The sequence below is a fragment of the Nelumbo lutea genome, chromosome 8 (assembly GCF_056320005.1).
Source record: "Nelumbo lutea isolate HS-2025 chromosome 8, American lotus-T2T, whole genome shotgun sequence".
Taxonomy (NCBI): domain Eukaryota; kingdom Viridiplantae; phylum Streptophyta; class Magnoliopsida; order Proteales; family Nelumbonaceae; genus Nelumbo; species Nelumbo lutea.
In genome coordinates this window covers 24,810,993-24,870,270 of record NC_142691.1, presented here as the reverse complement: position 1 = coordinate 24,870,270, position 59,278 = coordinate 24,810,993, and the positions used below count along the sequence as shown (strand labels likewise).

Below are 59,278 nucleotides of genomic sequence, written 5' to 3'. Positions count from 1 at the left end.
CCATAAACCATCAAAAGGTCTGACCCACTCAATGTGATGGTATTAGTGGATGAATCGACGGGAATTCGTGATCATCATTCTCCAAAAGCGTTTAGTACCGCATCAGATATCTCTTTCATCAAAAGACTACAAAATCATGGGTATTATAATTGACCCATCATGTCATCAAGTGCTGCAAATAAGAAATGCTGTGCTCGATTGTCTATACTACTGTAATTAAATGATTAATAGAAGCTTTCATTCTTTATATTATCCTCTTTTTAATTGGTTTTTTGTTTTAATATGCAGAGTATGGAATGGGAAAGCGTGCTTCAACAAAAGGAGATGTTTATAGTTTCGGTATTCTACTGCTAGAGATTTTGACAGGCAAAAGACCCACAGATGTGCTGTTTCACCAAGATTCAAGCTTGCATGTATGGGTGAAGAGCCACTACCCGAATGATCTTGAACCCATAATTGAGGAAGCCCTACTTAGGTTCATGCCACCAGTAACACCACCATGCGATGCATGGAGAGAGATCATTTTAGAGTTGATTGCGCTTGGTTTGATTTGTACACAGAACTCTCCTTCAATGAGACCTTCCATGTTGGACGTAGCCCTAGAGATAGGTCGGCTGAAACAGTACTTAGCAAACCCTTGAAGAAGCTTCATTACTTAGCAAACCCTTGAAGAAGCTTCGTGTGAAGTTGATTATTCGAGAATAAAGATGGCAGCAGACTGGAGAATTTGTTCAACTTTTTGATTATATATGTGTCCATTTTATTCTTTTATTTGATTCAGTAATCTGAATTACATATTCCATGTTAGAGAATAAAACCTATTCAAGGACTTCACTTATCAGCTTAAGATTTTAGGTTGAATGGTTCTTTGAGATGGTATCAGAGTCATTTTGACTAAATGATCTAGTATTTGATTATAATTTATTAAGTTTCAGCACAAGGTATGGATGGGCCTGTGCTGTCCTTGCTTCAAGCTCAATGGACTTTCGTGTGAGGGAGCATATTAGAAAATAAAACCTATTCAAGAACTTCACTTAACAGCTTAAGATTTTATATTGTACTGCATGCATGGGAAAGTACATAAAAGCATTATATTCTTGATATTTGGTTTAATTTATTATAAAGGATTACAAGAAATAGGTTTTGTACCCTCGGAATTTTCTGAAGTGTCCTTCATAACATAAATTTTCCCTTTTTTAATTAACCTTCCCATAAGATCCTTGAAATTAATAAGGTCGTCCTTTGAGCCTATTGAGTAAATGTGGATATGCACCAAAAGAATTTGGGAGAATGACCAATCAGCCCAGATCAGAATTTTATAGCTCCAAAGTACATGTCATTTCACTTCAAGAAATAATAAATTTGATTTTCCTTTCTATATTGTTTATTCTAATGTCTGGGGCCTTATTACTTTAACATCCGAGTCTAGCTATAAGCATTTCATTACACTTATTGATGACTATTCCCGATATACATTAGTGTACCCTATGTGGTCAAGAGATGAAGTACCAAAAATCATTAAAGATTTTCAACACTTGATATTCACTCATTTTCAAATGGAAATCCAAATTTTCAATCAAACAATGCCAAATAATATTTTCATAGTGATCTCACAGAGTTTTTTGCTTCGTGTGGATCCATACACCGCAACTCTTGCGCTAGAACCCTCCAACAAAATGGTGTTGTGGAAGAAAGAGTCGTCATCTCCTTGAAGTTGCTCGTGGGTTACTTATATACATGAATATTCCTAAGGATTTTTGGTTGGATGTCGTATTGTGTGTTGCCTATCTCATTAACGTATGCCATCTCGCTTGTTAAGGCACAATGCCCTCCGTTTGCTTCTTTTTCCCAAGGCTCCCATCTTCTTTATTCCTATTCGTTTGTTTGGTTATCATTGTTTCATCTAGGACCTTTCTCCTACTCATTGAAAACTTGATCCTCATACCATTTCTTGTGCCTTCTTGGGCTATCATTCTTCGCAAAAAGGCTATCGATGCTTTGACCTTGTTTCCAAGTACTATGTCTCTATAGATGTGAATTTCTTTAAAAGTGGTCATTTTTTCTTGGTTTCTCCTTAGGAGGAGTATAAGGTGGAGGAGAAACCAATTCAGGTTCTCCCCCCTCCATTCCATGTTTTTCATCATCGCAAGGGCCAATTAAATTCAAGAGCCGCGGAGCAACTTGAAAATGTATCGCCAACATCATCAGATTCATCGGGGATAGATCATATCCAACTAGGTATTATCAATTTCTATTGATGTTCCTGATCCTCTTGCCATAGATACTTCATTTGTTGATAACCTAGACATCCCCATTGAAAAAAGGAAGAGAGTTAGGTCTTGTACCACCAAGTATCCTATTACCCATTTTGTTTCCTATGAAAACATCTCACCCTCTTTTCGTGCTTTCGTTTCTTCCATTGACAGTGTCCATATCCCTAAAAATGTAGTAAAAGTTACCTGAATGGAAAGATGCAATGAAAGAAGAGATAAATGCCCTACATAAAAATGGTACATGGGAATTAGTGAATCTTCTTGAGGGTAAAGAACCGATAAGGTGCAAGTGGGTGTTCACAATGAAGCACAAGGCTGATGGCATGAGAGAAAGGTACAAGGCTAGGTTGGTGTTCAAAAGGGTTTACCTAGGTATATGGTGTAGATTATGCAGATAATTTTTCCCCAATAGCCAAGATGAACTCCATTAGAGTCATTTTCTCCATTGTGGCAAATCTTGATTGGGATCTTCATCAGCTAGACATTAAAAATGCCTTCCTAAATGGAGGCCTTGAGGAAGAGATGTATATGGTCTAACCTTTTATTTTAGTACCCTAAGCATAGAGTAGAAAGTGTTGTAGGCTAAAGAAGTCTTTGTATGGTCTAAAACAATCATTGAGAGCCTAGTTCAACATGTTTCATCTGGCTATACAATAGACTGGTTACAAACAATGTCAGACTGACCAAACTCTATTTTTGAAAAGAGGGGAATGAAAGATTACAGCCTTGATAGTGTATGTTGATGACATAGTGGTCATAGGTGTCTGGAAGGTTGAAATTCAGAGGTTAAAGGATTTCTTAGCCACTCAATTTGAGGTGAATGATCTACATCCCCTTCGGTATTTCCTTAGAATTCATGTGGCCCGCTCACAAAAGGGAATAATTTGTTTCTCAAAGGAAATACATCCTAGATCTATTACAGAATTCAAAAGATGCAGGCTGTTATTTATCGTTTGGGTGGGAGAAGATTTAGGTGCCAAAAGACCTCGTATCAAGAAGACACGGGAAGCCCATTTTAGGCTATTTTTAGGAAACACCAAATGGAGTATTTCACCTTTTTTTCAACTCCTACTTGCATGGAAAGATGCATCTTAACCAAACAATCTTCCAGCTGATAAGATCTTAAAACAAAAGCCCACATTGCCTTTTAATTGTTAGGTCTATTGGAAGATCTTCTTATAGTTTGGATCGATATAGGTTAATGGCCTTAATTTTAAATCTTTGGTGTATAAACATGGCCTATTCCTATTTGTAGAATGGCATAACTTGTAACTCTTAATAACTAATTACTCGCAACAACATTTTCATTCTTTTATTGCGACAATTCTTATTATTTATTCTTTTAGAATAAATATTATTGGATTAAAATGGAAAGTAATGTATAAACATTTTGGGGTGTTTGTAAATATTTTTAGTTTAGTATTGTCTCTAGTTCTTTATCCACTATCTTTGGTTCGGTGTTGCTTTGGTTCCTAAAGGCAATAGCCATTTGGCGCTCATGCGTGGAGAAGACCACCGAGGAGCGATCATGGCCATTACCACTAAAGGAGGAAGCACTGGTGGAGGTTGGTCTCATCCCAGTTGACATTGATAGATATATTTTTGTAATTGGTTTTTGTTGGATGTTAAATGTAGCATACTAACTTTAGTCCCATTGTAGATACGAAATTATGTCAAAGGAAGAGACTAGCATTCACCACTAGAAAGAAAACTGAGCCATGGTGAAAAAGGTTGTTGCTGAGGTCAACAAAAAGCACATTTAGTTTTAGAGAGAGAAGGTGGTCATTTTCAAGGCCCATAAAAAAAGTGTTGAGGCTGATGTGACCCAACAGAAGAAAGCTGTGGAAAGAAAGAGGCCTCTTGACATTGTTGCAGGTGAAAGGATATAGAAAAGAAGGTTATGAGACTAGAGGCTCATGGGACACTAGTCCAAGGTGAAGTTCTATCAGCTGCTACTCCATATAACATACTCGGGTCACTCTCTCCAGCTCCTTTCAACTCTATTAATAGTATATGTTGCAGAAAAGTCCAAAAAAATAGATTTGAAATGACATTCAAAAGAAAATAAAACAAAGATAAAGGGAAAGTAAGTACAGAGAACACAAATTTATGTGATTCGACTTATAGCCTACGTTCATGGGCGAATGAGGAATAAAAATCCACTATGTAGTAGGTAATGGAGAAGAAATGTAGAATTGTGCTCTCACAAAAAACCCTAAGTTCCAAATATACTCAAAAAATATTTCCTTCGGATTTTTCTCAAATTAATTCCAAGTGGATTAATGAAACAAGTCACCACAAAGAATTCAAAACACAAACATAACAGTATAGATAACAAGCCCTTCATTCTTCGCATCATATTCTAGTCATGTTCTAGTCGAATTGGATAGTGAAGGAATGGGACTTCATCAGTATAAAGGGTGACAACTTTCAAAAGGTAACACCTAGCTTTGCGACATAAAATTATTAATCCGGGAGCCAAACCCTTATTTAATGAATGAGCTTGGCACTTCACAAGGGTGTTGAGATGAATACTCGGCCCTTGGTTGTTTTTGAAGGCACAAGACCGAGCTAAAGGAAGAGGTGCAACGGGTGAAGGATCACATGACAAAGATAAGATATGATGGAGGAGCACCATAGTGCCATTTCTACTTTAAAGGGCCAACTAAAGGAGCAAAGGGGCCAAATCAAAGGACTGGAGCACAAGCTAGAGGTGGCCAATGCTAAGGTTATCATTGAGTAAAAAGCGTTGAAGTTGTACTAGAACGATCTGGTCAACTTTGTTGGGAAGTCTTTCGTCGAGAGTTTTCTCCGGCAGGAACAAGTTCTTGCCATCATTGCGAACTTCGATGTAAGGAAACTCAATCTATTCGAGGGCACTTGAGAGGAAGTGCAAGATCCAAATGCATCCGTGGCCAGAGTCAAAATCAAGGAGGTCGAGGCCTAGATCGGGGAGCAATGGTGTACTAGTGGAGTGTGGGGGTAGCAACGATGATGAAAAGAGTTGAGTGTGTTAGAAAATATTTCTTCATTGATGTTGTTGGGCCTTCGAACCCTTTAAAAGTAGGTACTTATTAGGCCGAGGGCTCCTTTCATCTTGATTTATTTTCTTCTCTCTTTTTGATTTCTTTCTCTTTTTTCTTTTTTCTGTTGGCATCAAAGTATCCCCCAAATGTACATATTCCTTTTGTTAAGTAATGAAGATTACTTTATAAACTGTTGTTCAGCTTGTTATTTTGAGCCTGCAACTTAATCTTAACACTAAGTTGACGTTGTGGAGCACGAACACTTGTTTCATGAATGAGGGTTTGAGGTCTCAGCCCGTGAGGGACAAATGTATTGTGCAAGAATTATTCATAAATAGACCTGTTCATGGGCCGGGTAGCCCAATGGCCCGGCCCGGCCCGATCCGGTCGGGCCTGATCATGTAATTAGGCCCGCGGGCCTGACCTCGGACCTAACACAGTAAGCCCGATTGTGTTTCGGGCCGGGCTTGGAATTTTTCAAAAAATCCCGGCCTGACCCGATTCAACATCATATATTTTATAAAATATATAATATGTATTTTATATATTATATAAAATATATAAATAATATAATATTTATTAAAATATATATTTATAATTTAATATATACATATTTTATTCTTATTTTTATTATCTCTCTCTCTTTATTCAGCTGCTAACAGTATGGGCTAAACTTCGGGCTCGGGCTCAGGCCTGGGCTTTGGGCTTTTTATGAGGGCCGGGCTCGGACTCGGGCCTTAGAAAATTTTGTTAATACAGACTGAAAGCCCAGCCCGGCCTGGCCCGGCCCGGCCCATGAACAGGTCTAAGCGTAAGTGTACTCACGGGTCCATGGATGGCCCATGCATGAGTTCTGTTCGAATGGACTCTTGGCCCACTCATCTCAAGAGACCAATTCCTGTGGACTCTTCTAGATAACCTTCTCGTCTAAGATAACTCTCTCCTAGTTTCTATCCTAAATAACTCTCATCTAACATAGATAATGTTAAACTCTTACTAATCTTATCTTTTGTAAACTTAATGTAATCTGAACTCTTTCTATATAAATAGAATGGCAATCGGTTCAATATTTGAGCCCGATCGTCAAAGTCACAATGCTACTCTTTTATTTAATATACTCAAATTTAATTTGAGGAAAGAAATAGTAGAGAGAAATTGTATATATGCTGCAATTCCTATTTATTTATATATTTTTGCCAATAGATATTAAAGAGCTCCACTCAGATTGATGAAGAAACAGTACAAGGAGCAGAGTGGCTGCCTTTATTACATACAATCGCTAATGAAAACGAAGGAGATGACTCAACTCATTTGCAAAACTCACAGAAACAGACATGGAATAATCCCTCAAAACAACTAGCCTTGCCACCGTATGTTTGGGTGCACCAGGACGTGCATTCAGCGAGATTACATTTAGCCGGCAACAGGTTAGGAACTCTCCTACAAACACGGCCTACAGCATCCGAACTGGGCAACATTGAAGCAACTGCAACAACCATCCGTCGATCGTTTATACAGTAAGTAAATAAATAAATAAATAAATAAAGGCTGATAGGAGAGGGGGAATTAATGAGAACAAGTCTGTATATATTCTACCATGCAGGATTCCCATTTTGTCACTGATAAACGAATGCATGTATAGCAGAGGAGGCAAGCACTACCAACTCTACATATCAATAATACTTAAAAAAAAAAAAGAAAGAACAACAATATATTTGGACTGTTGGAGGTTGCACCATGTGGTGTAACCATGGCTGTACCTTTGCAAATATATAGCAAGTCGTTTTTTAATGTTGATACAGAAAGATCATAAATGAGGATAGTTTAAGAAACCTGAGAGGACTAGGAGGACGAAGAAGAAACAGCGGCAGAACTTCGCCATCTTTGTATCAGCCTATTTGCAGAGTGTGTTCTATTGTGCAAGAAAAGTGTGTGTATCTTATGGATTGATGAAGACTTGTGGGGGTATTTATAGAGGTCTGGCTCTGTAGAATTATTCATAAATAGAATTCTAAGGTGGATGATTTTTCAAAAAGAAAAAAGAAATAAATAACTGTGGAAGGTATCAACTTCTGATGTATCAAATGGGTCCAGCTAGCATATCAAATGACCCAATCCTGTGTCTACTTACACAATTAAGTAATTATTGGATCAACTTGTTCGTGCGGATTCAAATAAGCTGGCAGATAGTTAATGGGTCTGACTGTTTGTGTTATATATTAATTAAATAACCCATACCGGAAAAACAGCCAGACAAGGATGGTGACCCATTTCTTCTACGTATGGTAACTGACTGTAGCAAGGCCTAGGTTACTTTGAAGTTTGAAAACTTTGGAAAATGGCCAAACTCTATTGTGTCATTAGCTCTGCACGTTACCTACTGATGTAGATGTTTGTTGTAATTAAAACACTCTTTCTACTATAAATATTTGCTGGTCATATGACTGATTCCCATCAAACCAGGTTTCAATTACCTCTGTATTTACTTTCTTTAATTCTCAGAATCAGCTGGCCTCTACCAGAAATAATTCAAGAAATAGCTTGTTTAGTTGTTTAGGATTGATGAAAACTAACATTTTTCTTAAATGAATTAATATTGCTTTATTGTTTTTTGTCTTTATCCCTTTGACTTCCGGCCAATGTTCAAGCAAACTAACATTCTCAGAATCGATCGGTGCCCGTTTGGAAGGGCTGGACGATGAACAGGGAGTAAATCAAGTCGATCTGGATGGTGAACCTCCATTACTTGATTGACGAAGGTTACCTTAATAAGTTATAACTGCTTTTCTCACACAGACGAGGTCTTTTATACAAAGGTTAATTAACAATAAGACTTATCAGCCTGAAGGCTATGAATTTAGTGGAGGTTTTAGCTTTATTCAGTCAGATTGTTCATTATTCTTTAAGGTCATAATCCAACAGCCATGAACTGAATATTGATCGAACTACTCATTCTTTCAGTTAGGGGTGAGTAAGAAAAACCAAAAAACTGACCGCAATCCAACAAAAAATCCAGTTAATTTTGGTGGGTCTTTCAGAACCAATTTTCGATGAACCCATGTAATGTATGATGTGGGTTCGTTATAAAGTTTTAATTCCCGATTTTGTTTTGGTTACCTGTACCATTTTGACTTCCGCTAAAACATAAGAATTAGCTTTAATTAATTATACTACATATTTAATAACTTAATTTTGTTACGACTAATAAAAATTAATAAATTATTTGTTAATAACTTAATAGCTATTTTAGGTAAATAAATTAATAAATAAATGACTAATTAATAAACATTACATGTAATTATAAAACATAATAAAACATAGTAAAGTAAATAAAATTTCATAAATTAATAAACTAATAAAAGTATATCTATTAACAAAGCTAATACAAACCCGAAATAAATTAATTTTATTAATAAAATTATTTCAAATATTAAATTAATAAAAATTAATATAAATTGTGTAAATTGATGAAATCTCCCCAATAGTTTTTGAAAATTGCTTTAACCTCCCTTGAATTTCCTCTCCAAAAACCTCCCTCTACATTTCAGGAAAATTGTACAAATTAACCTCTTTTGTAACTTTGATGTAGAGATGTTAATAACTAGAGAAAATCTCTTCGAGCAAAACTCCGTTCTCACCTCTCCCGGCTCCCTCTCATGAAATCTCTGATTTTTTTTTTAATTAATATTCTGCGCTTTATTTTTATAATTATGTCTAAATGGAGATATAAGGTAGTTTTGGAAGGACCAGTGTTTAGGAGAGGTTAAAGCAACTTTTAGAAATTATAGGGGACGTTAATTAGCAATTTATCCTAAAATTAAATAAAATATAATAAATAATATCCTTATTTGGCACACCAGATGATGCATTATTGCACTAGTCCTGGTAAGGGATGCAAATTGGATTGTAGATGGATTGCTTGAAAAAAATCCAAAATAATTCTTGTACCATTGGGCTTGATTAACAAAGCTCATGTACCATATTGTGATGATATAGGGTTTATGGTTCATCACTAAAATCATGGTTTTTAAAACTGACCCGGAGGCCGAACCAGTCAGGGGTCTGGTTATCGGGTCGAACGGTCCGTTGATTCGTTCTGACAAAAAAAAAAAAAACAAAGAAAACCGGTCGAACAGTTAACCTTCAGGTCAACAATTTACTGATCAAAATCAACGGTTTTTATGAAAAATCTGGATCTGGTTACCTTACCGGTTCTCAATTTTCCGATCTGGTTCGATTTTGAAAACCATGACTAAAATAAGGTTCGAGATAAATCTAATGCAAACTTAAATAAAATCTAACAACAATCCAACTAAGGGGTGTAGGTTGGATTAGTGTTTGGTCGACTAGACATAACTCAAATAATAAAGCATGGGTTGAAATTAGAAAAACTAGGCCTAATTGGAAATGCCATAAGGAATTTTTTTCTCCTTCAATTCCTGTTAATTAATAAATCTTGTATATCGCATATGTCCTCACTGGATTGGTAAGATGTCATAAAAAAATAATGTTTGAATTGGACTTGGACTGACTTGGATCAATTGAAAGTGTTGTTAGCAAGTATACATGGTAATAAGGGAGATTTGAAAACTATAAGGGTCCCACCTACAAGTACAAAAAGACATCAGAGGCCCAGGTGATGACCAAATCGAGGTGTGAAGGTGAGTAGCTGAGAGCAAGAGAGCAAGAGTGTAAAAGAAAGGTATTTGTGGCCCCTCTTTTTAATTTATAGGCAAGCCCCATTAATTCATTAAAGATACGTGTGATACCCGACCTGGAGGGAGACCCAGGAATGGAGTAGGAATGACCACTTTGGAAATGGGAATTTAAAAAAACTAGAAATTTTGGAAGAAATTAATTGGTTTCTTGGTGATTCATTGACCTAATGAGAAGGTGTTAGGCTCCCTACATGTCTTTGATTAAACCGGTCTCTACTTTGTCAATTTTCTAAGAATGTTCAATAATTTTGGATATAGACACGTTAGTTTATTAAGCATGTTGAATAAAACAGAAAAAGAAAAGGTGATGAATTGTCTTATATTAAGAGGAATAAAAATAAATGATTGAAGTCAAATGAAGAACAATTAATTATGAAACACGAGACTGATTAAAGATACAAAACTATTGACTAATAAATGATGAAAATGAAAAGAAGAGAAAAACTATATTAAATTAAAATGTACTAAATTAAAAAAGTGGGTAGTTATGTTGAGATTGATCAGTTGCCAAAATCAACAATTTAATTAATGAAATGTGTAAGAGATGAATTAGACGTTAAACTATTAAATATGAAACTAAATTAAGGTGAACCAAAACCAAATTAACATTAAATGATACACCCCACTTTCTAATGCAAGGAAAATGAAGGAAAAATTTTTATTTAAATTCCTAATGAAAACAAATGACTTGGAATAAAACTAATAAAGAGAAAAGATGGTAGATGAACAAGCCCCTCATACGTCGCATCATATTCTAGTCGAATTGGTTAGTGAAGAAAATGGACTCCATCGTAGATCGAACCCTCATTTAATGAACTTGCACTTCACAAGGGTGTGGAGATTAGAGCAAGCACACCTTTAACTTTAAGTCGTGTCTTAATGTTGTTTTTGTTTCCTAACATAACCTTGTTGCAGTTGATTTTATCAGAGGTTGTTGCCCTTTGAGATCAGAGGGTGGAGGTCAGCCAGTTATAAAGGAAGAGGTGCAACGAGCGAAGGATCACATGCCAACAAAGGAGGAGCACCATAGTGCCTTTTCTTCTTTAGATATGATGGAATATCAACTCTGTGACACCAAAGTTACGATGTTTGTCCAGCTGAAGGAGCAAAGGGGCCAAATAAAAGGACTGGAGCACAGTTGAAGAAACAACAGAGCTACACTGATATGAATGGTTCGATGCTTAGTTCCATCGGCCTTGAGTTTATTTGTGGATGAAGAGTTTGAGATAGAGTACAATATTGCTGCTTATCAAGATAAAGATGAAACAAAAGGAGTTACAGTTCAACATTGTTATAGGTAAGGTTAATCCTAGGATAAGGATAAAGTGAACTTAATCTGTTAGTGTGATAAAGCTTCACACGTGGACATGATATCCTCTATCACGCCCCCTCAAGTTTAATGAAGATATCTGCCATCTGATCCTTTGAAGAGATAAAACATACTTCTAGAGACTTATTCAGTATCATGTCTCGGAAGAAGTGATAGTTGACTTCAACACGTCAATTTTGAGCACGAAAAATGGGATTGGATGCTAGATGTGTTGCACCAATATATTATCACACCAAATAATTGGGTAGTGACGGACTAGAACACGGAGATCACTTAATTTGTTTCTTAGAACTCCAGGCCACCAAATTGTTTCCCAAATAGATAGCAAAACCACCAGTGGAGGAGTAGAAGAATAGTCCTTAATCAATTGTACCCTTGAGATACCATAGTATTTGTTTTACTGCTGCCCAATGATTTGTGGTTGGAAAGTGGAGGAATTGGAAGACCTTGTTAACGCTGAAAGCAATATCTGGTCTTGTGACTTTCAAGTATTGTAAGGCTCCAACGATGCTGCGATACTCACTAGCGTTGGATAGGTAAGATCCATCGAACTTAGTCAATTTGTAGGAACCGACCATAGGAGTGGACAGTGGTTCAGGTAGATCCATGTGACTTTGCTTAAGTAGGTTTGCAATGTACTACCATTGAGAAAGGACTAGGCCAGGGGAATGTGGAGTGAACTTCATGCCCAAGAAGTAACAGGCTAGACCTAGGTCCTTGAGAGAGAATGCGGTGGCTAGAGAGGAGATAACTGAGAATGTAGCAGAAGTGGACCCAGTTAGAGAATGTCATCAACATAAATCAACCTATAGATGGAGGTAGTGCCTTTGTGAAAGGCAACTAGTGATAGATCCTCAAACCCTTTGCAGCTTACACACATGTGTGGAAAAACATGGGTCCTCAAACCCTTTGGGTTGACGGATGTAGATATCCTCTTGAATGGCTCTATTAACAGTTTGGATGGTTGTTGGTTTGACAATTGGGCTGAATGAATCAGTAAAATTCACTCCTGGAATCTAAGAAAAGCCCTGAGCAACAAGGCAAATCTTGAACCATTCTACAGACCCATCAGCACACCGCTTCACTTTGTAAACCAACTTTGTGCCAATGATGTTCATACCATCTCTTTAAGGAACGAGAGACCAAGTGCGGTTCAGTAGAAGAGAATTGAATTCCTTGGTCATTGGTTCCTGCCACCGGACATTAGTGGCAACCTTGGAGTAAGAGGTAGGAGTGTCATCTTATAGGATTGTGGTAGTGGCATGGGTTGTGTGGTGTTCAACAAATTTGTAATGAGTTGAGTGCCACTGGTAGGGGGGGGGGGAGGTTTATTGAGATAGCAGACTGAGCATTGTCTGAGTTGTCATTAGTGGAAATAGCTCGATCAGAAGGAGTTTGATCATCTGGTAGTGAGTGAGGTGCAACTAGAGGTGTCTCACTCATGGTCGAAGCTGCTGTATCATGATCGGATCTGGCTGGAGAGACTGTATCTGACAGTAGTGAGGGAGCATGAAAGAAAACCCCATGTGATTAAGAATGAGTAGTGGTATGAGATGAAACAAAGGATAGCCTAGGAAAGAAGCTCTCATCAAAAACAACATGGCGGCATATGTATTATCGTCTAGATTCGGGATGCAATGAACAATGGCCTTTGTGAGTGGCATTGTATCCCATGAAAATACATCACAAAGATCTGAAGTCGAACTTGTGCTTGTTATGAGGACGCAAGAATGGATAGCACGCACATCCAAAAGTCTTCAACATGCCATAGTTAGGAGCAGTACCATAGTTTCTTAGAAGGGCTAACATGACCAAGAGATGGACTTGGTACACGATTCAATAGATAGACGATTGTCTCAGCTGCATCATACCAATAATTGAAGGGGAGAGATGAAGTTGCCATTAGAGACAGGGTGGATTCGATGATGGGGTGGTGTTTCCTTTCAACTATGTCATTTTGCTCATAAGTGTGAGGACAAGGTTGATAACGGGTAATGCCATGAATGTCCAAAAAGACATAAAGCTTCCTATACTCTCCACCCAAATTGGATTGAAAGAATTTTATTTTGGCATCAAATAACAACTCAACATGACGTTTAATTTAAGAAATAAATCAAATACATCGAACTTATTTTTCATAGGAAAAATCTAGGTAAAATGACTAAAGTAATTAAGAAAAATGACATAGTATTTAAGTCCTTTATTTGAAGTAACTAGGGCTGGCCCCCAAACATCTGAGTACACCAACTCCAAGGGACAATTATTGGTCGAAGAACTAGAAGACAAATGTAGCCTATAACTCTTACCCATCTAACATGTTGAATAGACTCTACTAGATGATTGATTAGAATATGGTAAATCATATTTAGACAAAACTTGCCTCACAACTCGCAAAGCAAGGTGTCCAAGCCACTGTTGCCATTAGTGAATAGAAGCTCGAACGCCGACCATTGCTCTTGGAGACTTATTGTTTTTGTAAACACTACTCGGAAAAAGATATAATCCATCTCTACTGGGTTCTCACAGAATTGTTTTCCCTGTATAGTCCTTCAAGAGAAAGCAATCTCGGTGAAACTCAAAATATAATTAATTGTCTTTGGTGAATTTATTAACTGAAAGTAAGTTTTTGCATAATTGGGGAACATGAAACAAGTTGTTTAGCTAGAAGCCACCATTAGACGGGTATAAAGTAGAGGAACTAATGCTTGAAATTTGCAAACCTAAGTCATTACCCACTTTCACTTGATCACTACCTTGATAGTCAGAATGTGAATACAAATTTTTCAGTATCTGGTGTCATATGATGAGTGGTGCCAGAATCTAGATACCATGTGGTATCAAAGGAAGACGAGGTACTAGTGTTGTAGGCAGCCGAGTTGTACTCGTCATTGTAAAAATTGAGATCATAGCGTCTCCTACACTTTTGTGCTGCATGACTAAGTTTGTTGTACAACTGACATAAAATACTAAAAGCACCACATCCTCACCACTTGAATTATTAGGTCGATCAACATTGTTGGGTCCACAACCCCTTCCTCGTCCATGGGTGTTGAATTGAGAGGGGTACTGTTGCTGTCCTTGGGAAGGGGCAGAATTCTTTCCTTTGACATTACCAATATTAGCAGTTGGAGAGGGGTCATTAGAGGTAGGGGCATGTTCCTCTAACAACGCCTCATGACTCAATAGAATGCCAAGAACATCATTAATATCAAGTTCATCAACATCGTGTATGTTGGTGAATGTTGTCACAACATATTCAAATTCTGAACCAAGGCCGGTAGGAACACAAATAATTAAATCCATATTTGAAATTGGGTCATCTACAATAGCAAGACTATCAGCAATTGACTGAGCCTTATAAACATAATTAGATATACTAAGATTTTCCTTTCTCAAACTTTGTAATTGTTTTTGTTACTAAAAAACCCAAGATTAGCATGAGTAGAATTAGAGGTGTAAAGTGGGCCATGCCGGGCATGGCCTACAGGTGGCCCACACAAAGTGCGAGTCGTGTCGTGCTGGGCCACAGGCCACTATGGGTCCTGCCGCCCTCCCCGGTGAAAAATTTGGGGGTTGGTCTGGCACGGCCTATGGGCTCGTATTTTGCCATGCCACCACGGGCCTGGGTTGGACCGGGCTACAGGCTAGGCCGTGGGCTTGGGCCGTGTTAGGCTGGGCCTTGGACCTGGGCCAAATTGGGCTAGACTAATTTTTTTACTTTTTTTGTTTTTTTGAAATTTTTTATTTATTTTCTAAGTAAAATTGTAAAACTAAAATATTTAATTTCCCTTTGATCTTTGGGAACTATTTAAAAAATTGAGAAATGAGAAATCTAACACATAAATAAAAAAAATACTTAACCAAATAAGAATGAAGGAATAACAAATTAGAAGAAAAATATGAATTTTATTTCATTTAAATTTGAATGATACAAATTACAAAGCACACAATGGTTGGACACTTGGATGAATGAAATATAAAAATGGAATAAATTAATTAAATATAAAAAATACAATATATTACAAATTAAAAATGAAAAATTACATTGTTGAAAAAATAGCAAATAAATTAAATAAAATTAAAACAAAATTTACAATAATTTGGAAAAATATAAAAAATTCTATACAACTAGTCAACTATTGTTCACGGCATTCATCATCTGCTTCAGTTGAAATATCCGATGTAGTGTCATGCCCTACTTTGCCTTGTAATCAATTTTCTGCATCTAGCCAATCCCTAAAGCAGATGCACATCTCTATACTTTCATTATTCATGCAACTTCTCTTGTCGTCCAACACACTAGTATCTGCACTAAAATAAGAATCCAATGGAATTGTAGACACCAGAGGGGTTAGTATATAACGTGCCATGGTGGCGAGAACTGGATAATTTTTTGAGTGTTCAATCACTATGATAAAATATCAAAATTATTTGTTCCCTCACCTAAAATAGAAAGATTTGCTTGTAAATAAAAATTAAGTTTAGTACATGAACTTGTTATAGAAGTAGTAAATTTCTGCTTTCTATTTATTAAATATAAAAGTTTTTCTCATCTACTTTTGGGCTCAAGTTCAGAAGTAGAAGACGCTACACAAGTTGTAGGGTTATTTCCTACTGCTTCGAATTCATATAAACTATACATTTCAAATAATAAATTATTAATTTTTTCTTTTTTATTTCCAATTTCAATATTCATATTTTCACAATATGTTTCGAGTAAAATATCTAAACCATCTTTCCTAATCCTAGGATCTAAGATCGTAGTTAAGAAATAAAGAGGAGAAATGTTCTCCTAATATTTTTTAAATTTATTTTCCATTATTTCAACAATACATTTAAATGTGGATTATTTCTATATTTTGAAAAACAATCACTAATCCCCATTAATTGATAAAGTAAATTACAACTAGTTGGATAATAAATACATGATAATTCATTAATTGCATCATAAAAATGTTTTAAAAAATCTCTTATAGAAATTGCCATTTCCAGTCTTCCTCAAATATAACATCATTAGGCATTTTTGCATTATATAAATGAGTAAGAATTTGTTTATGAGAAATACAACTTTATAATATAGCATAGGTAGAATTCCATCTATGTGTAACATCTAATATAAAATGTTTATACTTTAAACCATAATTTTGAAAAAATATTTAAATTCTTGTTTTCTTGCCCCTAAACTTTTAATATATATATATATATATATATACAATTTCTAATTTTAGAAATATGAGTAGAAATAATATTCAAAGCATCTTGACTACATAAATTTAAGATGTGACATGCACATCTGAGATGAAATACTTTACCATCGAAACATGAATTTAATTGAGATTTTAAATATTTATTACAGAATCATTATTACTAGCATTATCAAAACTAATAGAAAATAATTTATTTTCATTTACATAAGCATGTAAATGAAAATGCTTGTATCAATAGTTGGGCCAGTATGTGACTATTCAAGCTTAATAAAACTTAAAATTTCTTTTACTTTAAAGCCAATTTTCATCAATAAACTGGCTAGTAAGACAAATATAACTTATGTTAAATTTAGAAGTTTAAACATTAGGAGTAATTGCAACTTTAAAATTAAGGTTTGATAATAAATAAATTAAATTTTGTTTACATGAATAAAATATTTTTAAAGCATCTGATCTAAAAGTATTCTTAGAAACTTTTTAATATTGTTGATTTATAGAATTACATAACATTTTTTAAGTTTAATATTTTCAGCTAAAAAAAAATGGTTGTTTTGCATGAATAATGTATTTTGTTAATTATTGTCTCATTTTTTCTTGTGAATATTTAAATGTACCAAATCACCCTCCTAATTTGTGTTTGTGTTGTTTCTCTCCCTTCTTCTTCTTTTTCTTTTTTCTCATTTGTAAGCAAATTTCTGCAGTACCACCCTTGCTACAAAAGCTAAAGTCTTTTCTACATTTTTGGCAAACTGCTCTAAATCCCTTCCCCTTAATATCCTCTATTTTAAATATTTTTCAAACTGAGCTACTCAACTTAAGGGCCCTCTTTTTCTTTCCCCTAGTACCAATACCAAGGTTGAAAGTTCCATCAATAGAAATAGCTTTAGTTCTAATACTGTCATGATGCAACTGAATATCGTCACTAGTGAACATGTAGGGGGATTGGTTTTGGGAAGAGCTGACCATATTTTTAAATTCTAAAATAATTAAAAGTTAATAATTAGACTTACCCAGATTGTCGGTTCAGAATCCCAATTATTGATTTCAACGGTTAAAGCCTTTCAACATCTAAGCTTCCAAATTGCTAACTTGCGATACTTGATCTAGTTGAGTGAGCCTTCTTGTTGAAACTTCAATAAAGTTGAGAATTGGAGAATCAACCAATCAATCAATCAGATTATCAGAGTTTACTTAGATTGCAGAGAATGTATGAGAGAGAGAGAGAAGAGATTAAGATAATTGTTGAATTGATGTGATGAGAATGGTGGAGTAGGGCTATTTACAGGATAGGAATTGAAAATAATTTAGTTTCCGAAAATACTCTAAAAAGTAGATGTTTTTTAGTTGTTGGGAGGGCTATTTTGGTCAAGTTATTTATAACTTCACCCAAAACTCCCCCCTAAACTAATTGTTATATAGCTGTTAGGGAGGCATTTGTGTCATTTTTTCTCCCACTATAGGCAAAATACATAAATACCCCCTATATAGCTGTCTATAGTTGTTAGGGGGTATTTATGTAACCCCCCCCCCACCCCCCCCAACGGTTAGTTTTCGAACGGGCCAAGCACAGCCTGCTATGGGCCTTGTGGGCTGTGCCGCCTTGTGGGCGAAGGGGGGCATGGCATGCACAGTCGTGCCAGCTCGTGGAATTCGAACCCCAGGCCCAGCATGGCATGAACCATCGTGTCGGGCCGGGCCGGTCCAAAGTCGGGAGGGGCCGTGCTGGGCTGCGGGCGACATAACCTGATTTACACCTTTAAGTAAAATAGGACTTTTGTAGAACAATCCATACTTGAAAGGAGGACCGTAATACTACAGTTCGACCCGTTATTGCTTTAGTTAATAAAGAAATTAGCCAGTTGAGGACGGGCTGATCAAGTTGTCACCCTGATTCATACGCTGGATTGGATACGAGTTGGCCGTTGATGGGATCCAAAATTTCTTTGGGTGCAGCCGTCTGCGAGCCATCTACAATTCCCATAAGTTTATTGGTGTGCAGAATAGGTAGAAACTGTGCTTTCCATAGTAGGAAGTTTTCGCTATTCAGCTTCACCGGCAAAAAATGATGAGTAATGTTGGGGAGATGGCCAACCGAACTAGAGTCCACGGTGATGGTGGATTGTTGAGCCGAATTCTGAGTTTGAGCGTTGGAGTTGGAGAGAGATGGCATGGTTCTGATACCAAGATGAAGAAACAGCAGAGAGCAACACTGGTATGAATGGTTCGATGGTTAGCTCCATCGACCTTGAGTTTATTTATAGATGAAGAGTTTGAGATAGAGTACAATGTTACTGCTTATCAACACAGTTTCACACATGGACATGATAACCACTATCAAGCACAAGATAGAGGTGGTTGAGACTAAGATTGTCGTTAAGTAAAAAGCATCAAAGAAGTATCGGAACGATCTGGCCAACTTCTGTTGGAAAGTCTTTTCTGAAAGGGTTCTATCTCTGCTAGGAACAAGTTCTGGCCATCATCACAAACTTCGGTGTAAGCAAACTCAACCCATTCGAGGACACTCAAGAGGTAGAGCGAGATCCAGAGGCAGCGAGGTCAGAGTCAACATCGAGGAGGTCAAGGTTTTGATCGGGGAGCAATGTTGTGTACTTGTGGAGGTAGTGACGATGATGGAAAGAGCTGAGCGGGAAATTGAGGTGGCTTAGTGATAGAAAATTCTCTCTTTTTCTGTTGGCAGCAAAGTATGCCCCTAAATATATATATATTCCTTTTGTTGAGTAATGAAGATTACTATATCAAATGTTGTTCAGTTTGTTATTTTGAGCCTACAACTCAGTCTTAGCATTAATCCGACGTTATGGAGTGTTTAGACTTGTTTCATGCATAAGGGTTTAAGGTCTTGGCCCGTGAGGCCTATTTCTCCTACATTGGATCCTTGCATGCAATCGAGTTGTTAGACCTGTGGCATATAAGGATCTCTTAACTCGTTAAGCCTGTTGAGTTAAAAAATTATGATCGGTCAAGAACTGATTTTCCTTGTCATCTAAGTGCATCCTAATCTAATGCAATTAAGCCAAGAGCTTAAAATTCTATTTTGCAATTGAACCAAGAACTCTCCATTGAATGAGCGAACAACAAATTTCTTGGTTCAGTTACAAGTCTCACAAAATTAGAAAGGATGTCATTTGCCCCAACTTCTCCGACCAGCAAAAATGCTCAAATGAACATGAAGGGTATCTTGGGTTTGGTAGAAAATGCAAGAGTGGAATCAAGATTTTTCGTTTTCCAAGTTCCTCTTTACCAGTACTACACTACATAGCTACAGCCTACAAGGATTCATAGCATACTTTCTGGATACAATGGAATTATAAAGAAGACGGCCCACGATGAAGAAAAATAAGTACCAAGAAGGTCCACTGAGGCCACATTCCATTCATATTTCATCCAAAGACCACTAAAGAATCTACAATCAGTTTTAGTTCTTACTTAGTTTCTAATTACGTGCAATATGCCATTTGATCATGGTGGCACCAGCATTGAATATTTCACCGATATTCCTCTACACAATGCAGGGTTTGGGAGGGACAGATGTATGTAGCTTTACCCAGGCAGACAAAGAGATTGTTTTCAATATTTGAACCCGATCATCCAAGTAGCAATGCCACTCTTTTATTTAATTTAATATCCGTTTACTTTGAGGAAAGACGGTAAAAGGAAATTATACTCTGCAATTCCTATTTATGTATATATTTTTGCCAAAAGAAATTAAAGAGTTCCACTTAGATTGATGAAGAAACAATACAAGGAGCAGAGTGGCTGCCTTTATTACATACAATTGCTAATGAAAGAGATTATTCAACTTAGGCTCAGCTTGGAAGTAGTGCAAATGCAAATATGTACGGTATAAATACATACAAAATATAAGGTTTTGCACTCTAAGTAGTTGCATTTATACTCCTTCCTCATTCTCAAGTGCAATAGTCACAGATACAAGCATGATAAAATACATTGTCATAACAACTAGCCTTGCCACCGTATTTTTGGGTGCACCAGGATGTACATTCAGCGAGATTACATTTACCCAACAACAGATAAGGAAGTCTTTTACAAGGACCGCCTAGAGCATCCGAACTAGGCAACATTGAAGCAACTTCAACAACCATGCATCGTTTATACAATAAGCAAATAAATATCAAGAAAGAAAGATATCAATAATACTTAAAAGGGAAATTGTCTAAAACTCATCATGAATTTTCAACATCTCCTAAACTCACCACAACTTTTTAAAATGTCTAAAACTCACTATGTCAATAAGTTTTTATTTTTCAAAACTCACCTTCCGTTAGTGCACCGTTAATGCTTCTTAATAGAAGTGTCCATGTAAACATAAATAACAACTTTCATGACCAAATTTTCCTAGAATGTTGAGTTAGAGGATAAATGGTCTTTTTCAGTTTTCAATTTTCTTGTATTTTTTTTTTCATTTTTTAATGTTTTTTTTAATAATTTCCAATGTTTTTTATAATTTTTATTATTTTTTACATTTATCTATTTTCTACAATCTATAAATTTTCCTGTATTTTTTGTTATTTATTTACAATTTCTGTATTTTTCTATAAATTTTTATGTTTTCTCTACAATTTTTATTTTTTGATTTTGTTTTTCAATTTCCATAGTTTCTATAATTTGAAAATAATTTTGTATTTTGTTTGCAATTTCTATAATTTTTTATACTTTTGTAATTTCCATGTTTTTATGTATTTTATATTTGAAAATAATTTGTTGAACTTTTTCCTTTTTTTTCGTGTCTAAATATTAAAATAGTAATATATTAACACTCGCTAATTTATTTTGTATATATTTTATATTTTTCTATAAAGGTTAAAAGAGTAATGTATTAGCACTCGTTTGTCTGTTTAACATAAAGTTAGTGACATGGTGAGTTTCAGACATTTTGAAAAGCTGAGGTGAGTTTAAGATAAATGCTAAAAACTTATGGTGAGTTTTAGACAAATTCCCTACTTAAAATAAAAGAAAGAACAACAATATTATTGAACTGTTGAAGGTTGCACCATGTGATGTAAACATGGCTGTAACACAGTGTGGGAGAAGTGTAGCTTGAAACCTTTGCAAATATACAGCAAGCCGTTTTTCGATGTTGATACAGAAAGATCATAAACTTATGGATAAACAGAGACAAACAAATGAAAATGAGGATAGTTTAAGAAACCTGAGAGGACTAGGAGGATGAAGAAGAAGCAGCAGTAAAACTTAGCCATCTTTGTATCAACCTATTTGCAGAGTGTGTTCTATTGTGCAAGAAAAGTGTGTATATCTTATGGATTGATGGAGACTTGTGGGGGTATTTTTAGAGGTCTGGGTCTGTAGAATTATTCATAAATAGCATTCTAAGGTGGACGGATTTTCAAAAATAAAAAAGAAAAAAAAAAAAACTGTGCATTAAATGGGTCCAGCTAACATATCTTATTAAGAATATGGGTCCAGCTACTTACCCAATTCAGTAATTAGTGGATCAACTTGTTGGTGGGGATGGTGACCCATTTCTCACATACCCAATTGAGCTAACATATCTTATTAAGAATATGGTAACTGACTGTAGCAAGGCCAATTTACTTTGAAGTTTGAACTTTGGAAAATGGCCAAATCATGCATGAGGAACTATTGTTCTTTCTGGATTTTCTGCTATCTTTTGATTCATTTTGGAAATCGAAACAGTGGCATTTCTCAGCCTTAGGTTATCGCTGCAAATTGCAATCAACGTGAATCTGAGCTACCTTTTTGTTTTCTTATAATTAGACAACTGTGCATTCCAGCTATTCATCGAGTTTGGCTTTCAGTGCATCTCCCGTTCGAACAGCCATTCTAGTTTTGCATTGAGAATATCTCGTAATTATATGCATGCTTTATTAATGTCATGGAAAAATATTCCGAATGCAAAGTTGTAAGAAGCTGTTTGAATAATGTAAGTACGGGCTTGTACTGACTGAAGCCGAACTCTTATTCATCTTTAACATTCTCAATTGCTCAGTGCTAATTAGAAGAATGCTAACGTATAAGACACAAGTTAATATTTATCCCATGTATTTTTGTTGATCCCGAACTCTGTATTGTGCGATAATCTCTTTACGCTACCTATTGATTTATATGTTACTTGTAATTAAAACACTCTTTCTATTATAAATATTTGCTGGTTGTATGACCGATTCCCATCGAACTAGGTTTCAATTACCTCTGTATTTACTTTCTTTAATTCTCAGAATCAGCCTCTACCGAAATAATTCAAGAAATAGCTTGTTTAGTTGTTTAGGATTGATTTATTGTTTTTTTTGTCTTTATCCCTTTGACATCCGGCCAATGCTCAAGCAAATTACTCATCTCTAACATTCTCAGAATCGGTGCCCATTTGGAAGGACTGAACGATGAACAGGGAATAAATCATGTGAGGAACCCACAGTCAACCTTCCTCCTGCGATGAACTCGTAATGCAGCACGAGTTCTACAATGAACTCGCAACACACATCATAGAACTGCATAAACCCGCAGTTCACCAAGAATACTCGATGCTTGAACCAAAGGAAATCAGGTTCAAATATGCGACAGGGTCTCACACCTGTTCGAATGCACGATAAATTCATGACCCGTGATGAATCCATGGCCAATGAGCCCATTCATGACCCAAACCAAGAGAAACCCGGGCTGAGCCCATGGCGAGGCCCGCGCATACCCAAATCCACAATGAACCTACACCATCAAACGATGTGGCGGGACACCATGTAGGGCTAACAAGATACCACCCACTAGGAAGTGATGTCACTAAAGGCCATGTCAATTAAATTAAGCGCATGAGAGGTAGTAATACACGTGAATAATGAGGGATTTTGAGAGGAAGGAAAGCCAATCCTCAGAAAGATCTTCATGAGACACGTGGTGAAACCTCAGTGGTGCACTTAATGATTGATAACAAATCTAATATTCCCTTTATCTCCTATCTTTTAGGATCTCGAGATCTTTCCCATAAATAGAGATCCTCCTTGTATTGAAATTCATTCAGCATCTAGCATTCGAATACCCTTTGGCTTTGACTCCTAACACCCTTAACTCAAAAACCAACCTCCCTACTTCCTATCTTTTCTCTATCTTTCAAAGAGACCGTTCCCTATCCAAGCCTTACCCTACTTATAGAACCAACCGGTATACATATATTTTTATATATTTTATATTTTCTATATAATATACATTAATAAATATGAATCATAAATAATATATATGTCTATATATATTTAAATATAATATTATATATATATATTTCTAGTTTTTTATAATATATTTATAATTTTTTATTATATATTATAAATATAAAAACTGAAAAACTGACAAACTGAATCGATGGTTAATTGAAATGGCCAACCGGTTTGCCGATCAACTTCGGTTTAGTTTTAATTACCGATTTTCCATAAATTAATAGTACCGGTTCCTTTCGAAGAATACGCCCACGGTTCTACTAACTGAACCGTGAGCACCCGTACTTTCAACGCCTGGGAAAATAGGTTGCCCATTTCCTCGTTTTTTCATATGCGAAGAAGATGACTTTTGGTGGGTCTTTTAGAACCAATTTTCGATGAACCCATGTAATTTATGATGTGGGTTCACTATAAAGCTTTAATGGCTGATTTTGTTTCGGTTACCTGTAACATTTTCGAGTTCTGCTTAAACATAAGAATTAGCTTTAATTATTTATAATGCATATTTAATAATTAATTTTGTTATGACTAATAAAAAATAGTAAATTATATGTTAATAATAGATTAATAAATAAATGTCTGCATAATGTAATTAATAAACATTACATGTAATTATAAAACATAATAAAAAATAGTAAAGTTAATTGGAAATGTCATAAGGATTTTTTTTTTCTTTCAATTCCTGTTAATAAATCTTATATATTGCATATGTCAATTGAAAGTGATGTTAGCAAGTACATATGGCAATAAGGGAGATTTCGAAACTTCCAAGGTGATTTAATTAAGGGTCCCACCTGCAAGTTCAAAATGACATCAGAGTCCCATGGGTGTCACCTCAGAATGATGATTCCAAAGGTTAAATTAGTCAAGGTGATGACCAAATCGAGGTGTCAAGGTGGGACGGAGGAATGGAGTAGGAGTGACCACAGTTTTTGGAAATGGGAATTTAAGAAATTAGAAATTTTTGAAGAAAAATAATTGGCTTCTTGGTGATTCATTGTCTAATGGGATGGAGATTTTTAGGGTTTGGGGCCAAGGTATAGTGTGGGAAGGTGTTAGGCTCCCCACATGCGTCCGGTTAAACTGATCTCTACTTTGTCAATGATCCAAAGAATACTCAATAACTTTGGGTTCGGGCACGCTAGTAAAACAACATTTATTAAGCATGATGAAGGAAACAAAAAAAATAAAAATAAAAAAGGGTAATGAATTGTCTTATATTAAGAGTAACAAAAATAAATGATTGAAGATAACAAATAATTCAAATGAATAACAATTAATTATGAAAGATGAGACTGATTAAAGATACAAAACTATGACTAATCTATCAAATGATGAAAATGAATAAAAGAGAAAAAAACTATGTTGAGTTAAAATGTACTAAATTAACAAAGTAGGTATTATGCTAAGAGTGATCAATTGTCAAAATCAACAATCTAATTAATGAAATGTCTGAGAAATGAGTCTAAAAGAACCTAGTAACTGGACGTTAATGCCTAGAGATGTCTTATGATTATCTTGTAATTTAACCTATTAAACATGAATTAAATTTATAGACTAATATCAACTAAATTAAAGATGAACCAAAACCAAATTAACATTGAATGATGCACCCCACTTTCTATTGCAAGAAAAATGAAGGAATTTTTTTTTTTATTTAAACTCCTAATAATGAAAACAAATGACTAGGAATAAAACTAATAAAGAGACAAGATCATAGATGAACGAACCCATCATTCGTCCCATTATGTTCTAGTCGAATTGGTTAGTGAAGGAAGGGGACTCCATCAGTATAAAGGATGTGGGATGACAACTTTACAAAGGTAACATCTTTGCTTAGAGACCAAAAGAAAACTAGCTAGGGTGCTGAACCCTCATTTAATGAACTTTCACTTGACAAGGGTGTCAAGATGAGAGCAAACATACCTTTAACTTTTAAGTTGTGTCTTAATGTTGTTTTGTTTCCTAACATAACCTTGTTGGGCCTTCATGCCCTTTAAAAGTAGTACTTATTGAGATGAGGGCCTCTTTCATCTTGATCTATTTTCTTCTCTCTTTTTGATTTCTTTCTCTTTTTTCTGTTGGCATCAAAGTATGCCCCTAAGTATACATATTCCTTTTGTTAAGTAATGAAGATTACTTTACCAAATGTTGTTCAGCTTGTTATTTTGAGTATACAACTTAATCTTAGCATTAATCTGATGTTATGGAGTGCTTGGACTTGTTTCATGCATAAGGGTTTAAGGTCTTGGCCCGTGAGGCTTATTTCTCCTACATTGGATCCTTGCATGCAGTCGAGTTGTCAGACCTGAGGCATATAATGATATCTTAACTTGTTAAGCCTGTTGAGCTAAAAATTATGATTGGTCAAGAATTGATGTTCCTTGCTAAACCGAGATGACTTGAGTGGAATGAAACTAGTTAGTTTGTATGACAAAGGTCTTGGCTGGGCCTAGGTGAGGTCATAATCTAAGGCATGTCCAAAGTTCCAAGGTTTTACTTCATAAAAAGGCCTTGGATGCATGGTTTGAATTTTCTCAAAATTGGCCTCAGTGCTCGTTGTGTCGCCATAAAGCATAGGAATTTGGTTGAAGTCTCCCCAAAGACACACTTGGTTATGTACAACTTCATCTGATATCTCTCCAAGAAGCTGAATACCTTATCAAAATCAATGATCTGTTAGTTGACTCGAAAACTATTCAACACTATATCATCGATGTAGATTTCAACATTGTGTATAATCTAATCTTTGAAGATTTTATTAATTAGTCTTCAGTAGGTAATTGGAGCATTCTTTAGCCCAAATGACATCACCTTATATTAATATGAACCGTTCATTGTGATGAAGGTTATTTTCTCCTTGTCATTTCAATGAATAAAAATCTAGTGCAACTAAACCAAGTTCTTAAAATTCTATTTTACAATTGAACCAGGAACTCTCCATTGAATGAATGAGTAACATCTTTCTTGGTTTAGTTACAAGTCTCCACAAAATTAGAAAGGATGTCATTTGCCTTAACATTTTGAACCTTTTTATACAAAGAATGGGATAAATAGGAGGATTGAATGTTTAGCAAATTGTTCCTAATTCTCTTTTACTTGGCGAAAAATCAAGACATTATAGCTCGTAGAATGTCCAAAATTATTAATGTTAATATTCTTGATTTCATCATTTGGGTGGTTCAGGAAACAATTAAATTTCCTTTGAAATTGGAATGAATGGAATCCATGGCCATACTTTATGCTTCACTTTGATCAGTTCCTGCCTATTCCATATAAACGCTATGTATGCATGCAACATTTCATTTAGGAAGGAGACAAGGAAGTATCACCAGTCACCACAAGGATTTTCGTTTTCCAAGTTCCTTTCTACCAGCACTACATAGCTACAGCCTACAAGGATTCAAAACATATCTTCTGGATACAATGGAATTAAAAAAGAGATGGCCCATGAAGAAGAAAAATAAGAAATAGAAAAAGAATAGGTCCGGTGTTCGGTTCTCTGATAGAATGCGCCGTCAGTTCAAAAAAAAATAAAAATAAAGAAATTAAAAAATGGCCAAAACTGTTGTACGATTGAATGGTTTGGACAGTTGAACTGCCCGGATCAATGGTTTTTGACGAAATAACAGTTCTGGGGTAAATGGAACTAGTCACCTGATTAGCCCGATTTTTTCGATCCAACCATCCAATCTGATCCGATTTTGAAAACCAATATCACCAAAGATCACTAAAAAATCTACAATTAGTTAGTTTCAGATGGAGCTTGTGATCCCTATCTGTCCGACAGTATTTTTTCTTACTTAGTTTCTAATAACATACAATTAATGATGCCATTTGATCATGGAGGCACCATTGAATATTTCACCGACCTTCTTCCAGCCAATGCAGGGTTTGGGAAGGACACATGTATGCAGCCTTACCCCCGACATACAGAGAGATTGTTTTCAATATCTGAACCCAATCATCCAAGTCACAATGGAGCAACCCACCCATTACAATGCCACCCTTTTATTTAACATAGTTTTAGTTTAAAGAAGAAGATGGTGGAGAGAAATTATACACTACAATTCCTATTTATTTATATATTTTTACCAAAAGAAATTAAAGAGCTCCACTTAGATTGATGAAGAACAGTACAAGGAGCAGAGTGGCTGCCTTTATTACATACGATCGCTACTGAAAACGAAAGAGATAATTCAACCTAATTAGCAATAGACACAGACACAGGCATGGGAAGATTCCTTGTCATAGCATTTGGCATGGCCACCGTAGTTTTGGGAGCACCAGGACATGCATTCTTGGGGATTACAATCACCGCTAGTCGGCATAACTTTCTCACAACCACCGTCTAGAGCATCGGAACCAGGCAACATTGAAGCAACTGCAACAACCATTATTTATACAATAACCAAATGAATATAAAAAATAAATAAATAAATAAAGGCTGAAAGGGACCGGAGGGGGAATCAGACTAAGTCTATGTATTCTACCAAGATTTCCATGGTCGTTGATAAACAAACGATTGCATGTATAGCAGAGGAGGCAAGCTCTACAACACAGTGTGGGAGAAGTATATGTTGCAACTTTGCGAATAGCAAGAAGTTTTCTTATGTTGATACAGAAAGATGTTTTCATGTATCATAGAAATGATCATAAATGTATGGATAAACAGAGACAAACAAATGAAAATGAGGAATGTTCAAGAAACCTGAGAGGACTAGGAGGACGACGAAGAAGCTGCCGAAAAACTTAGCCCAACCTATTTGCAAAGTGTGATATGTTGTGCAAGAAAATTGTGTGTATCTTATGGAATATTAATAAGGAGTTGTAAGGGTATTTATAGAGTTCTCTGTCTGTAGATTTATTCTTAAATAGTATTCTAATTAAGGTGGATGAATTTTCGTAAAGAAAAAAAAAAAAAAACTGTGAATGGTATGAACTTTTGATGTATCAAATGGGTCCAGCGTGCATATCTTATTATTAATTAAAAGTCATTCGAACTTAGGTAAACATGGCCAATAAAGCTTAGCTTCAAGAAATTTTAGTACTAATGACCTAGTCATGTCTACTTACCCAATTAAGTAATTAGTGAATCCACTTTTTCTGTCCTATTAATTATTATTAAATTAAGGTCCCATTTGGTTAACAGGAATAGGGGTCTGGAATTGAAATCGGAATGGACTATTACTGTTTGATTGGACAGAATCGAAATCCTATTTCCATTCCTTCTGAAATGACATTTCTTAATTTCTCAATTTAAGGGAATAGCCATTCCCTGCCCCTTTTTTGAGAATGAAATTTCTCATTCCTCCTCATTTCAATTTCCATTTTTATATCTATCTGAACCAAAGGAATGGATCATTGCGATTCCAATTTTGAAAGATTTCGATTCTGTTTTTGATTCAGACTGCAAACCAAATGGACCTTAAGTTATTTATTAGAATCAAATCTTGATTGACTCATCTTATTCAAGGCCTCAAATAAGTTGGCAAGTAGTTAATGGGTCATTTACTGTTTGTAGCCTATACCACAGAAACGGCTACACAAGGATGGTGATCCATTTCTGCTACGAATGGTACTTGACAGTAGCAAGACCAAGGTTACCTTGAAATTTGAAAACATTGAGAAAAAGGCCAAACCATGTTAACAAGGCGCACCAATTGTACTGAAGGAACTATTGACCTTTTGGATTTTGGGCTATCTTTTGATCCATTTTAGAAATTCAAACAGTGGCATTTCTGTGGCTTAGGTTATTGCTGCAAATTGCACGCTAAGTCAACATGAATATGAGCTTTCTGTTTTCTTATAATTAGACAATCAATCACGCCTATCCATTTGGGGATAGTTTGATAGGAACATGCAACTGTGCCTGCTATTCATCTTTAACATTCTCAGAATCAGGCTCTACCAGAAATAATTGAAGAATTAGCTTCTTTAGGATTGATGAAAACGAACTTTTAAATGAATTAATATTGCCTTCTTGCTTTTTGTCTTTATCCCTTTGATTTCCGGCCAACGGAAATGTTCAAGCAAATTACTCATCTCTACATTCTCAGAATCAGTGCCCGTTTGGAAGGACTGAACGATGAGCAGGGAGTAAATCATGTCGATCTGGGTCGGGAACCTCCATTACTTGATTGACGAAGGTTACCCTTATAAGTTATATATTACTGTTTCTCTCACACAGACGAGGAATTTTGTAGAATGGTTAATTAACAATAAGACTGATCAGTCTGAAGGCTATTGAATTTTTGGAGGTTGTAGCTTTATTCAGTCAGATGGTTCGATATTATTTTACGGTCGTAATGCAACACTCTATGGGATATGAACTGTATACGGATCAAAATATTCATTCTTTCAATTAGGGGTGAGCAAGAAAAACCGAAAAATTAATCTGAACTGAAAACTCGACTGAAACCAAGCAAAAAATTCAGTTAACCACATCGGTTGGTTTGGTAATTTTAATAAAATAAAGGTACCGATTTGGTTTTGATTATTAATCAATATGGTAAAGCGATAGTTAGCCAAACCAATCAGTATAAATATATTTCTATTTTTTATGTATTTATGTATATTATATATATTTTATATATTATAAATTAACAAATATGTATTATATATTAATATATATCTATAATATATAATATATTATTTATTATTTAAAATATAATAATTTATATATATTTCTAGGTGTTTATAATATATTTAGCTGAACTGATGGTTAACCGAAATGGTCAATTGGATAACTGATCAGCTTCGGTTCGGTTTTTCTTACCAACTTTCCATAAACTGGTAGTACCGGTTCTATTTAAAAAATAGGCCCACGGTTTTGTTATCCAAATCGTGAGCACCCTTATATTGCTTGGGAAAGCAGGTTGCCCATAACCTCATTTTTTAATATGTGAAGAAGACTTTTGGCAGGTCCGTTATAAATTTTTAATGGCTGATTTTATTTTGGCTACCTATACCATTTTTGAGTTCCAATAAAACATAAGAATTATTAATTAATTATATATAATAACTTAATTTTGATACAATTAATAGAAATTAATAAATTATTTGTTAATAATTTAATAACTATTTTAGGTAAATAAATTAAAAAATAGGTGATTTAATAATGTAATTAATAAACATTACATGTAATTATAAAACAAAATAAAAATAATAAAGTTATCAAAATTTCATAAATTATTAAACTAATAAAAAATATATTTATTAACAAAGATAATATAAACTCATGAGAAACTAATTTTATTAATAAAAATTATTTCAAATATAAAAAGTTAATGGCAGTCGGCAAACTGCAGCTAAATGAAGTGTCACTAGAAGTTCTAGTGGCCGTTTTCTCAGCTGCCCGTAAAAAAAAAAAAAGGTGCCACTATAAGTTTGACACGTGATCTTTAGCTGCAGTCAAGGACATCTTTAGCAGAAGTCGTGACTACCGCTAAATCTATATATTTATTTTTGTGTAATCTGTATTTTTTAAGATTTATTTCTAATTTACTTCAAATAACTTGTTTTCTCTACACTCATCTAAATTGAAATGAAATACAAAAATAAAAACATAAATTACAAATAAAATTTAAAAAGTTCATTCTCCATTAAAAATTCAAAACATTTAATTTACAAATTACGTCATTCATTGTCAAAATTCAAAACATTTGATTTACAAAAACCCCTCTCTCTCTCTCAAATTGCAGTATGATAGATAAAACAAAAATGTATCAGCTACATAAAGTCCCATTAAGGGTAATTTAGATCCTTAGCTGAACCTTTACTACTCGCCTTTGGGCAACTGCTGTTGTTACCTGATATAAGCCTAACCCTCTTCGAGTCATAGCTGATATTGCAGAGCATTTGTATGTAATCACCTATATGGGCATCATAAATCAAGCCAGGGTTTGGTTTCTGAACACCATAAGCAAATTCAGTGTCTTTCTGATCAGCACTCATGGGCTGAGCTATACAAATAAGGAAGTTTTAATTGTGTTAGATTAATCAAGTTTCACATAATATATAAATGAATCTCAAGATGAAATTAATATGTCTGATTATCAAACATAGAGAGAAAATGTCTACCAGTAGTCATAAGAGCAGATTTAGTGGCAGCAGGCAACCAGTCAAAGTGGAAACTTTGACATTACTAGTAACCAGTAACTAGATTACAAAAAACCCATAAAATTACAACCCTCACAACCTAAACAACACTACTGAAAAACCCATAAAATTACAACCCTCACAACCTAAACAACACTACTGAAAAACCCATAAAAATACCACCCTCACAACCCATAAGTCACCATGCCAGTGGATTAGGTTCAGTACATGTCAGTTTCAACCCAAAATCAAAATATGAAACAAGGATTATCCATACCAGAACCTCTAAGTTGGATCAACGTGGGTGTACCACTAAGCCCATGTCCAATCAACTAAATATTTCATATGCACAGTATCACTCCATTCTCATTGAGCATCACAACTTCTCTTCAGGAAATTGCTTTTTGATAAATAAAAGATTTGATCTTCAATATTTTATAAAAGTCGGGAAATATAAGATTAGTTTTAAATATATACTGAAAAGCAGTAAGCTTTAAAATTTCTTATCTAACCTTAAGGTTATCGAGATTCCACTAGTAAATATATACAAAGCCAAAGTAAATGGCTTGGTACCTTTACCGTACTCTGTTATAAGTTAAAGCTCAGTTGTCCTTCTAATACATCTATTTGAGTAGTTGTTTTGTTGGGTAATTAATTTTGACTGTGTGAACAACTTAGATAGCTAGATCTAATACAGTTTTTACTTCAATTGTAGTTATCTTGATATGAGAGAGAGAGATGATCAGCTACATCCAACCTGTAATTTATGTAGATGTTTTTTTGTGGGTTGGCTTAAGCAATAAACTAATATGGAGATTCTAGATAAGAAATCAAAACCAGACTCAAGACTTCCTATTGATTGATGTTGATTGTTGAAGAGCATTTACAAAGACAAATAGGACCATATGCACAAGTGCTTAAACAATAAACTAATATGGAGATTCTAGATAAAAAATCAAAACCAGACTCAAGACTTCACTATTCTCAATTCAATAGATACGACCTTAGTGAACAGATTAGATTTTATATCACCAAATTAGGTTTTTCAATGCTTTCCTAATTTGAGTTCCTCTGAGAATGCATACACGGTAACATAAATACGGAAATACCCGTGTGAATAATGTAGGGTCAAATTTTGCATACTATTTTGACCTTGTTTTGCAGATACATTCTAACACAAGAAACCTACTCAGAACTGCACATGGTGGGGAGTAAACATAAAAATCAGAAAGTGACTTCTCTCCCCATGGTTTTTGATGTTTTGGGCAGTATCAATTTTGTGAGACTGATTATGTTTGTCTTATCTTGATTTAAACCAAGGATCATCTCAATTTTGAGGCCTGATGATGGACACACAGTGATGCTTTATAAGGTACACTCTCAGTAACCTAACAATAATAGTATAAACACTGATTCAGTGGTTGATAGTAATCACACACTTAGCGAGCGGAAATTGTATTGCTTATATAGAGTTATAAGAGTTTGAGTTTGAATTGAATATTTACACCAGATAAGTAAACAACTATACAATCATCAGTAGTTATCAATGGTTATAGCCTTACCCAGGCAGACAAAGAGATTGTTTTCAATATTTGAACCCGATCATCCAAGTAGCAATGCCACTCTTTTATTTAATATCCCTTTACTTTGAGGAAAGACAGTAAAGAGAAATTATACTCTGCAATTCCTATTTATTTATATATTTTTGCCAAAAGAAATTAAAGAGCTCCACTTAGATTGATGAAGAAACAATAAAAGGAGCAGAGTGGCTGCCTTTATTACATACAATCGCTAATGAAAGAGATTATTCAACTTAGGCTCAGCTTGGAAGTAGTGCAAATGCAAATATGTACAGCATAAATACATACAAAATATAAGGTTTTGCACTCTACGTAGTTGCATTTGTACTCCTTCCTCATTCTCAAGTGCAATAGTCACATATACAGGCATGATAAAATACATTGTCATAACAACTAGCCTTTCCACCGTATTTTTTGGTGCATCAGGACGTGCATTCAGCGAGATTACATTTACCCAACAACAGATAAGGAAGTCTCATACAAGAACCGCCTAGAGCATCCGAACTAGGTAACCTTGAAGCAACTGCAACAACCATACATCGTTTATACAATAAGCAAATAAATATCAAGAAAGAAAGATATCAATAATACTTAAAAGGAAAATTGTCTAAAACTCACCATGAATTTTCAACATTTCTCTTAAACTCATCATAACTTTTCAAAACTAAAACTCACCATGTCAGTAAATTTTTATTTTTCAAAACTCACATTCCGTTAGTGCATCGTTAATGATTCTTAACAGAAGTGTCCATGAAAACATAAATAACAATTTTCATGACCAAATTACCCTTGAATGGTGAGTTAGAGGATAAATGGTCTTTTTTAGTTTTCAATTATCTTGTTATTTTTTGCATTTTCTAATGTTTTTTATAATTTCCAATGTTTTTTATAATTTCTACTTTTTTTACATCTTTCTATTTTCTACAACCTATAAATTTTCCTGTAATTCTTGTTATTTATTTACAATTTCTGTATTTTTCTATAATTTTTTATGTTTTTTCTACAATTTTTATTTTTTGATTTTGTCTTTCAATTCCTATATTTTCTTAAATTTGAAAGTAATTTTTTATTTTGTTTGCAATTTCTATAATGTTTTATATTTTTGTAATTTTCATGTTTTTATGTATTTTATATTTGAAAATAATTTGTTGAACTTTTTCATTTTTTTCGTGTCTAAATATTAAAATAGTAATATATTAACATTCGTTAGTTTATTTTGTATATATTTTATATTTTTTCTATAATGGTTAAAAGAGTAATATATTACCACTCGTTAGTCTGCTTAACATAAAGTTAGTGACATGGTGAGTTTTAGACATTTTGAAAAGTTATGGTGAGTTTAAGAGAAATGTTAAAAACTCATGATGAGTTTTAGACAATTTCCCTACTTAAAATAAAAGAAAGAACAACGATATTATTGAACTGTTGAAGTTTCACCATGTGATTTAACCATGGCTGTAACAGTGTGGGAGAAGTTTAGCTTGAAACCTTTGCAAATATATAGCAAGTCGTTTTTTGATGTTGGTACAGAAAGATCATAAACTTATGGATAAACAGAGACAAACTAATGAAAATGAGGATAGTTTAAGAAACCTGAGAGGACTAGGAGGACGAAGAAGAAGCAGCGGTAAAACTTAGCCATCTCTGTATCAACCCATTTGCCGAGTGTGTTATATTTTGCAAGAAAAGTGTATATATCTTATGGATTGATGAAGACTTGTGGGGGTATTTATAGAGGTCTGGGTCTGTAGAAGTATTCAAAAGTAAAAAAGAAGAAAAAACTGTGTATCAAATGGGTCCAGCTAACATATCTTATTAAGAATATGGGTCCAGCTACTTACCCAATTAAGTAATTTGTGGATCAACTTGTTGGTGAGGATGTTGACCCATTTCAGCTATGGGTCCATCTACATACCCAATTCAGCTAAATAGTTAATGGGTCTTTGACTCTTTGTGTTATATATAATTTAATAGCCCATACCGGAAAAACAGTCAGACAAGGATGGTGACCCATTTCTGCTACGTATGGTAACTGGCTGTAGCAAGGCCAAGGTTACTTTGAAGTTTGAAAACTTTGGAAAATGGCCATTTAGGAGGGGTGTGCATTTGTAGTAGGCAAGGATTAAAACATTGGGTGTACCATATCCATATCAATGGATCCTGAAATGCATGATACACTAATAAGAAAATGTTGGGGGTTTTAAAACTTTAACAGTATCCCTCTAATACATATAAGATTAAAAAAACCAAAATGAAAAATATCACCTATATTGATATGCATCAATACGAACTTGAGAGTATCAGGTTCATGTTTTAATGATTGGTACTAGTGGAGACCCGTGCGATGAACATGATTTATTAAGTGAAAGATAAATAATAGAAATGGTCATTTACTAAAATACCTCTTATAGTTTCATGGATTTACTAACATTTACCCTATAATTAGCATTTTACTAAAACACCACTTATAATTTGCAATGGATTTAATCAATATTCCTTAGATGATAGTGAAAAATGATAGTGTTGACCCTAATGTTCATTTAAATAAACTTAATCAAATGAAAATAAAAGTAACATTTTTCCCTTAATAAGACACGGACAACCACTCCATTGGTTATATTTGGTCAATTTTGTTTTCAGTACAAAAAAGTGTTAAGGGTATTTTTGGAATATAAAATCATGGGCGTAACGGCAAAACAAACTCTCCTTAATGAAATGTTGATTAAGTAAATAAGTTGTAAAATATATGGGATGTTTTAGTAAAATAAAATTATAAGGTAGGTTTAAGTAAATATGTAAAACTATAAGGTGTGTTCTAGTAAATGACTTAATAGAAACACATAAGAGTATACAATTGTTTTATATTTTCAACTTTTTAAATAATTAATAATTATTCATATTTTGTATACTACTTTTAATAAATTTTTTATAATATAAAAAATAATAATAATTAATTTCAGTTAGGTTTATTCATCAAACTGATGAAACCAACAACCCGATTTTCTAGTATTTTAGGTCAGCTTTGGTTAAAAAATTTTCCAATTCATCCAACTTGGATCAGTTTCACTTTGACCATTTGTAAACCGACCAAAACTGAACGACCTAATGATGGATATATATTAATATTTCATATTTTAAATATAATTTTTAATATAGAAAAGTGGGAAATTTCCCATAATTTTAGTCTAAAATGTTTTATATTTTAAATCTAATTTAAAATATTTTATATTTTAAATCTAATTTAAAATATTTTATATTTTAAATCTAATTTTTCAATTTATTTTTTATGAATTTCATTAGAATTTTTAAATTTAAATTTAATTTTAAATTTTAAATCTTTTGAACCGATCGACAAAACCAAAAAATTTGACCCAAATTGATACAACTTCAGCAGATCAGTTTTCACAAAATGTTAGTTAGTTTTAGTTGACTAACTCTCCAATTGGTCAATTTGGTTAGCCAAATAGCCTACGACTAAAAAGAAACAACTCATAAACACACATAATTTTAGCTAAATTAATAGTATCATCTTTGATAAATAACAAAAGTTTAATCTCCAATAACTATTGAAAATTTATAGCGAAAATACACAATTATTGAAAATATATTGATAATAAAAAAATGCAATAATTACAAAAATACAATAAGTACTAAAAATATATTAACTTAGTCAATACATAGTATAATCTTAAATAATAGTTTAATTTCTAATAAATATTAATCAATTTAAAATTTTCAAGAATAATTGTTTAATCTCCAATTATTATTGAAAGTTTTTTTTTAAATAATAAAACAAAATAAATGTGTACATAACCAATGAAAATTAATTTATCACAAAAAATAATAAATAATGAAAAAAATAAATATTAATTTTAGTATGTATAATTATATAATGAATACAATTTAAGAGTTTAAAATTATTATTAATAAGTTTTAATATTTTTGAAAGTTATTTTCTCAAATTATTGCTTGATAAAAGGGAAAATAGTTATTTACAATATTATGTAAAAATATTAAATTATTATTGATGTCAATATTGTTATAATTATTTTTCTACTTTTCAGATTTTTCTTAAATATATTAAATAATTTATTTATTTTAACTATTTAAAATCTAGTTACGTTAGATATTTTGTAAATTTAAAATACTTACATATTTAATTAGTTAAAAAATATATAAAATATATAAAATATATAAAATATATAAAATATTTAAGTTTTAAAATATCAATTATTTATTGAATTTTATTATCCATAAAATCATAATTATTACTATTTTTACATAATTTAATTATTAACTTTGTAATATATTAAATTATTTTTAATTTTAATATTATGTTATAATTATTTTTCTACTTTGAAGAAATTTTTTAAATTTATTACACAATTTCATTATTTTAACTATTTTAAATCTAGTTGTGATAAATATTTAGTTATTTAATCTTTAAGAAATATTTAAAATATTTAAATTTTTTATTTGAATTTTATTTCTTTAAAGCTATTGCATATTATTAAATATTTGAAAAACATTTAAATTTATAATCCAGAAAAAACATAATTTAAATTGTTTGTACATGATTTCGTGATATATTTTGTAAAAGTATAAAATTATTTTTTGTATTTATTAATAAATATTTTAAATTTGTTATATAATTTTGTTAGTATATTTAAATCGTTGTTTAATTTTTTAATTTAAACTTTCTTTTGATAAATATTAATAAAAAGGGAGAGGATAAATAGGAATTTGAGATAATTTTGGAGAAAGTAAGGGAGGTAGTTTAGGAGAAATGATTATTTAGGTTATTGGGAAAGTGCATCTCTCATTGGTTGTTTTGAAAATGGCATGAAATAAAAAAATAAAAATTTCAAAAAAAGGAGAGTATTTTTGACCACTTTATATATATATATATATATATATATATATATATAAGATAGATAGAGAGAGAGAGAGAGAGAGAGAGAGAGAGAGAGAGAGAGAGAGAGAGAGAGGGTTTAGAGTCAACTTAGCTAGGCTATATTTGCATTAGCTTAAGGATTTATTTTTTTAAACTCCCAAATCACAAAGCTTAAAAGTATGGAATACATCAAGAAAAATTATTGTTGCTACCATGAGAGGGTGATAAGGAATCTAGAGCAATGTTTTAAAAAACAAGTCGAAATTGAAACCATTCTGGCCATAGGTTTCTAGGTCGATGGTACGACTGTTAGGTCCGAATGGAAGTCCCATTCTAACAAAATAAATTAAAAAATAAAAATAATTAAAAATTTAAAAATCGCCAAAAACTAATGAACTGGTTGACGGTTCGATTGCCCGGATCGATGAATCATTGATTCAATAATTTTTTACCAAAGACTGAATTTGGAATAAAAGAAAATGGATTGCTTGAACAATTCCTGGGCCAAATGGTTTGACTGTTCAGATCAATAGAGGTTCTAAAACCATAATTCAACAATGGCGAGAAGTAAATGCCTAGGAGCATTTCCCTCCATTTGAGCTATATGATAACACATAACTACAAATTGAGTAACAAAAAGATTTGGATATGAAAAATCATTGGACCCGCTCACACAGGACTCGAATTGGTGGAAATATTGGGAGTCACTTCCAACTGAACAACAACTAATAGCTAAACCGGCCTTACTTGCTATTCAGGTATTCGAGTGTTCATATAACTTGTTCACAATAGTTTTAATACTATATCAACTTATCCTTTTGCACGTACATAATTAAAATATTTTTAATCAAAAACCATCTAACCTCAAGAAAATAGAAGTGGGTTGCTTGGTGGCTATAAGAATAACATCATAGTTCATGTGGTGGATAGATCCTAATTAATGTTATATTAAACTCACTATAAATACAAGTCTTGAGTGGTGTCAAGTGGACACCAATGGTTAGAAATCTTTCCTGAGGCTAAGTAATTTGTTCTTTTTGCAATTAACTTAGACTACAACCCTTTGCTTTTAGACAGCAATTATAACTACGTGGGAGGTAAGAAATCTTTTCACTTCCTTCCTATGTGGTCAGAGCATAAAGAATGCAAAGCCATTGTTGATAGGTTCTTGTAGGCTGTTAGGTGTAGTATACTATTATCTATATCTGATTGCCTATGTAGATATAGGGCCCATTTGGTATGTCATTTTAGGAAGATCTTCTGATAGTTCTGACATGCAAAAAATGTATTGAGCTTTTGCATGAAGATTTGAGTAGTCCGAAGTATATTTGGTAGATACATGTCTTTCCACACAAAATTAAAACACAAAAGACGCAAGTAGCTTCACTTGAAGTTTTCCGAAATCAGCCCAAAATGGGCTTCTTGTGTCTTTTCGGTATTCCATCTTTTGGCGGTTAGATCTTCCGTGCACTAAATGGTAATAGACCGAAAATCGGTCTTCGTGGCTTGTAAACAGCTGAAAACCATGTGGAAAGACACACCAAATAAGCCCATAGATTAAGCTCAAATGAAGATCGACGGTAACATTTGCCACCAAGAAGAAAGACAAGGAGGAGGTCATGACAAAGAAGGTTGTAGCAAGCATGAGGCTTCCTGTTGCCACTACAAGTGAGAGGCTATAGAAGATGAAGGTTATGAGACCAGAGGCTCATGGGACACAGGGCCAAGGCGAAGGTCTGCCAGTAGCTACTCCGGGAGAAGGCATGGAGTAGGTTAGAGTAGAAGAAGGCAATGCCACTCTATTATTTAATATACAATTAATTATATGCTGCAATTCCTATTTATTTTTCTTTATTTTCGCCAAAAGAAATTAAAGAGCTCCACTTAGATTGATTGATGATGAAGAAACAGTACAAGGAGCAGAGAGCTGCCTTTATTACATAGAATCACTAACAAAAACGAAAGAGATTATTCAACCTAATTAGCAATAGACACAGACACAGGCATTGGAGGAAGATTCTTCACTTTTATAGCAAGTAGCTTCGCCATCAAAGTATCTGGTGCACCAGGACTTGCATGCTGGGAGATTACACTCACCCGGACTAAAAAGAGTTTTCCTACAATGGTCAGCGTCCAGAGCATCCGAACTGGGCAATACTGATGCAACTGCAACAACCATAGCAAATTAATGAATATCAAAAAAATAAATAAGTAAATAAATATCAATACACATAAAATAAAAGAAAGAATAACAACATATTGGACTGTTAAAGGTTTCACCATTTGATGTTATCTGGTGCACTGTGATGTAACCATGGCTGCAACATAGTGTGGGGGAAGTGTAGCTTGCAACCTTTGCGAATAGCTAGTTGTTTTTTGATGTTGATACAGAAAGATGTATTCATGTATTATAGAAATGACCACAAACGTATGGATAAACAGATACAAACAAGTGAAAATGAGGAAAGTACAACAAACCTGAGAGGACTAGGAGGAGGAAGAAGAAGCAGCCGAAAAACTTAGCCATTTTTGTATCAAACTATTCGCAAGAGTGTGCTCTATTGTGCAAGAAAACTGTTTGATATCTATCTTATGGAATGATAATGGGTTGTGATCAGGGTATTTGTAGATAGTTCTGGGTCTGTAGATTTATTCATAAATAGCATTCTAAGGTGGGGAATTTCAAATGAAAAGAAAAGAAAATCTGGGTTGATTAATCTTATTCAAGGCCATAAATAAGCATGGCAGGTAGTTAATGGGTCTTTGGATGGTGACCCATTGCTGCTACGCATGGCAACTGACAGTAGCGAGACCAAGGTTACTTTGAAGTTTGAAAACTCTAGAAAATTTTGGAAAATTGCCAAACCATGTTGAGAAACTATTGTCCTTTTTTGTCCTTTTTGAATTTTGGGAAATCCAAACAATGGATTTTCTCAGGCTTAGGTTATACTGTAAATTGGAAGGAACATGCAACTGTGCATGCTGGCAAAATGGGGGTATTGTGCTGAACTGCTCAAACAGCCTCTAACAGAAATAATAGAATTAGCCTTTTTAGGATCGATGAAAACTAATTTTTAAATGAACTCATTTCTAACGTTGTCGGAATCTCAGAATCAGTGCCATACTGCCATCTCTAACATTCTCAAAATCAGTGCCTGTGACCGAACGATGAACAGGGAGTACCTTAGAATATGGTAAATTGGTAATCAAGTCTATCCTGGCCGTTAACCTCCATTACTTGATTGGCGAAGGTTACCTTTTATAAGTTAGAACTGATTTTTTCACACCGACAATATCTTTAGAAGAAAGGGTAATTGTGCTGTGTTTGGTTGCAATGCAAATAAATTTGGACTAATGCAAAATCATTGCAGTGCAAACGATTTGAGTGTAAATGGTTCGTTCATGGAAGTTTTTGTGGGTTGGGGATGAGAGAAGGAAGAAGAAGATGGGGTGTGAGAGTTCGGTGGGAAGAGTGGGAGAGGTGTGTGAGAATGGAGAGAGTGAGAGAGAATGAAAAGTCCCCCTTTTGGTTGGTTTGGTTAAGTTTATCTACATTTTTTTCTCTTTTCTTTTATTATTTTTTCTTAGGCTTTACGGTTGGGACTAGATGGGTTGGGTTAGGACCCAATGGAGGGTTTTTAGTTAGGATGGGTCTTGGTTACCATTTTTTGGTGATTGAGTGTGAGGCTTAAAAAGATGGAGATGGAGGGTTGAGATTTCTTTGTGTTAATCTAAGGGATGGGGGCTTCATAGACAATGATCCTTAAATCATTCATTATTGTCCCTTCTAAATTAATGTCTAGAAGAGGGGAATTTGAATTTCAAAATTCAAAATTAAGAGGCAAAACAAGAGAGGGCAGCTAGGGTTTTAGGTGCTAAAGTGAGTGTGATGCTTAAAAAGATGGAGGGTTGAAATCTCTTTGTACTAATCTAAGGGATGTGGGCTTTCTAGACAAGGCTACTTAAATCACTCATTCTTGTCCCCTCTCATTTAATGTTTAGAAGATGGGGATTTAAATTTCAAAATTCAAAATTATGAGGCAAAACAAGAGGGGGTGGTTAGGGTTTTTAAATTTAGGGTTTTAGGTGCTAAAGTGAATGTGAGGTTTAAAAAGATAGATGGTTAAAATCTCTTTGTACTAATCTAAGGGATGGGGGTTTCATAGACAAAGCTCCTTAAATCACTTATTCTTGGCATCCCTCATTTAATTTCTAGAAGAGGGGGATTTAAATTTCAAAATTCAAAATTAAGAGGCAAAACAAGAGGAGGCGGCTAGGGTTTTAAAATTTAGAGTTTTGGGGTGCTAAAGTGAGTGTGAGGCTTAAAAAGATGGAGGGTTGGGATCTGTTTGTGCTAATCTAAGGGATGGGGGCTTCCTAGACAAGGCTCCTTAAATCATTCATTCTTTCCCCCCTCATTTAATATCTAGAAGATGGGGATTTAAATTTTAAAATTCAAAATTAGGAGGCAAAACAAGAGGGGGCGGCTAGGGTTTTAAAATTTATGATTTTGGGGTGCTAAAGTGAGTGTTAGGCCTATCCTAGGGTGGAGAAGCAAGGTGATTTGGATCTCTGGCTAAGAATGCATTCAAGGTAGATAGGGGGTTCTAGGTGAGTTCTAGAAATGTGCAAGGACTTAAATGAAAAAAACAAAAAGGGGTTTTCTAGCAATGAGAGGCAAGTCCAAGGGGTATGAAGACTATAACTCAAAGGTTGGGGTTAAAACTCAAGATGTTAGGGTTTATATCGAACAATAAGATCGCATGAATTGGAATCTTCGTAGATGGAGGGGTAACATGGGAAATTTTGTAACAACATTTTTCAAGGGGGTTTTAAGGTGTCAGAAAAGGGAATGATGGGGTTTGATGGCCTTGAGGGGTGTACAAGAGTGAGAAATCGTGACTTGGAGTGTGTCGCGCAATAGGGGGCCGTCAAATTGGGATTTTTCATGATGGAAGGCTAAAATGGTCATTTTGGATTTAAAAAGTAGAGGAGTGCTTGTTCAGGTGTTTAAGAAGGTCATGGCATGGTCTAGGTGTATAAAGGGTGTACCACAATGTAGATCTTGAAATAGGAGTGTAGTAGCCAATGAAAGCCATATATTTGGACTCTTTCTCAATGAGGGGTAAAATGGTCATTTTAATGTATGAAATGTGAAGGATCGTCAATCGAGAGGTTTTGGTGGGGTTTTGAGGGATGTGTTGTGGCAGATAACTTGAATATGGAGCGTATCGGGTGATGAGGATGGTCCATATGGAATCTTTCCAAGTGAAAGGTAAAATAGTCATTTTGAAATTTGAAATTTGATAGATGGTCGATTAGAAGGCTGATGAGGGTTTCGGTAAAGTTCAAAGGCCTTGGCTAGTGTGTCGTGATGGAAATCATGGATTCGAGGTGTGACGACCAATAAGGATTGTCAATTTGAAATCTTTTTGGATAAAGGGTAAAAAGGTAATTTTAATGTTTGAAATTGTCTGGATGGTTAATTAGGAAGTTGATGGAGTTTTGATAGGGTTTGAGTTTCTTGGGGGAGGTGTCATGATTGAAATCTTGGATTTGGAGAGTGGTGGCCAATGAGGATCGTTGGTTTAAAATCTTTTTGGACAAAGGGTAAAATGGTCATTTTAAGGTTTGAAATTTGGTGGATGGTTGATCAAAACGTCGATGGATGTTTTGGTAAGCTTAGGGGGTACTACATGGTATTTTTGGGCCTGAAATTTGTTGGATTGTCAATCAAGTGGTTGACGAAAGTTTTGGTGAGGTTTGGGTGCATTGGGAGTGGTGTCGAGATCTATGATTTTGAGAGTAACAAGCAACGATGGATGAATTGTTGTAATGTTAGGCATGCTGAAATGAAATCTCTGATGGATGAATGGCAAGATCAAGTAATTTATGGCTGAAATTTGGTGTGATTAGTTGTTTATATAAAATATAAACACATGAGAAATGCATATTTCAATAGGTTATATGAGGAGAAATATTACAATAAACAATACTGGGACTCTAGAACATTCAAACATTGTACAATAAATATCACTCTTTCAATTTTATAATTATAATTTTCAAATTTTATTAATTTATGGGAATATTTATTAATTTAGTATTTTATTTAAATAATAATTATTTTTAAATAATAAATATGTTTTCATTTTTAACATATAATGCTTTTATTATACACATAGTTGTAAAATAAAACAAATAAACCATTTAAGGTAGATAAAATAAATTATATTTAATTTTCAGTTTTATTATTTTTTTGAGAAAATTAAATCTTTAATGATTTGTTTCAATTTTTATAATTATAATTTTCTGTTTTCCATTAATTTTGTTGGGAAATTTTATTTATTTAGTATTTTTATATAATAACTCTATTTTTTCAAATAATAACTATGTTTTCATTTTAACATATTATTATGTGTAAAATAAAATATAGAAATCATCTAAGGTAGATAAAATATATTATTTTTATTAAATTTTTTGAAAAGTTAAATCTTAAATTTTTTATTTTAGTTTTCATAATATTATTTTCAACTTTTATTAAAGATGAAAGACAATCCAAAAGTATTGATCAATGCACAAATTTTCAAACTTGACACAAATACACTTCCATATTGGTGTGTATTGAATCGTATCCATTGATATGGTGTGATACTGCCTGATATAGAGGCGTTTCATATCAATAAACATGACTCTAGGATAGTATCCAATCATAGCGTATCCTATATCCTTGATCATGGATATGGATACGATATGCCCCGTATCGGGAGTATCGAATTGATACCTTAATCCATGCCAATTCTACTCCTTTCCCCACCTTTGACTATGTTAGATGACACAATTGCTATAACCAAATGACCTTGCCTATTAATAGTAATTAAGACACTATCAACAGGAGCAAAGAAAAGCTTAGCTAGATTAAAAAGCCATCAACGCAAAATAGAGAAGAAAGAGTTGCTTGATACTCAATTTGGCAGTAGAGGAGGACGAAGAGGGGCTGACGGGGAGGGAGGCACGATGGAAAGAATAGAGGAGAGAGATTACTGATGATTGGTGGTGACTTATCTCACCGTAGGATGGTTCTTCGGCCATTGAAAGAAGGAGGGTGGTTCTTTGATCAGATCATGCAAATGCCCTAATGTTGAAAGAGGGAGGGAGAGGGAAGGTTAGAGATTTTGAAATTAATTTGGACTTTTTGGCAGTTTTTGGGTTTTTATTTAGGGGTATGACCAAATTGAGTTACGGTTCGGCTAGTTCATATATGAATCGGCCGGTCACGTATTTTTATTGCTTACTTCTTAATATTTATTAATAAATAATAAAATATTTATAAATGGCTAAGCAACTATTTATTAATGGTACCATACCAATGCTATTTATTGATATTAATTAATTAATAGTATATTAATAATCAATAATTATTGATTAATACTAAACTATAAAATATATAACAATACCAAACATTATTACTTAATTTGATAATCAATATATATATATATATATATATATATATATATATATATATATATATATATATATGCTTGAGGGCCTATACAACAGGAGGTACCATATCCCCCAACCCTAGTGGCAATTGAATTTTGATCCTAGGTCTTAGCTACAATGACTAGAGATTTAACCAACTAAGCCACCATCAAACCAAGAATCAAATAAATCAAACTAAGTTTGCTTATTTAGTTTGGTTCAATTTGTTTTTCATTTCGGTAACCAAATTTGAGTACCCCTAGCTTTCATTGCTTGTGGGTCAAGTTAAACCCATGACGGGTTTAAAGTATTTGGCCTATGCCCAACCCTAAAATTTAGGGCTCTAATGAGGGCCCAAGCCTCGGCCAGGGCTTAAACACAAAATCTAGGTCAAAGAGTGAAATTTTCCAACTCACTAAATTGATCACCCTTGTTTTATAGCAAAAATAGCAGGGTAAGGTGCTTTCAATACTTTAAAACACATAGGTAGCAAAAAAATTACCCAACACCAATTCATTAGATTTTGGGTTATACCAGTTTGGTGGATGGATTTGGCTTTTTCTTGGAGTAAATAGGGTTAGGTGTATGATCAAATTGGTTAAGGGTTGGGTCATGGTTTAACACTAATCTGACTAGCTAGTCTCGTTCAATTTCTATGCATTGGTTAGTGTTATATGTTTTATTATATATAGAATAAATAATGTTGTTATTTATATTTTATTTTAGTTTTTCATATTTCACAAATAAAAAAAAGTTAAAAATTACACTTTGAAGCAAAAAATTGATAAAGTTGTTAAAATAATTTATTAAATAAATTATTAGTTATTATTTAATTAATACAATAATAATTAATAATTATTTATCTATACTATTAATTTATTTATGAATTTAAATAATTTAGTTTAGTTGTCAATATTATTTTCATAAATAGGTAATTAATTAATTTACTATTAGTAGTTTTCATATTTAGTTTATTATTTTATATTAATTATTAATTTACTTAAATAATTAAATTAATTTTTGATGATTAGTTTTAATTAATCAAATAATAATTAATACTATTTATTTCTGTTTTAGAAATTATTTTTTTATTTATATACTTATGAAATTATTAATAATTTATTTTATAGTTTAATTATTATTAAATAGAAATCGTTAATTATTATTGTTATGCAATAGTAATGAGCTAATAATTTTAATTATATTCATTTACTTTAATAAATTCTTAATTCTTAATTTACTTTAAAAAAGTAATTAATACCGTAGCTAAAGCTCAATTTCTACTTTTGTAACTTATACCATAGATACATTTATAACCGTGGCTATAAATATCTTTTAGCCACAGACGTAATAACTTTTAACCACGGGCAAAGTGTCTGTCGCTAAATCTCAACTTTTGCTTTTGTAACTTATAGCCACGGATACATTATAACCGTGGCTATAAACATCTTTTAACGATGGACCGAATAACTTTTAACCACAGACAAATTATCTGTAGTTAAAGCTCACCTTTTTGCCACGGATAAGTTTTCTGTAGCTAAAACTCATTTTCTGCTTTTGTAACTTATAACCACGGACAAATTGAGAGAAAAACACTATTCATTTTCTCGGACCTCACAATACACGAACAACAGCAGTGGTAATCCCTTCTACCTCAAATTCCTTTACATTTCTCTCTCTCTCCCCTGATCTCTCTTCTTCCCCTTCCCCTTCCCCTTTCTCTCCTCCCCTTTCTTCTTCTTGCTTTCTTCTGTTTTCCTTTCCTCTCGGCCATAGCCGCCATATGCTTCTTGTTTATCAGTTGTCTCCGATGACATGATAATTGAAATTCTAATGGTCCAACCAATCAAACCTGGTTTCGAGTAGCCAAACCTGAGATTTCAGTAAAGGGTGGACGTTCTTCTGGGGGGCCTTATCAATTATCACAATAGAACTAGCACAAGAGAGTGCAAACTGCACAACATATTTTCTTCCCTAGGAAGCTTTAAAACGCTAAAACGAGAGTGCAAACAAAACAAATATTTCTCCAAAATGGGAATATTTGCTTCCAGAATTTGCCCAATTCAGCCGAAATGGAAAGCGAAAAAAATTGACAAGGAAAAAAAAAGGAATAGAAACATTTGAGTTCAGTACCATATCCACCTTATGCTTCTTCCCCTATTTTCTTTTGCTCGGTAATTCTGCGACAGAGAATTTATAACCTACGAAGTTTCAAAGTTAGACCAAAATCAGATCTCTTACAACAAGATAATCAGAAAATTACGGAAATTCTCCGGAGAATTATGTCTGCTAAGCTATCGAGCTGAATTGAGTTCTGCACGAGTGAATCTACTAAACCCTACTGATCAATCAGATTAGCTATCAGAAATCGGGCCCAGCGTGGTGATGGATTAAATAATCCTCACCGCTAGATGCGTAAAAAATTGGGTTGGTGTGAAGGAATTGGAGTGTTTCGTGAGAACAAATGTCAGGCTTGCTGTCGGCCGGTACTGTGGAACCAATCTCCCTGACTTGTACCGGACACCGCTTGCGTTGCAAAGCGTCTTCGGACCCATGGGCCCGGTCCCCCACTGCGGTGTCTTGTCGGTGGCACAATGCAGGGATTTCCGCCTCTCGCCATTGGCACTTGCACTGTCTGAACTCTCTTCTTCGGTGTCCCTTCGTGCTCTTCTTACCGGAACCCGTCGCAACGTTGGTTTTAATATGTTAATTTTTGGCCCAAAAAGTGAAGTAAATAGGGCGCAATATGTGATTGAATGAAAAAGAAACTATTGACCCACTAAGAAAGAGTTAAAATGGCACCCAATTTATTGGTTCGTTAGCCCAAGTAAACATTGTAGAAGAAGTTGCTGTGCCCACTAAGAAAGAGTTAAGGTGGGACCCAGTGTATTGGCCCATTAGCCTAAAGAGATACTAGTAGGGTTTAATGGAAAGATAATTAAAGGAAATGATTTAATCACTTGATTTTCGAGTGTACCAGTCATTTCAAATTGGAAAGAAAATCACAAATTGATAAAATTTTAATTATGATTTGGTAGATCCAATTAAAAGGAAACTAGGATTTTATATGGGCTTAATTGATCGAATATGGAAGGAAATAATGGTGAGTAATGGGCTGAATGATTTGTTGGCCCTATCCCTTTGCCAAGTGGCATTTGGTTTTAAATAATTGGGAGGCAAATCTAAGTATCTAACCCATTTTCCTAATTTGCCTCTAAATGGGGATTACAAATTGATCAATCATCAAGATTCGTGGGTCCCATGTCAATCAACCTTAAATTATGGGGTCCCATGTCAATCAACCTTAAATTATGGCCAAATAAATGACAAGTATGGAAATTCAAATTAATTTGAATTTATTGAGTGGATTCACTTAACATTATAAATCAAAGAGTAGAAGGAGAAGTCTTCCTTCGGCTCTCTCCCTTGGAACTCCCCCCTCTGGTTCTCATACTTCGTCTCCTCAATTCTTCTGCCTTTTGCCATATTTTTGTTTCTTTTTTTAGGAGAAGTCTTCCTTCGGCTCTCTTCCTTGGAGCTCCCCCCTCTGGTTCTCATACTTCTTCTCCTCAATTCTTCCGTCTTTTGCCATATTTTTGTTTCTTTTTTTCAAAAAAAAAAGAGAAGAAGGGATGGTTGCACTAAGATCAAGGAAGAAAGAAAAAGTCTCCTACTCTTCAACTACCGAAGCACCGATATTCCTACAATTTTGTACCACATCAACCGGGGGAATTTTGATATTCAAATTCCTGTTACCAAAAAGAATTCTTCAATTTTCTGCAATAAAAAAGACATCATTCGTTAAATTCTTGTAGCCAAGGAAGTTGCCACCAAGTTGCCACAAGAAATCTTCTATAAGCGAGGATATTGCTTTGTTCACGTTCTAATCATCGATTGAGTGCGAGGAAATTTTTGTTCACACAAGGTTGATTGTTAGTTGCTTCTCATAATTGCAAGTTCTAGTCGCGGTTTTGGATTTTGTCCAAGACAAGAGAATCAGAGGGTTTTCTATGAAAAATGAAAAAAAAAAAAGAATTTGTATCCCACTTACATTGTAAAAAAAATTAAATTTCTTTGATTTGTCTTGATTAATTTTTGTGCTCCAAGACAAATTTCTGGCACGCCCAGTGGGACATCTCTTTCCTCTCATCTCTCAAATCAGCACATCAACTTTGTTTTTGCAAACGGTTTGGACACATGGCTCTAAAGATATTTCAAGTGTTGTCGGAAAAAAGAAAAACGTCACATATAGCTCAAGCTCATTTGGATCAAGTGTATTTTTAGCCTCCAACTATGAGAGGCCAACCACCCGCTTTATGACAAGGTCCGGGGATTCACATCTGATTGCATCTCTTGCCTTTTATGGAACTCAAGGGGTCCCTTCAAAAGTTCAAAATGCCAAGAGGGACCTTCAAGGTTGCCAACGACAAAGAACGCTAATATGAGGGGGGTAGCCTCGACGGAAATGTTCGTCATAACAAATCCACTGAGCATCGAAGTAGAGGAATGCCCATGTCAGACAGAGAATCGAGTACCAGCTCAAGGTCTGGCTCCCATCCCAACTCTCCTAAGACCGGAGGGCCTGATTACATGGAGACTCACTCCTACACTTTGGTAGCACCCGTTATGATGGTGGGAGCTACTATAGTGGAAGAACAACTCATTGAGATGGTTGCGGCCATCACCAAGCTAATAAAGACAGTGGAAGAGAAGGACCTTAAAATTGCTTCTTTGATGAACCGAATGGAACAAAACAACGACATCCAGCCAGGGGCCTTCAAACCCACCAAGGTTCACCCCGCAAGTAGACCTCCCCGAGAGAAGTTGCCGGAACATACTGACATACGAGATGCCCAACATGCTTCGGTTGCCTCCCTCTTAGTACAACAACTCCAAAACATGATAGCTAACACGATGTGTGCTCAGTATGGGGGTGTTCCACAGTCATCCTCAATGTATACTAAGTCAATAATTTCTATGCCATTAGGGTACCAACCCCCAAAGTTTCAACAATACGACGAGAAAGGTAACCCTAGGCAACACATTACACACTTCATGGAGAAATGCAACAATGCCAGGACCTATGATGAGTTGATGGTAAAATAGTTTGTGTGATCCCTATGAGGGAACGTGTTTGGTATGTACACTGACTTCTTTTCTGGGTCAATCGATGGTTGGAACCAATTAGAAAGAGAGTTCTTGGATCATTTCTATAGTACTAGGCATACTATAAGCATGTATAAACTCACCATCACAAAACAAAAGAAGGATGAACTAGTTGTTAATTACATCGACAGGTGAAAAAATCTCTACCTTAATTGTTGAGACAAGCTCTCAAAAGCTTCAACCATTGATACTTGTACTCAAGGCATACGTTGGGGTTTACATTACATCCTTAATGAAATAAAACCCTGAACATTTTAGGAATTGGCCACTCGCACTCATGATATGAAACTTATATCGACTACCTTTGGAGAACATCACCTGGATGATTTCCAAAAGGAAAAAGGAAAGGAAAGGAAAGGTGGTGAAAATGAGACAAAATTGTCTAGGTCTATGCAAGTTCTAGCAACATTAATAGCTCCTTTCAAGGTTTTTGGGAAGAAAAAAAGCAAGAAAGAAATGAAATCAAATATTCAGCAAGGGAAAGAAAGCCCAAAGCTCACTCTTAAGGAATTAGAAGCGAAGGTGTACCCATTACCTAACTCAGGTGTCCTGGAAATGTTGGATGTCCTTCTAACCGAAAAGCTTATAGAGCTTCCTGATAGTAAACGCCTAGAAGTGGAAGGAAAAATTGATCATTTGAATTATTGTCATTACCATCGGGTAATTAGCCACCTAATTGAGAAATGTTTTGTCATCGAAGACAAGATAATGCAATTGGCCAAGTCAGGAGTAATCGAATTAGATCCAAGTGAGGACATAACAACCACCAACATGTGAACTTGAATCTCTCCAATGCCCTCACCATCCTGTCATCTATGCACTTACAATGGGGGCATCACTAAATCAAACACAAATCCCTAGTGACCTTTCTACTTGTTGCCATACATAGGGCTAATACTAAATCAAGCACGAGCACAGGTCTTAAGTCCTAAGGAAATTCCTTCTACTCGGTTCATCACGTCACTCTCAAAAGATGATTGAACGATCATTACACGTCGAGAGCGTCATGCGACACATCAATCCACTCTACCTTGTGGGCAATCAAAGCAAATTAAAAGGAATGTTTGATTATAGAAACCCCTCAAAAGAAAGAAATGACAAGGTAAGAATAATGCTATCCAACCATCGCGAGTGGTAACTAATGAAGCTTTGAAACAAGTCCCTCGACTTCCAATTACTCTATAAGAGTACATACAAAAGGAATTCTTTTCTAGAAGATGTGTAGTTGTACATACAATCACATGTTACACGAAAAGAAAATGAATCAAATTAATCAAAATTAGCTCTTGGATATGAAACTAAAATATCTATGCTCCTAATACAAGCTTAAACTATATATTAGAAAAAGAAACTCACTCAAAGTTCGCTCTTGGATATGAGCCTAAACTATCTATGCTCCCAAATACAAGCCTAAACTATCTATTAGGAAAAAAAAAGATCATTGAAGGTTCGCTTTTAGATATGAGCCTAAACTATCTATGCTCCCAGATATGAGCCTAAATCATATATTAGGAAAAAACAAAACACTCAAAGTTTGATCTTGGATATGAGCCTAAACTATCTATGCTTCCAAATACGAGCCTAAACTATTTATTAGGAAAAAAATAAAAAACACTCAAAGTTCACTCCTGGATATGAGCCTAAACTATCTATTAGAAGAAAAAAAGAACACTCAAAATTTGCTCCTAAATATGGGCTTAAACTATTTATGCTCTTAGGTACGAGTATAAATTGTCTACAAGACTCCTGCGTACGAGTATAAACTATTCAACTTCAGAAGTAAATCAAATGTGCTCCCAGATATTAATATAAACTGTCTACAAGACTCCCAAGTATGAGTATAAACTATTCAATTTCCAAAACAACTCAAAGTTTGCTCTCAGATACGAGCCTAAACTGTCTATAACACTCTAGGGCATGAGTATAACCCATTTTACACCCTATGAACCTAAACTGTCTGCAAGACTCCTGAGTATGAGTATAAAATATTCAACTTCCATTCTTTCAAAATAACTCAAATGTGCTCCTTGATATGAGCTTAAACTATCTGCGCTCTTGGATATGAGCTTAAAATATCAGTGCTCCCAGATATGAGCTTAAACTATTTAATAGAGAAAAGAAAATCCACATATATCAGCCTAAATTGTCTATAAGATTCTAGGGCATGAGTATAAGCTGCTTTATTCCCCATGAACCTAAATTATCTATTCTCCCAAATACGAGCATAAGTTGGCTACAAAACTTCAAGAGTATGAGTATAAACTACTCATCATTTTGAAACTACTCAAAATATTCTCCTAGATACGAGCATAAACTGTCTGCAAAACTCTAAGAGTATGAGTATAAACTACTTGTCATTTTGAAACTACTTACAATATGCTCCCGGATATGAGCATAAATTGTCTGCAAAACTCTAAGATTATGAGTATAAACTACTCGTCATTTTGAAACTACTCAAAATTTGCTTCCGGGTACGAGCATAAAATGTCTACAAAACTCCAAGAGTATGAGTATAAACTACTCGTCATTTTGAAGCTACTCAAAATATGCTCCTAGATATGAGCATAAATTGTTTGCAAAACTCTAAGAGTATGAGTATAAACTACTCGTCATTTTGAAACTACTCAAAATTTGCTCTTGGGTACGAGCATAAACTGTCTGCAAAACTCCAAGAGTATGAGTATAAATTACTTGTCATTTTGAAACTACTCAAAATATGCTCCCAGATAGATATGAGCATAAATTGTTTGCAAAACTCCAAGAGTATGAGCATAAACTACTTGTCATTTTGAAATTACTCAAAATTTACTCCTAGATACGAGCATAAACTGTCTACAAAACTCCAAGAGTATGATTATAAACTATTCATCATTTTGAAATTACTCAAAATTTTCTCTCGGATACGAGCATAAGGTGTTTGTAAAACTCCAAGTATATGAGTACAAACTACTAATCATTCTAAAACCACTCAAAATTTGCTACAAAATTCTTAAGTATAAGTATAAACTGTTCAACCAAATAATCAATTCAAAATGCGCTCCCGGACATGAGCCTAAACTATCAACTAAGTGCTCCTAATAAGAGCCTAAACTATCTACAAAGCCCCAAGTCGCAAGTACAAATCACTTTGTGAACTACGTCATGACTTGATCCTTCTAAGGGTATGCAGGCAACCTAAAAAGGTACAGTCACAAAATAAATTATTTGTATCATTCCTGGCCCACATGAATATAAACTATGAATGGCCAAATCAAATAAAAAAAATATTTATATATTACTCCTGGTCCGCACGAGTATAATCTATAAACGACTAAAACAAAAAGAAATTCCATTCATCACCGGCAAGAGTATAAACTACTGATGGTACAAAAAAGGAGAGAGAAAATTCTCTACTCCTATCCTGCAAGAGTATAAACTTTGCAAGTCTGTTGTTGCATAACCAATTACAATAACAACCACCAACTTGGTGGGCATTTGTTAATATGTAATTTTTTGGCCCAACAAGGGAAGTAAATAAGGCCCAATATGTGATTGAATGAAAAAATGAGCTATTGGCCCACTAAGAAAGAGTTAAGATGGCACCAAATTTATTTGCCCGTTAGCCCAAGGAAACATTGTTGAAGAAGTTGTTGGGCCCACTAAGAAAGATTTAAGGTGGGACCCAGTGTATTGACCCATTAGCCTAAAGAGATACTAGTAGGGTTTAATGGAAGACTAATTAAAGGAAGTGATTTAATCAATTGATTTCCGAGTGTACCAGTCTTATATGGGAGATCAAATTTGAAAGAAAATCACAAATTGATAAAATTTTAATTATGATTTGGTAGATCCTATTTAAAAGGAAACTATGATTTTATATGGGCTTAATTGATCGAATATGGAAGGAAATAATGGTGGTTAATGGGCTAAACGATATGTGGGCCCTACCCCTTTGCCAAGTGGCACTTGGCTTTAAATAATCGGGAGACAAATCTAAGTATATAATCTATTCTGCTAATTTGCCTCTAAAAGGAGATCACAAATTGATCACCGAATCATCAAGATTCGTGGGTTCCATGTCAATGGTCCCATGTCAATCAACTTTAAATTATGGCTAAATAAATGGCAAGCATGCAAATTCAAATTAATTTGAATTTATTGGGTGGATTCACTTAATACTATAAATCAAAGAGTAGGAGAAGTACTTCCTTCGGCTCCCTTCCTTGGAGTTCCCTCTCTGGTTCTCATACTTTGTCTCCTCAATTCTTTGGCCTTTTGTCATATTCTTGTTTCTTTTTTTTTTTTTTTTTTTAAAAAAAGAGAAGAAGAAGGGGCGGTTGCACCAAGATCAAGGAAGAAAGAATAAAGACTCTAACTCTTCAACTACCAAAGCACCGATATTGCTACAACTTCGTACCACATCAATCAAGGAATTTCACTTCAAATTCCTGTTATCAAAAGGGATTCAGTCAATTTTTTACAATAAAAAGGACATCATTCGTCAAATTCCTATAGCCAAGGAAGCTACTACCAAGTTGCCACATCCAAAAAGAAATCTTTTACAAGCGAGGATATTGCTTTGTTCACGTTCTAATCATTGATTGAGTATGAGGAGATTTTTGTTCACACAAAGCTAATTATTATTTGCTTCTCATAATTGCAAGTTCTAGTCATGGTTTCAGATTTTGTCCAAGACGAGAGAATCAAAGGATTTTCTTTACAAAAAGAAAAAAAAGAGTTTGTATCCCTCTTACATTTAAAAAAATTAAATTTATTTGATTTGTCTTCATTAATTTTTGTGCTCTAAATTTAAAATGAAATTTGTGTTGACAGTTAGATTCCGACAATGATGTTGCTAGCAACAATACGAGTAGTCTTAAAAACCAATTGCTTGGAGCAGTGCGGGAAGGCTTGCTTCTCACTTTGGTGGGAACTAACATCTCTGGACGAAATATCGAGTTATTCTTATTGTTCTCTGGTTGGAATTCTCGAGTTTTGGACACATCATCTATGTGCGCTTTCACCCCAAAAATCGATTGTAGCTTTTGTGAGTCCTCTCTTAAGAATGATTTCTCCACGAAATTCGAAGCCATTCAAGCTCGGCTAAGTTGTCATACTGTCAAAAACCCCCTATACAATGCATTCACGGGAGGATTAAATATCCTGATGATAATACTCCATCTTGCTGATTTCGATCGCGAGTCCAGCCTTCATCGTTGGTAAGGCAACTTTGAGGCCTGGGAACAGGCCTTGTAATCTATTTTCAACAACTGAATTAGATGCTACAACGAGTTGTGGTGGTTATGGTTGAGTGGAACAGAAAATAGAGGAAAGTAGAAAGAAGAAAGGGGAGTAGAGAAAGGGAAAGGGGAAGAAGAGAGATAAAGGAGAGAGAGAGAGAGAGAGAGAGAGAGAGGGAGAAGAGAAATGTGAAGGAATTTGAGGTAGAAGGGATTACCGCCACTGCTATTGTTTTTCTCCAATTGTCCAAATTGTTATCACAAGGGTAGTATGGGGATTAAAAAATATTGTAATGGCGGATTTCAAGGGAAAGCTAACAGAATGGGGTCTTTGTTTCATGGTCATAGTATAGGGGGTCTTTGTCGCAAAACAAAGTATAGGGGGGTCTTTGTCATATATTTTTGGGTGATCTTGGTGTCGTTGGATTTGGATTTTTAGGCTTTATGTACCTATGATATCAGATTTTTGGTTTAGTTTAGGATCAAAGTGATCCCAATCGGTTTATCAGAATTGGTTCTGGATTCGAATCTTAAGATGAAGAGGTAAATAGTGTTAGATTTGGGTGATCTTGGAGTTTTTGGATTTGGATTTTTTGCTCTACCTACCTATGATTTTGGGTTTATGCTTTGATGTAAGATAAGGTTTAGGATCAAACTGATCCCGATTGGATGATTAAAATTGGTTCTATAATTAGGTATTAAGATGAAGTGGTAAACGACATGGGATTTGTGTGATCATGGTGTTCTCGAATTCAAAATTCTGTGCTCTACATACCAATGGTCTCAGATTTCAAATTTGACCTAGGACAAGTTTCAAAATCAAAATGATCCTGATTGGACTATCGAAATCTATTTCGACTTTGGGTCTTAAGATGATAGAGTAAATGGTGTCGGATTTGTGTGATCTTAGTATTATTGGATTCGAGTTTTTGGGATCTATGTACCCATGGTGTTGGATTTCTTATTTAGCTTGAGATAAGGTTGAGGATCAAAATGATATGATCGAGCAATGAGAATCATTTTCTGCTTTGAGTCTTAAGAAGAATGGGTAATCGGTGTTGGATTTGGGTGATTTCCGTGTCATTAGATTTGGATTTTTGGGCTCTACATACCTATGGTGTTGGATACTAGAGGTCTAAACATTTGTGAAAATAAAAAAAATGCCCTCTAGTCAGCTGAGAAGTTAGTTGAAGCATGCTTGAAACTTGAAATGCTATAGAAAGATTGAGGGGCGCAAAAATAGGGTATCCACACAGAGGAAATGGCCCATGATGAAGAAAAATAAGAAATAAAAGAAGAGTAAGTAAGAAACAAGAAGGTCCACTAAGGCCACAATCGACTCTTATATCATCCAATGACCACTAAAGAATCTACAATCAATTTCAGAATGAGCTTGTGATCCTTATCTATATTTTTCTTACTTAGCAATAGTGCCATTTGGTAATCCTTTATTACGTACAATCATTAAGAAAAGCGAAAGAGATTATTTAACTTAATTAGTAGACCTGACAATTGAGTTGGGTGGGTCGGGTTCGGGTTCGGTCAAGACTCTTCAACTTAAGTTTCGGGTTGGGTTGTCAAATACTAGACCCTAACCCTAAATGTTCGGGTTAGGGTTGACCCATGGTTCAATTTGGGTCATCCCAAAAAATAACTGAAATTAAAAAATAAAAGAAAAACTACATGAAAAATGCCAAAATTAAAGGAATTAACCTTAAAATTCCAAATATAAAATAAAAAAATGAACGTTTAGCAATTTAAAGAGTAAACTATAAAGAGTAATGACTAAATAGAAAAAAATTAAAGGGTAGAAACTTCTAACAATGCATAAATAATCCAAATTAGACTTGATAATCAGATCAGCGGGTTGACCCATGACCCAACCCAACCCAACCCAACTCAGATTTTTCCAAATTGGTTTGGGTCGGGTCATTCTTACATTCAGGTTGCTAAATATGAGACCCTAACCCTGTTTTACGGATTGGGTTGGGTCAACTGTTTGCCAGGTCTAATAATTAGCAATTATAGACACACAGACACAGTTATTGTTATTTCCATCTCTTTCGCAATGAGCATGGCCATAGTACATTCGGGAGCACCAGGACATGCATGCGCGGATAATACACTCATCGGTCATCGCTGCCGAGCGGCAGAACTTCCACACAAGTACCACCGTTAGCAGCATCCGAACCGGGCAACATTGAAGCAACTGCAACAACCATGCATCGATCGTTTATACAATAAGCAAATAAATATCAAACAGGAAATAAATAAATAAATAAAGTCTGAATGGGGAGGAGCCGGCCAGGGGGAATCAGACCATGTCTGTATACATTCTACCAGGATTCCCGTTGTCACTGATAAAGATTTCATGTATAGCAGAGGAGGAGTGTAGCTTGAAACCATTGCAAATGGCAAGTCGTTTTCGTTTTTTCGTGTTGATTCAGAGAGATGTATTCATGTATTATAGAAATGATCATAAATTAACGTATGGAAAAACCGAGACAAACATAAGAAAATGAGGATGGTTTAAGGAAACCCGAGAGGACTAGGAGGATGAAGAAGCCGCCGTAAAACTTTGCCATCTTTGTATCAACCTATTTGCACAGTGTGCTAGATCTATTGTTCAAGAAAAACTGTGTATATCTTATGGAATGATAAAGAGTTGTGGGGGTACTTCTAGAGTTCTTGGCCCTGCATATCTTATTAAGAGGCCTAATTGGGACTTACGTAAACATGACAAAGCTTCAAGAAATTTTAGCACTGATGACCTAATCATGTCTACTTACCCAATTATGAAATTAGTGGATCCACTTGTTCTCTGTCCTATTAAACTAAGTTATTTGCTAACATTAACCAAGTAAGCAAGTAAAGCTTTTCTTTACTCTTGGTTAGGATAAAGATTGCAAATACTGTAAATGCTATCCTTTTGGAGATAGTAAGCTCCATATTGCTAAACATGGTTTCTTTATTTACCATCTTAAAATAATTACTGCTGATCTTGCATTTGGAGCTGTGTTTTTAATGCATAATTTTGGCCTAATTTTTAGGAATTTTCATGTT

General features: G+C 34.5%; 1 protein-coding gene, 4 long non-coding RNA genes and 1 pseudogene across 5 annotated transcripts in view; 1 reads left to right on the top strand and 5 right to left on the bottom strand.

Annotated features, from left to right (window-relative positions):
- Positions 1 to 838, top strand: part of LOC148843448 (putative leucine-rich repeat receptor-like serine/threonine-protein kinase At2g24130) — a 5,522-nt gene extending 4,684 nt beyond the window's left edge. The window contains exon 2 of the mRNA XM_088959351.1: positions 289 to 838. Within this exon, the coding sequence (XP_088815477.1) occupies positions 289 to 641 (353 nt within the window). The 3' untranslated portion in view covers positions 642 to 838. The remainder of the gene's footprint in view (positions 1 to 288) is intronic.
- A 5,623-nt stretch (positions 839 to 6,461) lies between these two features.
- On the bottom strand, positions 6,462 to 7,283 carry LOC148843447 (uncharacterized). Its single transcript, XR_016102961.1, has 2 exons — positions 7,133 to 7,283; positions 6,462 to 6,785 (listed from the first exon to the last, which is right to left on the bottom strand). It is a non-coding gene; the product is annotated as an uncharacterized LOC148843447 (long non-coding RNA).
- Positions 7,284 to 27,865: 20,582 nt separating this feature from the next.
- Positions 27,866 to 28,593, bottom strand: LOC148843446 (uncharacterized). The gene is made up of 2 exons (XR_016102960.1): positions 28,489 to 28,593; positions 27,866 to 28,161 (listed from the first exon to the last, which is right to left on the bottom strand). It is a non-coding gene; the product is annotated as an uncharacterized LOC148843446 (long non-coding RNA).
- Positions 28,594 to 33,579: 4,986 nt separating this feature from the next.
- On the bottom strand, positions 33,580 to 35,188 carry LOC148843445 (uncharacterized). The gene is made up of 2 exons (XR_016102959.1): positions 35,051 to 35,188; positions 33,580 to 33,980 (listed from the first exon to the last, which is right to left on the bottom strand). It is a non-coding gene; the product is annotated as an uncharacterized LOC148843445 (long non-coding RNA).
- Positions 35,189 to 40,191: 5,003 nt separating this feature from the next.
- Positions 40,192 to 41,146, bottom strand: LOC148843444 (uncharacterized). The gene is made up of 2 exons (XR_016102958.1): positions 40,830 to 41,146; positions 40,192 to 40,517 (listed from the first exon to the last, which is right to left on the bottom strand). It is a non-coding gene; the product is annotated as an uncharacterized LOC148843444 (long non-coding RNA).
- Positions 41,147 to 47,858: 6,712 nt separating this feature from the next.
- On the bottom strand, positions 47,859 to 58,352 carry LOC148843443 (GATA transcription factor 12 pseudogene; annotated as a pseudogene).
- Positions 58,353 to 59,278: the final 926 nt, after the last annotated feature.